The 61,748-nt window shown below is 58.2% G+C and overlaps 2 protein-coding genes across 2 annotated transcripts; both read right to left on the reverse strand.

Moving 5' to 3' along the window:
• Window positions 1–14,002: 14,002 nt before the first annotated feature.
• Window positions 14,003–49,941, reverse strand: LOC117650796 (neuroendocrine convertase 2; the record flags this gene model as incomplete). Its single annotated transcript, XM_034394398.1, has 11 exons — window positions 14,003–16,684; window positions 17,165–17,447; window positions 18,065–18,298; window positions 18,894–18,994; window positions 20,571–20,783; window positions 23,160–23,335; window positions 25,102–25,190; window positions 32,172–32,248; window positions 32,322–32,606; window positions 32,914–33,018; window positions 49,741–49,941. Coding segments are annotated over 11 exons (1,923 nt in total), but the record flags the coding sequence as incomplete, so codon positions are not given.
• A 1,970-nt stretch (window positions 49,942–51,911) lies between these two features.
• LOC117650900 (myosin heavy chain kinase B) lies at window positions 51,912–60,116 on the reverse strand. Its single transcript, XM_034394542.1, has 5 exons — window positions 59,923–60,116; window positions 58,523–58,759; window positions 57,176–57,305; window positions 56,055–56,212; window positions 51,912–53,767 (listed from the first exon to the last, which is right to left on the reverse strand). Exons 1-5 carry the CDS (start codon window positions 60,040–60,042, stop codon window positions 53,537–53,539), a joined length of 876 nt encoding a protein of 291 aa, XP_034250433.1. The 5' UTR covers window positions 60,043–60,116; the 3' UTR covers window positions 51,912–53,536.
• Between the last annotated feature and the right edge of the window lie 1,632 nt (window positions 60,117–61,748).

Raw genomic sequence — 61,748 nt, forward strand, 5'->3', positions numbered from 1 at the left:
GGGCCGAGGCTGACCGAGTGCGAGGGCCGGGGGCGTTGGGCCAGGGAACAAGGGCCGAGGAGAGGGCCGAGGGCAGAGGGCCGAGGGCAGAGGGCCGAGGGAGAGGGCAGAGGGCAGAGGGCGAGGGCAGACTGCCGAGGGCCGAGGCAGTGGCAGAGGGCCGAGGCAGAGGGCCGGGCAGAGGGCCGTTGGCAGAGGCCGGGAAACCGACAGAGGGCCGAGGGCAGAGGGCCGAGGGCAGAGGGCCGAGGGCAGAGGGCCGAGGCCGAGGGCAGAGGGCCGAGGGCAGAGGGCAGAGGGCCGAGGGCAGAGGGCCGAGGGCAGAGGGCCGAGGGCAGAGGGCAGAGGGCAGAGGGCAGAGGGCAGAGGGCAGAGGGCCGAGGGCAGAGGGCCGAGGGCAGAGGGCCGAGGGCAGAGGGCCGAGGGCAGAGGGCGGTCCGTTGAGCGTTAAAAGGCACTCGGCCGCGCGAGGAGCCACGCCGCGCCGCGCATACAGATCAGCCAGGCAGGGCCGGCAGCGCCCGGCAGCAGCGCGCCGCACTAGCGACGTCCGCAAAACGAGTTCGGCCCTGAAAGGCTCTTTAGTTTCGCAACTGTTCGAACAAGCGGGGCCGGTCGCAATTGCAGGGAAATAGTTTTACTACCGTTTGCAAAACTACGGCACCACTGTAAAAACACTTAGAAATTCCCGATCTTCGGAAACCTCCTACGCTTTTACAAATCGTTAGCTTCCGGCAGGCATAGTGCGAAAAAATCTTTTTGAAACATGAGGTCTCCGAAAACTCCCGAAGGAGCATCGGAACGTACTTTTTCGAACTTTCTGTCTTATTCCTAACGGAAGGGGAAGCAGGATTGAGCAGTGAAAAACGGCGGTGGGGGAGGACGGGATGAGATGGCACGCGCATACTTACTCTCTTGTTTCTCCTCGGTTCCCAAGTTTCGCGTCCGATGTGCACGCACCTCTGTGCGGCCATTTCACGCTCAGATGCACTCGCGTCTAGTGCGCGGCCTCCGCTTGCAAATGAGCAAATATGGGGCCACTGCAGTTCGTTAGACAAGTAAGCACTGCGCGTCGAGCCGTCGGGCCGCGCGAAAGAGGAGCGGGAGGCTGAAGGGGGTCCACGGTTGCGATGGGCCGACGCGCACACCGTCCGCAGTGCCCGGCACGGCCCGGCAGTGCCGCAATGGCGCGGGACGGCCTTCCGATTCCGGAGGGCCGTTCGGTCGCTCTGTCTCTGTCGCACCCTTGGGGCGTCCCGCACGCGTGTGAGAGAGACAGAGCGACGATACGATCTTCGGGAATGGCCCCGCAGGGGGGCGGCGCTCTGGGCGCTGGGCGGCGCGCTGCTGCGGAGAGCCAGACAGCCAGTCTGCCGCCCTGCCCGCGGCCCTGCCGGCCAAGACACGGACGGCATGCCAGGCCGCCAGGCAGGGCCGCAGCGGCACCGCAGAGCCAGCCGCAGCGCAGCAGCCGGGCCGCGTGCTTCCGAAATCATAAAACCGCCCCGGAATGGCTCGTAAAGTGTTTGGGTGAGAAGCCCAAGCCCGGCTTTGCAGCGCCAAGGGCGGTGGGCGGTAGGCCGCTGGGGCGCTGGGACCCGGAGGCAGAGGCGGGACAAATCGGGCGACTTGCAGTCTGCGGCTTGGTGGGCCTGGTGGGCCTCGTGGGCCTGGTGGGCCAGGATGGCTCGGTGGCCTCGGGAGGCCTCGGCCTCACACACATCCGCGGAAGAAACTAAGGAGCGTGCTCGAGCCGGTTGCGCGTAGTCCAGCGAAAAGTGACATCTCGGGCGTTAGGCGAAAACCAGCACGCCGTCAAGGTCAAGAGCATGCCCGACTTTGCCTAGCTTCGCTGCGCAGTGGTGGGTATGCCATCTCCCGCCCAACACAGAAGGAAAAACCGGGAAAAACGACACGCCAGTGGAATTCGAGCGCGAGCGACAGTAGCGAGGCCAGAATCCGCGCAGCCTCAAAGGTGTGGTGCGCACTGGAGGAGAAGGAGATCAGTGGCCCACGGGTGTTGAGGCGTGCGAGTGCGAAGGGCGGCCCGTGGCAGGCCCTCCCCTCGCTGCCCCCCGCTGCAGCGCGCTGCCCGGCCTGCGGCCCGGGCCTCCAAACGGTCGTGCCTTTGTGTTACGCGCCGAGTCCCGAATTGGGGTGCTGCCGGCGCTGCATCGGTTGCTGCTTCCGGGCCGCTGCACTCGCCTCGGCCCGGACGAGCCAGAACAAAGAAGGCCCAATTACAAGCGAGGCCCAGCCAGCCAGCCAGCCAGCAGGGGGCGCCATCTTGTCGCTGCAGCCGCCGGGGGGTCCCGGGCCCCCCAGGCCCCTTGGGGCCCCCCCCGGGGGGCCCCCCCCGGCCCCCGGCCCTGCCCCTTGGGCCCCCGCCCCCCCCGATTTCCCCCGGGGTGGGCGGACGAGGACGGGCATCGTCCCCAAGGCCCGTCATCAGAGGCTCGCAATAATTCCCCAACCGGCTCCGGGCCCCCCTTGGCAGTGCCTTGGCCCAAGTCGGTCAGGGCCGCCCGGGGCCCCGGCCCGCCCATTTTTGGGGAGTCGGGGCCCCGCTGATTTTCCCCGTTGGAAAAAGCGTTGCGCGCGGTCAAACAGTCATTTACATCGCAATGATTGCTCATTCTTCGGCCGACTGACCGGCCGGGCCACGAGGGAAAGCGGTCAGCCATCTGTTCGCACCATCCAATTGCTGGCGACCGTGCATTCTCTTTGACGAGTCAGAGGGACACCCTCTTGTCATCGGCGCCATTTCGATTTCAAATTGTCACCTCGTCTTAACATCTTGTGCCATCTCAGCAGCGGACGCGTGGGTTCGGCCCGTCGGGCCCGTCGGGTTGGGCCCACCTGAGTGGTTCAGTTAGATTAAAGGCGACAATGAGGAATCACATAAAGGCGCGGAGAACAGTGGAGCGGGTCTTTCTATGCGGGGCTCTCGGGGTGAAAGGAGCCCCAATTTTTCCTCGCAGTCGGATTGGAATTTCGCCGGCTCTGCGTCCCAGGAAGCGGCGGTCCGCGACCCGACGGGCCCCGATAAAAGAGCGACGGCCGGCCGCGGATTTAGCTTCGAGGAAAGGGGGGGGGGGGGGGGGGATTCCGCGCGGAAAAGACGAGCACTCAGGCGCGCCGGCCGAAGGGAGCCGCTGGGGGGGGGGGGCGGTGGCCGGATGGGCGGGCACGGGTCCTCCGGGACATCCACAGTTACTGTATGAAGGACATTTTTTTCACAGGCGTGGCCGGGGAGGCGCACGGCTGGAGGCTCACGCCGCGGCCGGGCCCTTTTTCCTTAGCACGCCTGATACACCCGCGCCCCCCGCGGTGGCCACAGTGGCGGTGGCGCGTACCATGGACTCGCTGCAGCGACCGCAAACCCGAACTAGCACCTCGGCACACTGGGAAAAAAGTCGGAAAAAGTACGGAAAATGTCTGGCATAATTTGCGGACCGTCCGCTTCCAGCACTGGGAAACAAGTCAAAAATTATCCTTTGAGGGCAACGTCCCAAAGGGCGAAATCGTCAGCCTTTGGGGCTTTAAACAATTTTCTTGAGATCCTATCCAATTTACGCCCTCCAAGGCATTAAACGTTTATGCCCTTGCAAGGGCGAAAAGTAGGATTATGCCTAAGGGTAATTTTTGCCTTTTTTTACGACGGAACGTTCCGTACTTTTTTTCCGTACCCATTTACATGGGTTCATATGGAGCAAGTACGGAACGTTCCGTACTTTTCTCCGTACCTCCGTACTATATTTTTCTGTACCATTTCCTTACAAAAGTACGGTTTTTTTTTTCAGTGCAGGCGTAGCCCTCGGCGTAGCGAGTCGATGCGGTAGGTGGGCTGCTCGCCTGGTGTGTCACTTTGACTCCGTCTATTCGCACACCCTTTGCGAGCTACCCGAAGGGCGAGAGAGGCAGACCGATCACTCTCATCCCAGGAACGTGACATCACGTTCAAATGAATGTGAGAAATGTCACGTTCGTTTGAACATTGTGTCACATTCGTTTGGACGTTAATCGGCTATTAATTCAGCTTATTCACGTTGAAACGAATGTGACACAATGCTCAAACGAACGTGACATTTTGTCATATTCGTTTCAACGTGATGTCACGTTCCTAAAATGAGAGTGATTGCAGCACAGGAAGGTCGAGTCTAAAATGGGACGCTAATGTTATGAAACTTTTTTTTTGCGGTTTTTTGAGGCATCTGTCCCTGCCGGTTATTACCACGCCGTTATCCATTACTCTCGGAAATGACAATTGAAACAGAACGGCAACGGCCTAGTGGCCGGGGACTTGGCACTCCGTCAGCGCCCGGCACCGCCCCGCCCCGCCCCGCCCCGCCCCTCCCCACCCCCACCCCGCCCCGCCCCGCCCCCGACCGTAACGCAGCACCATGACAATGCCGCGCTCGCATGCACCGCACCGAGCGCACCGAAGCCGTTCGATCAAAGGACTGATCAAAGGGCTGTCCAAAGGCCTGGGCAGTGCATGCACGCTTCGCTGACACGACACTGTTCTCCGGATTCGAACGAATTCCATGTGCCACGCAAGAGAGGAGGGAAACGCGCATTTGACCACAACCAGGCCAACCCACACCGGGCTGACCCAGCCTGGCTTTTGTTCATTCGGCCCCGTGAACACAAAGCAGGGGCACTCAATGCGGTGACCACGCACATTTTTTATCCCGATTTCGCTTTTTTAGCAGATGATACCTTTAGTACTTTAAAACGTACCTAGAACAATATAAAACACTTAAAGGTGTCAGCTAGCTTTTACTCCAGAGTCCAGAAACCAAGGCTGTATCCTAACAATAATGGGGGCTGGCTGCCCGGGCGGGCTGGTGAATGAGTGAGGCACAGCCTGCGCGACGCATCGACAACTCCTCCTCCGGGTACAGCGCGAGCGGCACCGGCCAACAATGCCCTCCCCCCTCTCGCACAGTCCCTCCCTGGGTACAGCGCACGGAACAGCAACAATGCCTCACGGCTCGGCACGGCTCAGCGCGCTCGAGGCACGGCGCGGCGGTGCAAACCACAGCTCAGCTCGCACCAACACTGTCCAGCTCGCTTAGGTCTATGTATTTTATTGGGCTATCTATTTCATTTCATACACAATTATGAATAATCCCGAAATACTACCTAGAAGAAAACCAAACGAGTATCATCTGCTTTCATTAACGTTCGTTGAATGATATTTTTTTTTTCGATTCCCTTTTGAAAGGGAGCTTATGCTCGCACGGGCGCGCACACACGCGCGCACGCTGGGCAGGCAGGCCAAGGCCAAGGGCAGCAAGGGATGCACGTGGAGAGTCCACGTGGCCGTGACCTTGGGAATAAATAAACAGCGATGCCGATGCCGGTGATGGGCCGTCAGCGAACAACGTACATACGCGGACCGAACTCACGAGGCTTTCATCTCCCGCAGCGCTTTGTTTCGATCGGCTCGTCTGCCCCGATGGGGTTGCTGCTGCTGCGGGATGGACGGGCGGGCACACTGGCGGTCTAATGAATGTTGTGACATCTCATTCCGTCGGACTTGAAACGCGCCACGTGTGTTTGAGCGTGACACCGCACAGTGGGCCATAAGACCGGTGGAGGCGGCCAGAACTCGAGACGCGTTTTGAGCTCCAGAGTCGTTAAACTAGGACTCGAACCGAACGTGTGACCCCACCAATGGATTGCTCTCCGAACGAGGAATCCATTGGTGGGGTCACACGTTCGGTTCGAGTCCTGCTTAGCGACTCTGGAGCTCAAAACGCGTCTCGAGTTCTGGCCGCCTCCACCGGTCTTCTGGCCCACTGTGCACCGCGTCACTTGCCCCACAGTCACAGGGCTGTGGCGCTCGTTTCAATGAGAGACATGGAGTGGTGTCACATTGGAATATGAACGTGACAGGTTCTGATGTCGGAGGCCATATTACACGACTGTCTCTTTCAAACGAATGCGACAAAATTGTTGCTGGTTGGTGACACGCTCTGATAAACATTGCTGTTTACGCGTTGAAACGAATGACACACATTCACATTCCAGACTGGTAGTAGTGCACATGCAGCGGGCACCAGCCGGGACGAATTTGACTTTAAGACCGACCCGGCAGAAACAACACACACATGGCACGCACAACAAACTACTCTGAGAGCGACGCTTTTATGTAAAAAGTTGTCAGTGATTTGACTATTTTAAAAATATTTTTACTTTTTTGAAGGATGGTTTCACTCTTGCATTTAGCATACATCGGACGTTATCGCACTGCACGCCGAACTTCGGTCCCGCGCGTCGGCGCTCTGCGGACTTCTTTCGTTCCGTGGGTGACTTTATACTTTGTTGCCGCCGCCCCACCCTCCCTGCCCCGCCTCCTGCGCCCCACCTCCTCCCCGGCCGATCGGAAAGGCAGAGATTTGGACGCGGGGCCATCGGAGGGGTGCCGCCTCGCGGCACGTGGCGTGGCGGGGTGGGGCGGGGTGGGGCGGGGTGGGGCGGGGTGGGGCGGGGTGGGTCAGACGCAGAGACGGTGTAGGGCCGCGGCGAAGGGGAGTGGATGCCAGCCGGTGCCCTGATTCCCATTCCCACACGTGCAGCGAGAGGGTAGCCTGGACTCGGAATCACCTGTACACAAACCGGTAACGCGAGAACAGTCATACCTTTTGCAAAGTGGACAGCCAAATTCCTTCCATTTAAGGCCGTAATACACGGTAATCCTCCGTACCACCAGCGAATACCGATGTCTTCACGTTCGACACGGCCCCCTCCTGCAGTGAAGCAACCTGAGCTTGGCAGCACCGGCCTGCGGCCCGGCACGGCACCGCGGGGAAAGGGAAGGAAAGGTCACGGCCCTTTGACGAAGTGGCGCCCCTGCCCCCTCCCTTCCCCTCCGCCGGCCTTCCCCAGCCCCAGCCCCGATGCCCCGGCGCCGCCGGCACCCCCAGCTATCGCCAACTCAATTCTTCCGTCAGTAGCGTGCGGCTCCGGATGGCCTCTTGCGGGAAAGGAAAGGAAATGGGTGAATCGGCGGTTGCGGGTCGGGCCGTGCCACTGTCGCGACATGTCGCCGTGCGGGAGTGCCAGCGGGCGCAGCCACTGGGGGCGTCGCTGTGGCACCCAAACACAGTCGTTCGTTCCGAACGGACAGCAACCCTCAGTGCGAAATCACTAATGCATACGCCACATGATAAGAAGAAAGAAAAGCCTTTCCATTTGGCGAAATGTTGAGATAAAAACCAAGTGATCTGTAAACTCGACTCCGGGGGACGAAGCGAGGCAGGACAGGGTGCTCCTACTGCCGTTGAGGTGAGGGTGCCTCAACTGCCGACAGAATGCAAACACCGCAATCGCCAATCATGCTATCGAGGCGTTTTCAATGGAGCCGCAAATGAGTCGTTTTTAGGGTTTTAGGTCGAAGGTCCCTCGGCAGGCCGCCTCGGGGCTGCTGCCATGGAGGGATTGACGTCATAGCGGCCACTGCCATGGAGGGAATAACGTCATGGAGGCCACTGCCATGGAGGGAATGACGTCATGGCGTGGACCACGTGCCAGGGGGAATGACGTCCATTTTGGGGGCCCTCCATGGAGGGAAAGCCGTCAAGGAGGTGCGATACCACGGGGAATGGGCTCGGGGGTGGACACCCGGCCCGGGGAGATGCCATGTGTGGGGCCCCCGGGCCGTTTGGGGGCCGCCATGGAGGACGCCCAATTGGGTTGCGCTACCCCCACGGGGCCCTGGCCTTGGCGGGGGTGGCCTGGACCTGGGAGTGGGGGCGCAGGCTGGCGGCCGCCGCACCGCGCACCAGGGCCCCGAACCGCGGACAGGCCACCGCCGATTGGCTGCCTAACTTCAAGTTCTATCCTTTGTCAGCGGGGCGGCCGACCTTTTTTCGGTTCGTACCCAAATTGGACCAAAAAGGCCGTGGACCCCCAGGCGGGGGACCCCACCGCACACCAGCGCCTCTGTACGGATGGGGGGCACCACCTTAGTTTGGGGCTGTAAAATTGGGAAAGTTTCAAAACGGCCCAATCTTTAAAACGGTTTTCCCCTTTTCAGCCATTTGACCCAGCGGTATTTCGCCCCCCAAGGGCATTTGCGCTTTGGACCCTCCTTTAGCATGCCTTTGTTACGGAGTGCGATAATCCACCTTAGTTTGGGAGCAGTATTGCCGCAAAGTTGATCAAAACGGCCACAAATGTCTTTGAAAAATCGTGTTTTGGGCCGACTTTAAGCAGCCATTGCGTCTGATCCGAGGCGGTATTTCGTCCTCCCTCAACGGGCATTTGTTCTTTGGACCTTCCTTTAGCATGCCTTTGTTACGGAGTGCGATTATCGGCCTTAGTTTGGGAGCAGTATTGCCACAAAGTTGATCAAAACGGCCACAAAGTCTTTTAAAAACTGTTTTCATCAACTTTGAACAATACTGCTCCGAGGGGATTTATCCTCTATCAACGGCATTTGGTCTTATGGACCTCCCTTTAACATGCCTTTGTTACGGAGTGCGATTATCGGCCTTAGTTTGGGAGTAGTATTGTCTCAAAGTGGGTCAAAATGACATTCAAAGGCATTTTATACTGTTTTCATCAACTTTGAGACAATACTGCTCCCAAACTAAGGCCGATAATCGCACTCCGTAACAAAGGCATGCTAAAGGAAGGTCCAAAGACCAAATGCCCGCTGAGGGAGGACGAAATACCGCCTCGGATCAGACGCAGTTTCTGCTTAAAGTCGGCCTAAAACACGAGTTTTCAAAGGCATTTTTGAACAATTCTGCCAGCCGGGAAACAGCCGCGACCCCAAGCGACCCCAACCACCTCGCCGCGACCCTTCGAAATTTTTTCGCGACCCCATCCCAAGGTTGAGAACCGCTGTCTTATTCACATCATATTTCGGTGGCGGAGAAAACCCACTAGCTTCAAAGTGGACTGGGCAAGAAAACACCGCGCATGTTTTAATGCCAGTCCATTTAAACTTAGATTTCTTTCAATTTCATTTCCATTTAGGTGTTTTAAACTTTTTGCTTCCCGATCGGTGACCGGATGTTGCAACGCAGCCCGCTCGTCCCGTCAGCACACTGGATTGAGAGCGCGAACCCAACCCCCGGGTCCCACCGCTCCCCTCACAGCGTAGTCAGCACGCAGAAGGCCGTGCTTTGGCGCCAAATGAAGCCTATCTCAGTGCACTGTGCAGCCTGGGCCGCCCTGGGCCCGGCCGGCCGGCCGGCCGCGCTAACAAGGCGGTGGATCGGTCGCGCCAGGCACGCCTGGCACGCGCTGGTTGGTCGGCAATGCGCCACTGTGAAAATTGTCTTTGTCGCCGCGACACGTCCGCAGAGCTAAAGCCTTGAGGAGACAGACGGTCGTTCGCGGTGCACACACTCGACAGCCCGCTGCAGCGCGTGCGGCGCGGGGATGGTGCCGACGGGACGGCCTCGGCGCCTCCGCGACCTTGAGACGCGTCGCGCGGCAAGATCCACGGCCTGGAGGCCCAACGCCTCGCCACGCCACGCCACGACCGCCGAGCCGCCTGTGCAAGAGATTACGGACAAAGTGCATGCGGCGAGGCACTTAGGAGGAAACTTGGCGGTGAGGCGAGGCGAGGCGAGGCTTGGCGAGGCGTGGCGAAGCGTAGCTCTGCCCGGCCGGCCTGCTGCGAAGTCTCCGATCCTCCGGTGCCACCAACAAAGAGTATGCCCTCTTATCATGTCCCGCTCCAGAAGTGGAGCGTTTGCAACAGAGGCAGGGAGAGGCCCACCCCACCGCAACGAGCCCCGCCGCGCCCCGCCGCGCCCCCCCGCGGGCCCGCCGGGCCGCGCCCCGCCCGGACCCGCCCGCGCCGCGCCCGCCGCGCCCCGCCGCGCCCCCTCTCGTAACAAGGGGGCCCAGGTAAGGCTGTGAGCGGGCGCGCCACACCACGAGCAACCAACTTTGTGCCCGGACAACTTCTGAAAACTTGCGCGCTGCGGCCGCTGAGGTCATTTTTGTGGCCTGGACAACAACGAGCGCGGTGGTGATGAGTTTGCAGCTCGAGCGGCGCCACCGCCTGCACTGCCAACAGGACGCGGAAGGCCCGGAAAGTGCACTAAACGCCTTAACGGGCCGCCCGTTCTCATTTGAAACGCGCCTCTTCGTACGGCTTCGCGCGCAGTGTCCGCTTTCAGGCGTCTTCGGCGCCTTTAGTTAGCACCCCTTTCCTCAGGTCGGCTGGTGGGGCTGGCGGGGCTGGCAGGGGGGGGGGGGGGAGGTGCTGGCGCAGAACTGGACAGTGAGCATCAGGTTTGCCGGCGAGGCAACCTGGCCGGGGCGGGCCGAACGACAAAAGGGTCGCCTCCTTTTTGGTTTTGATTGCGACGGGGAGGGCATCGGGCAGCCTCATTAAAGATGCCGAGCAGCCAGACCGTCTCTCTCGCACCGTGACGGCTCGGCCTGGCTCGGCCCATGAGTGCGACGGAGACGGAGCGACGAACGCCTCGTTCGGGATTCGTCTGGTGGCGCGCGGCAGCCGCGGCAGCGCACTGCTCTGTCTGCGTTTCCTCCCCAATTGGCGCCAATTACTGGATGGACGGCGCGGGGCGCGGCGGGGCGCGGTGGGGCTGAGCAGCTAGAAATTCGCAATCTCCTGCACGTCCGGTGCGGCTGAGCGGCTGGGCTGTTCTGTTTTGCACCACCAAATTGTATCAAGTTGTGGCCCCAACATTCGAGGCGAGGAGAGGAAATGCCAGAACGACACTGTGCCGCATTATTTATTTTTTTTAAACCCAGGAAGCCGGCGAACTGGACTGATTTGAGCAGCACCCCCTCGACGGCACACTGGTTTCCAGGAACGCAGGAAGCACGCCGAGCCTGTCCCACGTGCCTGGCGGCGAGTCAGGCTTGACAGCGGTCCGGAGGGCTCAGTCTGACTTGGCGAGGACTCAGGAGTGGGGAAAAAGGGAGGGGGGGGGGGGTCAGGCGCTGAGCACGGCAGATCGGGGGTTATTTATTCACCAGGAAAACACGGTGAAATAATTTTCGCTGCGAATGAAAATAGGCTACAAGGTCCAGCAGCCGACCGCACACCGCGACCGAGCCGTTTGAGACGCAAGCCCCCTCCTGCCCCCACGGTAAAAACGGTACCTGGTTTTTCCAGGAAGCCAATGGTAGAGACATAGGCGATTTCCAGGGAGTTCCTGGGTAAACCAGGAACCGTTTTTACCGTGCCGCTTTTCGCCACGCCACGCTTTACGCCCATTTCACTTCACAGGTAGGGCAGTTAAAATTGAAAGTCGAGCGGTGCCGTAGGACAGCGCGGCAGCGGCGCCTTGAGGCTGGCACGCTGGAGCCTCCAGCCAAGCTTCCAGCGCTTCCAGCCGACTGTCATTCAAGTCAGCGAGCACAAAGAGGAGAGGAATAAATTGACCATCTGGAGAGGGATGGTCCGGCTGCCGCCAGCCCCGCCAGCCTCGGCAGCCCTCCGCCGCCCTTCTTCCCTCAAACGACAAATATAAAAGAGTGATGCAAATCCGAGGCGGATCTGACAGCCGCGTTAGCCTTGGCGCTGGCCGCCCGCTGGATTTTGTTTCAGCAGCGGCGTATTATTACAAACTTTGCACGCATTTCTAATTGGACGGGCCGGATTGTGAGCCGCGGTGCGCCGCTGGAAAAAAGTCAACTAGGATCCACTTTTCCACCCCCCCCCCTTTCAACGTTTCGTTTCTGCATGAAAATTACACTTGAAAAGAGTCAGTGTTCCCTTAAAAATCTCATCATTAACGCCAACTTTCCTTCTTTTATTCAATGTCCAAGCAAGTAAACTGTTTTACTGTGCATACAAACTGTAAATTTGAAGTTCACACCGCGCCACGTCCGATTGGCACAAAGAAACAACCTACTCCTTCAGTTGCAATACCCCCCCCCCCTCCATTTTCAAATAAATATTATTGCAATGTTTTTACATGAAGTACCAAAAAAACCTGCTTTGTTTCAAAATGTTAGGAGTGATTTGACAAAAAGTGCGAAAATAACTTGGTCATTGCAGCCCAGGATGTGTTGAATTGCAAATATTGCAAACTATCAAAAAAGTTCTCAAAAAAAAATAGCAAGCGTTTTGCAGAATGAATGTCAGTGCATGACTAGTTTTTCTGGCTAAAGAATGGACCGACCAGCGCCGGCCAGGCGACCAGCACGAAGTCGCGAGGGTGCCCCAAGGGGGCGTTTTTAATGAGACGCGGGGCTCAACGTGCGCCAATAGAGCCGGCCGCCCCCTGGCCGCCCCCTGACCGCCTGGCCCGAGCACGCTGAGCACGCAGGCCGACAGGCGCCATTTTCACCCACTTGAATTCGCTGCTGCTGTTGTTGTCAAGATTAGGGCACTCAAAACAAACGAAACTCCTCAAAGTCATAGTAAACACCCCAACCACGGGGGGTTTTGTTTTGATGTTTCGTATTCTGTGATACGGAAGCAGTGTCAACTGGAGACGCTGCCTCGGGGCACACGGCAACGGCCACACCACTGGTTGTCACTCACCTGGTCTGTGGTCGCGCCTTCAACGCCTCGGCAACGCCTCGGCAACGGCTCGGCAGCGCCGGCAGCACGTGAGCGCCGTGGGGGTGCGGCGGGCGGCGCGGGTTAGACGAGCTGCCTTCCCAGACCGGGGTTCCAACGCCACTGGCGGGCCGCGCCGCGGCGGCAGGAAGGGGCGCGGCGGGGCCGCTGGGAGGGGAGGCCCGGAGGGGGAGGGGCTGGCGCCTGTCTGCAGCCTCCGTGGCGCCAGCGCGCCAGTCCCTGCAGGACGTGCGACCGAAAGGGAAGGTTGCTCGAAAACAACAACAACATGACCACCAGGCCGAAACAAAGGAAAACAAAGAAAATACAGGTTTGAAAATCAGTGAAAAAAGGACTATCTGCCATTTTGCCAAGTCCTGTCAAAATAAAAAAAATAAAGGCCATGAAAGAAACAATTCTAAGGTAGCTATAAGGCTACGTTGTGCCTGTAAGCATTATTTAAGGGACGGAAGCGGCTAGGCGCGGGAAAAACAGTATGTGATTTCCTTCATGAGACTTCATGAATTAAAATTGAATTTAAATGTTAAATTCAACATTTAAAGCGAAACAAATCTGAAGGAAATATATTTTAGTATCTGGTGGGAAGAAAGAGTGGACGGTAACGCCTATCTTTTAATGCAGTGAGTAGTGAATGTATCAATACTTGTTCTTCGACCTGACTTTTAACACGACGGAAAGAGAGGGAGGGAGAGAGAGAGAGAGGGGGGAGAGAGAGAGAGAGAGAGAGAGAGAGAGAGAGAGAGAGAGAGAGAGAGAGAGAGAGAGAGAGAGAGACTTCATCATTCAATTCGTTTCTATCCACCCCCAAGTTGTCTTCGAATCCACTCGCAAGTTGTCTGCGAATAAATGAATGCAAAGCTCTGGATTGCTGACAGTCCTGCTACGCTGTTGCGGGGAAGTGGGGATCCTTCCCGATGTTTGTGGTGTGACCTTTCTTTGAAGAGACACAACGCCATTGAGAGAAAGGGCAGGGAGGTACAGCTGCGCCGACATACCCCACGCTCCGAGTTCCGGCGTTCCGGCCGCCACCGCTACAGTGTGCCGGCGATACCCCGCGCCTCGGCGGCGACACTCCGTGCTGCGCGCTGCGCGACCCGCCGGCACGCCCCGCGACCGGCGTGAGCAAGTTCCAGATGCGAGCGCCTGCAAGACACTGGATAGGCCCGCCCGCAACACACGTAAGCTTGACGGGACTGTGTGTGTGTAAGGCGATTGCGATTGCGATTAATGGCTGGACCACAAATGATCGTCTGCCTTTTTCGGGCCCGCCCCGCCATGTCGGTGATTCACCAGCACGAGACGGGTCGTTCCTAATATGAGAGTAGTGGTTTTCTCGGTAGACCGGGTTCGCCCACAGAATCTGGGTATGTAGCGGGAGCAGCCGTTTGCGCTCAGAGGAGCATTGCGATTAACGACTCGACCACACATGATTTCCCGGGAGATGAAGCGTCGAAATAAAAAGAACCGTTTGTTTTACCTCTCTGAAGACAAATTTTATTAAATCAATTTTAAAATATATTTTAGTTCAATCTATATTACTCGACCACAATAGACGATCATTTTCTCTGTGAACAAAATAATACAATCACCACATATATTCTGTCGGCCCGATACGCAGCTACAGTAAAAAGGAATCCAGAAAGTAAGTTACTACTTCAGTATCACCAGTTCCAAAAAATAAATATGCGCTTTGTTCGATCAACGAACGTACCCGTCAAATCTCGCCTAACAACCGTCACTGTGCCACCCGCCTTAAACTACACGTGGGGAAAATAAATTTACAGGAAAATATTAACAGAATTTTTGACATAGCTATGCATTAGGAATCCTCTACAAAACAGTAACAGACCAAACATCAGATATTAGCACAATTTCTGCATCATATCAGTGTTTGGGCGAAAAAAGGTACATCGTTCCATTTCTCGTAAAAATTTTTCTCATTCGCAAATGCACCACTCACTAATACAAAAGTAAAGCCTCACAGGAACTGGATAGTCTGTTCAAGTGCAACGAAGCATAAACATCAAGATCGAGATCAAAAGTAATGGGAATCGTACCGACAGTCGCACTTCAATCTTAAAACTAAAATAAAATGGGGACAAAATGCTGCAGTACAGATCATCCTTTTAGCCACTTGTGCGTGGTACGTTACGTGGTTGTGCCCGAGCACTTCTTCAAGATATACTATCTAGTATCTAGTTAGCTCACGAAACGTTTGATCCAAATCTACAACGAAACAAAATAATACGTTTTAAAGCGAAGATCCAACTCTCTAGATTTCAAATGTATCACATTTCCGTTTCCATCTGATATAAAGTGTTTGACATCATTATAGTATGGAGAACAGAGACTCGAGCCTATATTATCCTAGTCATTAGCTCATATTCTCGACAACGCTGTCGCAAAAGGGTCCGCAAGAGTCACAACAAAAGTCGTCTTTCCCCAATATTTTTCACGATCAAACAAATCGTCCTGTCAAATTGTATAAGCAGTAGCTCTGGAATTGTACAAAACGCAACGACTTTTGTGGACATGCGCACCACAAGTGCGACGGCGCTCGGGTGCATTTCTTTCATATAGAAGCCAAGGCTTCGCCTTTGCAAAAGCTTCAAAAACGAGGGGAAGGGGTGCGTTTTGATTAGAGTAGAGGGAAAGTGTGAGCATGAAAGAAAAAAGCTTGGCTTACAATATGAAGGCACCAATGGGTCATGCACTCCTTTTCATTGCGTGAAACTGCATTCGTGCATGTACGCCAGTCACGTCTCATTGCAGTTTGTAATTAAATACAATCGTGGGCAGATTGTACCTAATTAGGTGGCCGGCGTCGGGATGCCTCATTTAGTTCCACGGAACGGCGCAAGGAGAAACTGAGCCGTTGGTGCAGAGAGAGGGAGAGACAGGGACAGCCACAGCAATCCCGTGGACCCGACGGGACTTGATTAATAATATCGTTATTCAGATAATCTTGGCTGGCATCAAATAGCGTTGTCCATCGTTCTTCGGCCTTCTCTCACCAGTGGTAAAATTTCCGAACATTAATTATTGTACTCTAATTTGAGATTATTTGTCTTAGAGCAGTGCGTTAGTAAGGAGTACGCCTCTGATATGTCGAATTACAATCAGCCCTTGCAAGACAAAGCAAAACAACCTTTTTTCGTGAAAAAGCGGCCTAGCTTGACCCGGTGAATCAATTGGTGGACACCAGCGGCGTCACAAGTGCAGCTACTAAGTCTAACATTGGTCTCTGCAATTTGCGCAATTTGCTTCATCGAATCAGGCTGGCTAAAAGCAAAGTGCACTCCTCTTCACAAGCATCTCTAATCTATACTCTCGCCCGGCTCTCTTTCAATTATCTTTCTCTGACATCGCGAAAGCAATTAAGAGGACAGTAGAGGCAACTGATACAATTACTAAACTAGGTTAAATGCGACACCGTCGCTGCGCCGGCGACTCAACTCCATTCCGAGACAAAAAGAAATAAAAGATTGACTTTTCCGGATCGCTAATAGAATTCGAGTCCGGCCCGACTTAAAATCAAGAACAGGGAGAGAGTTTAGAGACTAGTCTAGGCGTGCGCAGGTTCGCAGCGTGCGACCTAGCGGACCGGGAGAAGCGTTTCAATTCTTGCTCTAATTATGCAGGGAACACGGGAAGGGAATGTGAGTGACGGAAACGCGGGGCAACTGTTGGTCGTTTTGGTAGGGGCTCAATCAAAGCCAAGAGTTGCCCCGCCTGTCCGTTGTTAGCTGTCATATGAGTAGTATAAAGTTGCTTCTTCTTTCCTTGTTCACTGTCCAGATGCCCCGTACAGGTCAGCCAACACAACCTACTGGTCTAAATGACTACATCCGAAGTCGGCCAGGCCAGATTTTGCTGGAAAGGGTGTGGTATCAAACAAGCGCCTTGTTCGCCTGGCCCGGCCGTTCCGAATCCCAACTTGGTGCTGACGCCGGCCCTCGAGTCTGGACAGTGAGCCTTCTAAGCAACACTTCATGCTTTGCGCTCCTCGTGCGCTTTCTTGACGATGGCGAGCTTGGAGTGCGGGTCGGTGACCGGCAGCCCCACGTACGGCGGGTCCCTGGTGCCGTGCAGCATCAGCGTCCACTCACGGATGAAGCCGTGCTGCGGCATCTGGGAGTTGAAGCTTGCCTGCAAACACAGAACGTCACATCAGTTCACTCAGGAAGAACGGAATCGTCAGAGAGAGAGGTGGCTGTGAGCTGCAAGAAATGGATTTTCCGGACAGTTTGAGCTAAAACAGAACAATAACTTGAGCGTATTCTTTTCCAATCTCCTCACGAACACGCTGTCATTTTAGGACTTAAAGAATGATTCTGTGCGAGCGTTAGCTTCTGCTGTTCAATAGTCGCGAAGAAGGTAACTCATGCACATGATCGTCAAATGCGCCCCGATGAAACGTCCAAAGCGATTTGGCGCCATACACACTAAATGGTTATGTTAATTCTCTTTGTAAACTAAATATGACTTCTTGCTTATGTACAAATTAGTATATAAACTCGGTGCAACCGTTGAAATCCTTCAGCAGGAAATATTTTCCCTTATTTACGAATTAAAATTGTACATAACTTACACCCGCATTAATTTGACAATAGTTAGTGTGCTGCTCACCTCGAGCAACCAAGTGCCGTGGGGGTCCTCGCCCCAGGTGTGGGTGGTCATGAAGGGCCACTTGGTGAAGCCGTCCCGGTGGTCGTCGTCGTTGGCACGCTTGCTGAGGATCATGGACCGCGTGCCCATGGGGGAGGTGAGGAAGAGCTCCACGTCGCCGCGGCGGGTCGAGTTGAGGGAGATGACGGCCTGCACGTGCTCCAGGTAGCGCACCTTGGTGTCGGTGCCGGCACAGGCGTCGGTGGTGATCTTCATCAGCACGGAACGGTCGCTCGGGATTTCCCTGCAAACCGCGTCCAGTCCATCAAAACAAGTTGGTCATTAGTTTGACGTCAGCTGAAAATAAAGCTGGGCAAGGCTGTCTGTCGAACACCACGCAGCATTTCACCTTGCGAGTGTACGCCGTTGGATCTGCAATTCAAATTACTTTAAGGAACTGATGTTTGTTTAATTAGAAGCATCTCGCTATACTGTCTCAAAGAGGAAGAGGGCGTGGTTTGGCAGAAAAAGAGCAAAGTGAAATCATGAGAGGCCAAAGCGAAAATTGAATGGCTCAAGCAGGTCTCCTCGCATTGGAAACTCAACGAGGTCACAACATTTAGTATTGGTCCCCGGCGCGGTATCTGCAATGCAAAGTGGCAAACTTCCACCCGCCGCCTTAGTCTCGTTGAGCCTCGCCAAATTTGTGAATTGCAAATGTCGCGCTACGTAGTATCATGAAAAACGTCTCGGGAGCTGCTTCACTTAATAACCCGGTGCTCCTAACAGGTGGCGCGCCCTCCCGGGAAGCGGCTAAAATGCCTCTGAAGCGACAGCGAAAAGAGTGCGGGAGCAGCACTGCCAAAAACATCACATCAAACGAAAATTTCCCGTATGAAGGCGAACGGCGTTCGTACTCACAAGGAAGTGTGGACGGCGCCGCCCTCACAGTGGTAGCGCGCAGGCACGGTGCGCCACTGCTTGGCCAGCGCCACGATGGCGCCTGCGTCCAGCACGCCGAAGCCGAACAGATGGTTGAACTCGAGACCCACGCCGTTCATGGTCCAGTGGAAGCGGTTCTTGGCGTCGTACAGGGAGTTGCGCTTCGAGGTGAGCACGGTCAGGTGCTGGATGTCGCGCCACGTGAGCTGGGGGCTGCACAAACACCAACAACGTGACCATCTCGGACGTAATCTGACTTCAACTTCGTTTCGGCGGGACTCTGGTGTCTGGGTCACGCGGCGCCCGTCCGTCCTCGGCGCCGAAATCTCATTACATGGCGTCTGAGAAGTGGGGCAGTATCATCATTTTGAAACGCGAGAGTACTGGCCAGGCCGCCGGGCCCAGAGCGTATGTTTCGCTCTGGCTCTATTTCTCATCAGTTGTTTTCCAAGAAAGGCAGAAACTATTTTTAAAACGCCAGTTTTGCAACTTGAGCGCAGAAAGTCATCACTCATGACGAACATTTTCACGTGGCTGGAGCTAGGCCAATCTAAAACTTTGGCACCCCAGGCACTGTCTTTGCTTCCAGTTCCCCTGACATGGATGAAGTCCCACCGATTTCCAGGCAAATTGGCATCGAGATTTCCGGCACTGACTCCTATATTTATCAGTGTTTTGTCACGGGAAGCCCTTACTGCGACGTCACAGGGCGTCTCGTAACAGCCATCGCGCTGGCCGAGGCACGGAGCCCCGCAGTGCCGGGCGTTAATTGCCCCGCCAGAAAGGTGTTGTCCTTTCAAGTACTCACTTGGCCTCCAGAGCCAGGGCGAACACTCCAGCGGCCTCCGGGGCGGCGGCCGAGGTCCCGGAATGGGTGGTGGTGCACTTCCCGTACAAGTCCGTGGTGGCCTGAAACGACACGAGGAATATGACACAGGGCTGGCTTACGAGTCCTTTGGTGGGCGATACGGCTTCGGCGAGCGGGATTGTGTTTTCCGTCTGCTGTCAGCTTGATCGAAATGGAAATGGAAGCCGGCCAGTTTCAGCCAGCAGGACAAACAACCAACACAAAAAAAATAACGCCACAAAAAAATCATCTCCCCTGTACAGTAACTGAGTAAGCTCTCGCTACTTTTTCTTCGCATGCTCTGGGGCTGCCCTGCCGCCAAGTCTTAATACAGCAAACTTTGTAAATTTAAGTCTAGCGGTTTTTCACCTCAAAGTTTCTTCGCAAGAACTAGCCCAGGGCGACCCAGCAGGCCCCATTGTTCCTTGCGAGGCCCAGCGATGCCGAACGACGCACAGCGACGCCCACCCGCCAAGGCGGTGCCGCGGTGCCATCAATTGCTCTTCATTACGCGCAGTGGAAGGAGAAATGTTTGCGAAATAAAGTGGAGTGCAAACAGGCCAGCGGGGTGATTCTGCACTCGGCAAAAGGAGAGCCCTCCCCTCCCCCATTCGATCCTCAGCGCCGCAATTTCACCGCCCGCCGTGTCGCCCAAGTTTGGCCGATTTGCATAAAGCCGTCCCCATATGGCGACCGCGGCGTCCATGCCGTGGTGGCGTGACGTCATACAAGCCGACACTCCAAGGCGGTGCGGCCCGGCCCCCTGCGTCTGGGGCGCCAGATGGTGGCGCTCCTTGCAGGCCCCTGGAGGCCCACCCGCCGGCCAGCCAGCCAGCCAGCCAGCCTGGGGCTGCCGGGGGCTGGGGCTGGCGAGGACTGACCGGGGTGGGCTTGGAGTCGGCTTGGAGGGCCAGAGCAGACTGGTGCCGCGCGGGGGTTCTCTGTCTCTCTCCGCGGCACTTGTGGGGCGTCCTTGTGAGTGCGAGAGAGACAGACCGGCGGGGCCCGCTCAGGGCCTAACGCGTATTGTCCGCGAGAAAGCACTTGGCAGCCCCAGCAGCCGCAGCAGGTATTGCCGCCAGGCTTGCCGCCAGGCCGCGTCCAGCCGGAACAGCAGCCACTTGGAACTCGGAACTCCGAGACACAAAGGATGACGTCAACCCCGACGCGGCGCGTACAGACTAGCGCCGACGACCCCCAGTCCGCTTCGACGTCGAGGGCTTCTCCAGATGCTAATGCGCCGCAGAGGCTTGCGGCCAGGTTGCCCTACACCCAGCCAGGCTGTGTCGATCGGTGCGGTACCGCATGCTGACAAAAAGTGGCCCAAAATACCCCGCTGTGATGTGGCCCTGCAGCGACCTAAAAAGGCGCTATCGGGGCCGATGTCTGCCCCGGTTGGCTGGTTGGCGGGAAGCCTGGCGGGCAACCACACGGAACAAGGGATAAAGAGGTCAGTGCGACGAGCTCGCCAAGGCAGGCCGGTCCGCCTGCTGTCCAATGAACCCAAATTGGTACAGAGCAGCAGCGAACAAGAAGGCGCTGATTTGATGCGCCCCAGTTGCACGGTGCATCGTCGCTCTGTTTCTCTCGCACCGACGCGCGACGCTCCATGAGTGCGAAAGAGACAGAGTGACTCACCACGCCGGTGTTGGGGTCCTTGGCGCCGTTGGAGAAGGTGGAGGCCAGGGTGGAGGAGCAGCTCTCGTCGTAGTGCGCGTTCTGGCCGTCGTTGATGGCCGAGTTGATGGACACCGTCCACATGGACGCGGCGTAGCCGTCGCAGTTGCAGTCGTCGTCCTCGCCGCCGTCGCCGCTCGCCCACACGTAGATGTTGCCCAGCCCGTTGCGGCCCTGCAACACCAGTCACACGTTGTAGCAGCCCCAACACAGTACACTGTAACACGCAGTGGCGCCGAGAGTGGTGCAGTCCCGCGAGGCAGCGAGGCGGCGAGGCACTCGGAGGGGCGGTGTAGCGTGTGTCGTCCGGCCGGACACGGCCGCGTCGGCTGCGTAGACCGCGTGGGCAGCGTGGCCGGGGATAGGCTTAGACCGCCAAACCTGATTACTCAGAGAGCCCTTGCCGCACTGCCATGGAGGGCGTGGCAGGGCGTGGCAGGGCGTGGCAGGGCGTGGCAGGGCGTGGCAGGGCGTGGCAGGGCGTGGCAGGGCGTGGCAGGGCGTGGCAGGGCGTGGCAGGGCGTGGCAGGGCGTGGCAGGGCGTGGCAGGGCGTGGCAGGGCGTGGCAGGGCGTGGCAGGGCGTGGCAGGGCGTGGCAGGGCGTGGCAGGGCGTGGCAGGGCGTGGCAGGGCGTGGCACGGCGAGGCGGCGCGGAGGCGGCGGGCCAAACGCTCGGGCCGCGGTGTTTGAACCAGAGGCTCTGCATGGAACGACACGCTGCCAACAGCCCCACCTCATCACCGAGTGTACGCGGCGAGGCATGAATCCCTCCCTCCACCATCCCAGGGGTTCCAGCTGCCACAAAAAAAAAAGTGGCAACCAGTGCAGTGGCCGTTTCCGTTCTCTGAAATGGGCGCTTGGATTCCGTGTCTACCCCCAGTCGTTTAGTTCCGGGCGACAAAAAGGGACGAGTGAGCCTCGGGCAGTCTCGACGAGGCCCTTTTGCCTTTTTGCAGTGGCGGCGGGACATGGCTTTCGAATCTCGCCGCCATGGCGCGCCAGTCCCAGCTGTCCAAACTTCCCGCGGCATGGACCTTGGCGAGGACGCGGACCATGAGACACTGTGCTTCCCCTCCGCTTCCCCTCGCCCGGCCCGAATGTTTGATTTCGTCCCAACCGGTGAGCTCCGGGCAACAGCGTGTGGGCGCCGGTCGCGCGACAGCGCTGCGAGCGAGCGAAGGCTGCTCCGTCCGAAGCAAAACGAAAAAAAAAAAAAAACAACCGGACAGAGAAGGGCTGCGCTTTTGAAAGCAGCGCGAGCCACGACGTGCAAGGCGCGCCTGCAGCGTCCGCGACGGATTCCATCGAAGCGAAATGAAAAAAGTTACGAGGACCCTGCCAACAAGCCCGGCTGTGGCTGAGGCGTGGACATGTTGAAAGGGGAGAAAGAGGGAGGGGGGAGCCTCTCCCAGTGTCAAGCCCGAGAATTCCAATTCCGATTTTTCCTAATTAGCAACGTGATTGGATCCGGCGTGGCGTGGCGTGGCGCCATGGCGGCTGGCTGAGCCAACAAAAAGGATACTGTGAGGCGGCGCCCCTTTCAGACTATGATTCTATTCAGCGGGACCAGCCCCCGCCTTTCTCTATGACAATACGGCGTCGCGGATGCGGGTTCGGTTCGCGCTGCTCGGAAGCCCCCGTGCGACCGGGCACGAACTAGTCGTTAGTTCGAACCGGAGCGGCTGCACGGCTCATGGCTCCCCTGGCTCCCGTTAGGCGGGGTGATGGGGTGTGGGGACCGGAGCCGCCGCCGCGGCAAGCCTGCCCGCCGGGCCCAGCCTCCCAGCCTCCTGCGTAGAGACCTCAGCAGGGGGTCCCTCCGGGGTGCATCCGGGCAGCCAGGTGAAAAAGACTCTCTCTCTCTCTCTCTCTCTCTCTCTCTCTCTCTCTCTCTCTCTCTCTCTCTCTCTCTCTCTCTCTCTCTCTATCTTTCTTGTACGCACACAACACACGCACAGACACACACACACAAACACCTACACATACAAGGATGAGCTGGAGTTGCCAGTAAGCCGTTACCTCGCCTCACCGCCGCCGTTGCGTCTGTTTCTTTTCTCCTGTTCTGTTCGGAGAAGGGGGAGGGGTCTCGACCTTCTTCGACGAACTTCCAGTCCCTCCTCATCCCCCCCGGAAGACACCGAAATATACTGATCCGAGCACACTCTGGAAACTGCGTGAGTCAAAATCTCTTCACCCCTCCCCCCGATAAAAAGAAAGAAATACCGTTGCCGGCCGTGAAAGGTATTGTCATGTAAAATAACCACGTTGGGGAGCTTACCAGCCGGTAAAGGGACGAGAAAACTTCGACTCGCCGTCTAAAGCCTTCCCAGAAAGTGGGTGCGCATTTTTAAACCCTACACGTTTTTGCCGCATTTGCTTTGGCAGAGGTCACTTAGCAAAGCTGCGGTCACAAAATATCGAAAACCTCTCAACGTTGTGATTTTTCGGGATCACCAGCCAGCCACAGACATAAAGTTGGTCAACGGAGTGATCGATTCTCGGGAAGGGAAAGATGTTAGCTGGCTTTGGGCGGTTCCCTGCGGTGCCTACCTCGTTGACGCCGCGCACGATGGCCCGCATGGTGGCGTTGCGAGGCCCGTCCACCGTCTTGCCGTCGTCCGTGGGCCCCCAGGAAGCCGAGTAGATGTCGATGAGGTTGGGCTCGTGGCCCATGGAGTTGGCCTCGATCAGGTCCGTCATGTAGGGCTGGTCCAGCATGCGGATGCCTGCGGCAAAGGTCAGCACACAGAGTTGTTGAGGAAGCACACATCCGCTGCCAAGGTTGCTCACTCGCACTGTGAATGACGAGTGAGAGGATTCAGACATCTGTCTCGCTCCCACTTGGTGCGTTCCTCCCCTCTGAAGCAGTGGCGTGCGCAGGGGGGGGGGGGGGGGGGGGGGGTCAGGGGGGTCATGACCCCCCCCCCCTTTGGCCACTAGACAGCCGCCTGGAAGGTAGGCAAATTGCGTCACTTTCCCCCTGTAAGTAGGCAAAAAGCATGGCCTGACCCCCCCCTTTCTAAATTTCTGCGCACGCCACTGCTCTGAAGTGGCATCAACATGTCTCAGCAGTGTACCTTCTACCTTCATAAAATGCCGTTTCTCATTATTCCCCGAGGTTGGTATTGGTTCCTTTGGACCGCGCGCGTGCTGTGGACGAGGAAGTGTTGGCAGGCACGCTGTCAAAAGAGCAGCCTCGCTTTGAGTACACAGTAAATGTCTTACGGTGAAAGGCTGCACCAACATATTATGGTGGAGATTTTCTCCATAATACCAACGAAATTCGTCAAAATATCTATAAGGTACAGTGAATTCTCAATGGTATGTTACGAAGTCAGCTGCACCACCATAATATGGAACATTTTCACCATAATATGGAGAATCTTCACTGTAGAACATTTAGAGTGTACACACGGGGCTTTGAGCAGCGGCTCGGCCCTTGATACCCGGCCGCTGTTCGCTCACAAAGGGGCCGCCATCAAAGAGGAGGCGGCGGAGCGGGACGAAAGCGAAGCCCGAAAACGCGTCTTTGGCCGATACTTGCTCGCCGGACAGAAAAGCGGTGCCGGTGAAATAACAAGTGACGTAACTTTGTGTAGGGCGCAGCTAGGGTGGTCGGACACGTCAGGCGGGCGCCTAGCGTTGCGTTCGCAAACAAGAAACTGAGTTGGCTACTCCCGCGTTAACGAGCGCGCTCGCGCCCTGCGTGCTTGAAGCAAGTGTCGTGCCGCGAGTCTTTCGTGGAGCGGTTTCACGGTGTGGGTAACTCGTTCGTCCGGCGGCCCACCCGAACGCGGGAAAAGGGCAGCCCGCTGATGCCGCAAGGCGTGATGGAGTCCTTCCTTCGAAACCCCACACTGCTGCCACTCGGCCCTCACGCCTCGCGTCTCGCAGGGCTGCAAGGCTGCGCAGGGCTGCGCAGGGCTGCGCCTACCCACCAGGGGCTCCTGTCATAAAAGAGACGTACGTGTGTGGTTGGCGCCATATGGTCACACGCACACACATGCACTCGCACTCAGTCACTCACGACAAAACACACACACACACACTCTCTCTCACACACACACACTCTCTCTCTCTCTCTCTCTCTCTCTCACACACACACACACACACACAATCCAGGCGGCGAGAAAGGGTGTGCAAGAGCGGAGCAGCGGGTACCCCGCGTGACGCACTTTCGCGAGGATCGATAGAAACGAACTTTCAAAACCGCTTTTTCATCTTTTTCCATCGTTGTAGAGGAGCGCGAGCTCTTTATTTTTCGCGTCTCGTTTTTTTGCGGCGCCCCGCCGTACCGCTCCACCATAAAATCCCGACCCGCCTGCGGTGCCATTCGCGCGCATTCGCGCGCATTCGCGGGACCACCACGGCCGGGCCGCGGTCGCGCGTTCATTCCGAATCGCTGATTGCGTGGATTTGCCGAAAAGGCGGCCCGGAAATGGTGCGGCGGCGCGCTGCGGCGGTGGTCTGCAAGAGAGAGAGAGACGCTCACCTGCCACCTTGGAGTCGTAGGCCACGCCCACGCCGCAGACGTCGTTGTCGCGCGCGGCGGACACCTCGCCGGCGCACCGCGTGCCGTGGCTGCAACACACCAAGCGATAAGGCGTCAGGCGGAGCAGGGCTGTCGCTCTGCGCACCTGGAATATCACACAGAGGGGACCGAGTGTGGGACGAGAGACAAAGAGGGGGCCGAGTGTGGGACAGAAGACAGAGAGGGGACTTAGTGTGGGACAGAGAGAGAGACAACCGAGTGTGGGACGAAAGACAATGAGGGGACCGCGCGTAGGACGCGCGACAAAGAGGCAGGAGCCGAGTGGGACTGAATATGCGTCGGCGAGGGATGCGATATCAGGTGTCTTCACGGTGGACCGTGCCGGTGTCGGCGTGTAAGTGTACCCCCCGACCCAGAGTACCCCCGGGTACACAACGCCTAGGGCCAAAGTACCCTGGGGTACATAACGACTAGGTTAAATGTACCCAGGGGTACAATTCGCCTAGGTGCCAGGCGAATTGTACCCCGGGCACAATGCGGCTAGGCGAAATGTACCCCGGGGTACATTTTGCCTAGGCTTAATTGTATCCCCCGCCGGCCGGAGGAAGATGCACGTCGCCTAGGCGCAATGCACCCCCCCCGGTACAAAGAGCCTAGGCGAGGAGTATCCCCTGGGCCCGGGCCCGGAGGGGGATACAATAAGCCTAGGCGCAATGCACCCCCCCCGGATAAAAAAATCGAAAAAAAAAAGAAAAAAAAAAGGGGGCCCTTCTCCCACCTCCGCACACAGGTCGGAGGGCCGCCTGCAACTTCGGTGGATCGGGGGAACCGGTGCTTTACAGGCGGCGACCCCGGGGGTTCTCGTCTGTATAGGGGCCCGGGCTTGAAGGGCGGGTTTGACAGTCTCTCTCTGCCTTGAGAGCCTTTGCTTTTCGCGGGGTGGTCTGTACCAAATGTACACCCGCTGTCCGGCGCTCTCTACCAAACATACAGCTTTTTTAAAGGGCCAGCTTCAAAGGACTTATCATCTCCTCCCGACGAATCAAGGAGGACCCACCCGCGACCAATTACGGGGGCTGGATTGACGGATCAAATACTCCGTCGCTCCAGTGCCGAGGCCAACCCGCCGAAGCGCAGTTGCTTTTTAGACACCCCAGCGGAGTGGCCAGGTGAATGTGACTCTGACCACTACGCTATCAAGCTTGTACGTCTGGCGTCGTGTTGGACGACGGGTTTGAGTTGCAGTGGAAGGAAGCCAGTCGAAAAATGTAGTGAAATGATGGGAGTCGATCCCAGGACCCTACTGCCGGGACCGCACGACTTTTGCCGCTCGCCCACCAGGGCCCATGACGAGTAGAGCGGCGTGAGGCGGGCTCTTGACGCGACAGAATGGACCGACCCCGGGCAAAATTTCACAAGAAGTTTGGGGAGTCGAACCGCCGACCTCAGCACGGAGAAGCGACGCCTCTACTCCCTAGACCACCACGGCACATGCAGTTTTTTGGCTGAAGTCACGGTTTTCAACCACACTGGGCGAGGCAGTAAAATTAAATGTTAATGTTTTTTAGGAATCGAACCCCCCACGTGTGGGACTGTTCTACACGGCCCCCGCTCTGATGGCCTCGAACCGTTCCACAAAAGAAAGGAAATCGAAAAAAAAAATTTTAGATGCCGGTATTCGAACACCGCACTGTGCAAATTTACAGACGTTCGATCGCATTTGCACAGTGCGGTGTTCGAATACCGGCATCTCAAATTTTTTTTTTTGATTTCCTTTTTTTTGTGGAACGGTTTGAGGCCATCAGAGCGGAGCCGTGTAGAACAGTCCCACACGTCGGGGGTTCGATTCCTAACAAACATTAACATTTAATTTTACTGCCTCGCCCAGTGTGGCTGAAAACCGTGACTTCAGCCAACAAAAATGCGTGTGCCCTGGTGGTCTAGGGAGTAGAGGCGTCGCTTCTCCGTGCTGAGGTCGGCGGGGTTTGACTCCCCAAACTTCTTGTGAAATTTTGACCGGGTCGGTCCATTTCTGTCGCGTCAAGAGCCCGCCTCACGCCGCTCTATCGTCATGGGCCGTGGTGGGCGAGCGGCAAAAGTCGTGCGGTCCCGGCAAATAGGGTCCTGGGATCGACTCCCATCATTTCACTACATTTTTCGACTGGCTTCCTTCCACTGCAACTCAAACCCGTCGTCCAACACGACGCCAGACGTACAAGCTTGATAGCGTAGTGGTCAGAGTCACATTCACCTGGCCACTCCGCTGGGGTGTCTAAAAAGCAACTGCGCTTCGGGGGGTTTGGGCCCCGGCACTGGAGCGACGGAGTATTTGATCCGTCAATCCAGCCACCCGTAATTGGTCGCGGGGGGGTCCTCCTTGATTCGTCGGGGGGAGATGATAAGTCCCTTTTAAGCTGGCCCTTAAACAAGCTGTATGTTTGGTAGAGAGCGCCGGACAGCGGGTGTACATTTGGTACAGACCACCCCCCGAAAAGCAAAGGCTCTCAAGGCAGAGAGAGACTGTCAAACCCGCCCTTCAAGCCCGGCCCATATACAGACGAGAACCCCTGGGGTCGCCGCCTGTAAAGCACCGGTTCCCCCGATCCACCGAAGTTGCAGGCGGCCCTCCGACCTGTGTGCGGAGGTGGGAGAAGGGCCCCCCTTTTTTTCTTCTTTTTTTTTCGATTTTTGTATCCGGGGGGGGATGCATTGCGCCTAGGCTTATTGTATCCCCCTCCGGCCGGCCGAGGGGATACTCCTCGCCTAGGCTCTTTGTATCCGGGGGGGATGCATTGCGCCTAGGCGACGTGCATCTTCCTCCGGCCGGCGGGGGATACAATAAGCCTAGGCAAAATGTACCCCGGGGTACATTTCGCCTAGCCGCATTGTGCCCGGGGTACAATTCACCTGGCACCTAGGCGAATTGTACCCCTGGGTACATTGAACCTAGTCGTCATGTACCCCAGGGTACTATGGCCCTAGGCGTTGTGTACCCGGGGGTACTCTGCGCCGACGGGTACAGTTCGCCTCCTACACCGGCAAAGCCGCTGGAGGCTCGCACACCGACGGGCACACTGACGGGCCTGGCCGGCCTTGCCCAGTGACACGTGGCGGCGGCTGGGCAGCACTGCCAGTGGCGCTGCCACTCGGCGCGCGGCTTTTCATCAGCGTGATCGCGCGCCACTCCAAGAAGTGCGCAGCCGTGAGGCGAAGACGGCGGAAGACGGCCCGCCGCGTCCAAGTGGCCTCGCCGCCAAAGTTGAGCGGCTCTCGACCTAACTCGCGTGATGAAAATGCCGGGGAGAACGAGAGCAATAAGCTGTTTTGGCCGAGGTGGCCGCGCCGCGCTGCGCTGCGCAGTGGAGGGGTCGCCGAGGCGCTGCCCATGACAGCCTTCTCGGGCCGATTCCAGGGGCCTCTCTCTCTCTCTCCTACTCACGGGGCGTGCCCGATGGGTGCGAGAGAGGCAGGCCGCCGCTCGGAAGCAGCCTGCTTGCTGATGAGATCATGGCCCGGCTGGCGCTCAGCTCGCTGCAACACAATTTCCAGAGCTGCCGGCTGGGCCGGGCTGGGCAGCCCCCTCCCCCTTTTTCCCTTGTTGGCGTCTGATTCATCGACACCGCCCCAAGCAGGCCCAGCAGGCCCAGCGGCCCGTGACCCTACTTAGGCACCGCGGGGGATCTTGGAGGATCTGCGGGCCAGGCGGGCCACGTGCGGGTCGGGGCAGGGTCTTGATCCGGGATCTGCGGGGAGGGGCCGGGCGGTGCGGACGCGCGGTGGGGCCCACTGGTGGGGCCCAGCGAGCATGCTCGGAGCATGCCGCCATGGCGCGCCATCGAACCACCGCCGCCGCCCTCCAGCCATCGGCAACGCGTTTCCAGGGCCGTGGAGCTGAACAACGCCGCCTCATGCTTCGACGTCTGGCAGCCGCGCGTCGACGAGTTGTTTGTCGTTTCAAACATTGTTCGGTGATTCCGGGGGAACCGCGGGAAGTTACTGCTTCGCTTCCCTGTTCAAAGAGGCCTTTCGCGCGAACTTCTTGTGTTGTTCTAGAGCACTGCCCGGCGGGGCGCACTGACGACGGGCAGTGCCGCCTTACGTTTACGTCACCCGGCGCCTTACGTAAACCTGACTGCGCGAGCACAGTCCGCAGCAGGAAAGGAGGCTGTCTACGGTCCAGGGAGGAGGGAGGGGCGGTGCGGCCGCCGTAACGTAGCAAGGCGTGTCAAGGCGCGCCGGTAAACAACAGGACAGTCACTCGATCCTACGCTCCAACCCCAGGGGTCTCAAACTGGCGGAAGACCGCGGGCCGCACCGGGAGAAAAGAGAGAGATGGGAGATCAGGCGAGTAGGCCGGGGAGGTGTGAAATCGGCGCTGACCGGCGCTGGCTTTGCTCGCCTTCGTCCAAACGAAGCGAGCACATCGTCCATCTCTCTTGCTCTCACTGACTCCTATGGGAAAGACAAGGATAGATGCCAGCGGGCGACACACCGGGCTCGAACCGGCGGCCCGGCGGCGATGAGCCAGCGCTCTGCTGCCTCGGCTCACGTCGGCCGCGCGAGCACACTGTCTGTCCTCGTCCCTCCCATATAACCGTGGGAGTGCAAGAGAGACAGCCTCACTGCCGGCCGCTCGACACATTCGACAGCACGGAGACGAGCCAGCCGCCGTCGCCGGCCCGGCCTGGACTTGTGTCTCTCGCCTACCTTTCCCATTGCGGCCCGCTGCGGGCCGCACTGCGGCCCGAGCAGCGCCTGAGCGGCCCGCGGGCCGCGTGTCTGAGACCCCTGTCCAACCCAAATGATCCCGAGCTGCGACTAACAAGACACCTAGCGTCACGTGCGCTGGGAGGGCTGGGGGTGTGCCACCTCTCGGAGCCTCTCGCTCACAACCAGCACCGGATGCCAACGCCATCTCTCTCCAGCAGGTCCTGTCCTGGCCCCGGGCCGTCTGAAACCGCCTGTTTTTGCCGAAGCTGGGCGTCAAATGTCGAGAGACAGGGCGGGTTCTTGGAAACCACTGAAGAAATGTGACGCAAGGCCCGGAAGTTACGCAACCGAGTCAACACTGAGGAAAGCCAAACAAGTATCGAGTCGCTGCTGTTGGCGTCGGAGTACCGCGAGTGCGCGCTTCCGGGGCGAAGCGCTGCGAAGCGCTGCGGGCCTCACAGTGTGCGGCTGAATAACCATGCGCCAGCCATGCCACTTCCGCAGGACTTACTGCCAGACAGCACGGCGTCAGCGCGGAAGAGAGGAGGGTGTGGGGCGGGGCGGGGCGGGGCGCCGACCTGTCCTGTCGCATCTCCAGGACGGGAGAGGAAATTAAAGTGGGAGGCGTGGAGTGGCGTGGCTGGTCCACGCACTGTGCCACAGCCCCGGCATGGCTCTTGGGGGAAGTCGGAAACCGAACTGGAAGCAGCAGTGTTTCTCGGTGCTTCGGGACAACAGAGAGTGCTGTCAGCAGATTGCAGGCCCCTCGGTCCCCGGGCGCTCCAGCTAGCCAATTCAGAAGATGGGTGACTGCGACGAAAACCCCGCTCGGGTGCCGCAGAAACCGGTCAGCCGTAGTTTCCCCGCAAAATGTCTCCCTGCGCCTCGCAGGTTAAAAAAAGACCAATCTCCCGTCGTTTGACGTTTGGACTCCGCGGCTCTGCCTAATCCCTCTTGAAGAAGGCTCAGGGCAAAGTGGAGTTGACACACGCGTCAACGCACGGCGACTGACGCGACTCTAAACCGGTAATTCTTCGTATGAAAGGGGAAAAGGAGGGGGTTTCCCCTGGCTTCACCCGGTGACCTTGGCAACTGCACGGGGCACTGGGAGGAAGGGGTGAAGAGACACGACAGCGGCCGAGGCAGCGCGGGGCAGCCCGAGGCGGCCCGAGGCAGCCGGGTTCTGAATAAGTAACCCTAACTGGGGTTGCCCCTCAAGGCGCGCCAGCCGAGCGATTCAGGAAGGTCGCTTCGTCTCTGTCGCACTCACGGGGCTCTCCGTGAGGGTGCGAGGGGGATAGAGCGACTAACCGCTTTTCGGAATCACTCCGGCCAGACAGAGCCCCCTCTCTCGGATCCTGATAATTGCTGAATGAACCAAGTTACTCGCCACTCAGCCCCCTAATTTCGGGGGGCTTTACCGCCCAGAGGCTCGAGGGGACTCTTTTGCACTCGCTGGAAAATTGACAGGCCTGGCTTTGACTTCGGCCGTGGTGTGGGCAGTGAGATGTGGAGGGGTATGGGGGGGGGGATTTGTCCAACCTCCTTCTCTCCACAACGGAGTTGTATACGCCACTCTCTTAAAAATTTGGTTTAAAATAAAATTTAAAAAAATTGACCCTACGACCCTAGCCAGGTTTGATTCGCTCCGCACTCTTAGCCTTCAGAAAAGAGCGAAGAAATTGCGGGACTCGAACTACCAACCTCGTTGTTGCGTGTCAACGCCTCTACGCTCTCGCCTGCCACCGACTGTGAGGTACTGTTTTTATTTTCCTAAAAACTTTTCGCGCGGAATTCAACAGTGCGTATCCCCCTGAACGTGCCGACCGTGCCGAACTATCCGATTGATTGGGCGGCACAATTTACAGTGGCAGTGCAAACAGGCCGGCCCGCTCGTGGTGTTTGCATTTCGGAGAGCGCTACGTGTGTGGCACTACTGCGAGCGCGACGCAAAGAGGATTTCTGTCGCCCACTGCCCGCCTCGACAAACCCTGTTTTTCGGGCAATGCAAACGGAACAACACAGTTGTGACCAAAACAAAAGACACAACAATATTTGTTGTTCCTGAGGACCGGGCAGTCCACCAAGAAGCATCCTGTGCTGGGTAGCTCTAGGCGACGCCACGGCAGAATGGTGTTTGTTTCAATTCATTCCGTTCCATTCTTTGTCACACACAAACATTTTTACTCGGACATGACGTCACACCCGTGAATAAAGGTGAAAACCCACGTAGGCGCGTACGGTCGGACAAAGCGTTCATGCCTGATTGCTTGCGGCACGGGCCCCGACGCCCCGACGGGCCGGGACACCACTTCGCTCTACAGACAGTCAGTCCCCGTCCCGTTGAATCGAAGCCTCACCTGTTAAACCAATCGTCCGTGTAGCGTGGGTAGGGGAACGGGTCGTTGCTGCTGAAGTCGTAGCTCGCCCTCGCGTTCTGCAGACAGAGACGCAAAGTCACTCTCGGGAAGCGCGTTTGAGGGCCTCGGCATGAGGGTCACGGTACTCACGTAGTTGAACTTGAGGTCGGGGTGCATGTAGTCCACGCCGTCGTCCATGATGGCGGTCGTCACGTTCTTGCCCGTGATGCCCTGCGCCCATGCCGCCTCCACGTTCAGGTCCAGCTTGGGCTTGCCGCCGTTCTGGCCCGTGTTCTTGAGGTACCACTGGAAGCTGAAGTAGGGGTCCGTGGGGTCCTGCGAGGGCCGGAGGGGCCCCACCAGCGACTCCACCTTGAAGGGCTTGTAGCCGCGCTTGACGCGCAGGAAGCCCGGCTGCTGGGCCGCGTGCTTCACCTGCAAGCGGGGATGTTTTCAAAACAGGAAAGTGCTGGAAAACCTCCCGCCAGTGTACTGCACAAAGGAGTCTCTGGCATTGCTCCGCGCGCGCACGGGCCTCCAGGGCTCGCTCCAGGGAGTGCTGGCCGAGTCTCCGCATTGAGGGTACTTGGACCGCCCCCGGTTTCAAGTCACAAAATGTGACACTGCCAGTGCGCAACCCGCGGAATACATTCCATCGACATTGAGAGTGTCTCTCGGCGGCTATGGCTCTCGGCCAGACTCCGGCGAAACGCGGAAAAGTTGGCAAAAGTACGTCACTCACCAAGGGGTCGACCTTGAGCTTCCTGGTGTGGGGCACGGAGCGCTTGGTGCGTGCCGGGGCCAGAGAGGGGTGCACGAAGTGGAACTCGTTGTGGGAGCCCAGGACCTGTGGACGCAAAACAAGCACAGGGCGTGAGACACTGGGACACACAGACAGCCAGATGTTTTCCCTCTTTCCCTGCCGCAACACAGTGGGCCCGCGTCTCCCCGAGCGTCTTTCCCTGGGCGAAGGCGAAGGCGCCGCTCCTCTTTTTAAGGAGGACGCGACTTTGCATGACAAAGGCAGCGTGATGAGGGAGCGGGCTTCTCCTCAAGGCTCTCCAATTCATCTGCAGCCCCCCCTCCTCCTTTTTCGTCCGGACACCACGCCGATGGCGCACGCGTCCCTTCTCCTCCCTGCTAATGACCTTTGTTCACACGCGTCATAATCGTCGCATAACTCAGGCCGCGCTGACCGCACCAATCAGCCTGCCCCCCGCCCCGCCCCGCCGCGCCGCGCCCCGCCCCACCCCGGGCTCGGGGTGTAGTGTAGGGTGTCGCGGCGCCCCTCGCCCGGGCTCGCCGCGGCCCGGCCCAAAAGCGCGCAGTTGGCGGCGCGGCACGGGGCAGTTACGGCCATCGCACGGCGAGCGACCACCACCATAAATCTGGCGGACGCAAACGGGGCAGTCGGACACGCTCTTCATTGTGTGTGTGTGTGTGTGTGTGTGTGTGTGTGTGTGTGTGTGTGTGAGTGAGTGTGTGTGTCTGAGAGAGAGAGAGAGAGAGAGAGAGAGAGAGAGAGTGCGCGCGCGTGTGTGTAGGGATGTGTGTGTGTGTGTGTGTGTGCATGGGCTAATATCAAAGCGACCCGGGTCTGCGTTGGAGAGAGAGAGAGAGAGAGAGAGAGAGAGAGAGAGGGAGAGAGAGAGAGAGAGAGAGAGAGGATCAAACGACATGAATGATCGTCGTCCCCTCATTATTTCTCCCTCTGAATGCCGAATGCGCGGACTTCGGTCGAGCGTCCGAAAATGTGGCTTGTCACTATCGCTCTCTCGCTCCCCCCTGCGGGCCGCCTCGTGCGTGCGACAGAGAGACAGAACGGCACTTTCGCCGCGTGGACCTCGCAGCCTCCGGGCCCCGCGCTGGGGCTGAGGGCCGCGCGCTTGGGCCCCGCTCGGCCCCGCTCGGCCCCGCTACGAGCCCGTCGCTGTCTCTGATGGGGAGTCTCTCTCTCTCTCTCTCCAGCAGGTATGTGGCAAGCGGGCCGAGGGTGCCGAGGGCGGCAATCTCGCTGCCCTCATGATACCCGTGATGAGCGAGCTGCGGCGCTTTTCCTCGTCAGCCAGCAGCCGAGCCGCACAATGGCGCGCCCCGCCCGCATTCCCACAAGGACCTTCTGAGAGCGACTCTTTGCGCGGTGCACGCACGAGTGCCTCGCATGTGTGCCGCGCACACTGTGTGTCTGTCTCTGTCGCATTCGCGGGGTCGGTCCGCAGCGGCGAGAGAGAGAGAGAGAGAGAGAGAGAGAGAGAGAGAGAGAACGACGAGGCGTTTCTCCGGAATCACTCGGCAGGGGCACGAGTGCGCATATACGAGTGCCTCGAAGGGCCGGGGGAAAGAAAGGTCCGCCTCGGCACCGGGACTGTCGATTTAGTGTGTAGGTGTGTGTGTGTGTGTGTGTGCGTGTGTGTGCGTGTTTCCGAGTGGGTGCGCGGCGCGCGTGCATTGATCGCATGTCGTTTCGTGCGCCGCCTATTCGCCCTGCTCTGCCCATTGTGTTCCGAGTTTGAACAACAGCGCGCAGCTGCGGGAACCAAAGCGTCATTGTTTCGGAGACTTCCGAGCGCACATATTTATTCTCCCGGATGGATGATGATCCGTGGACGTCCAGATGGCCGCTAGCTAGTTGGGGCCCGGTTGGGCTGCTGCCGCGTTGCTGCGTCACCGTGCGTCACGCAGTGGACCACAGCAGGCGGGAGTGTTTGTTGTTGGCCGGAGAGAGGGACAGAGGTAGAAGAGGGAGGGAGAACGGACAATATTAAAAATTCCTGGACGCGCTGCGTGCCGCACCTTGTTGTTCAAACTATGGGGCCTGTATGTGGCCGTGGTGGGCGGGAGGCAGGGGCCGACAGTGGCTCAGATAATAGTGGACCGGGCGGGGGGTGGGGGTGGCGCGGGGGGCGGCGTGGCGGGGGCGGCGCGGCGGGGGCGGCGCGGCGGGGGCGGCGCGGCGGGGCGGCGCGGCGGGGGCGGCGCGGCGGGGGCGGCGCGGCGGGCGGCGCGGCGGGGCGGCGTGAGGTTGGCCCCGCCACACCTCACGGGCCTTGCCTTGCCTGCCTTGCCCAGCCTGCCCACTGTGCCGCAGCGGGCGGCCGGGCTTCGGGCCGGGCTTCGGGCCGGGCGGCCCGCACTAGATAATTCCCCCATTGCGCTCCGCTCCAGGTCGGGTCGGGCGAGTGTGAAGTGGCGGAGTTAGGTCCACCCCGACAGCCTCCTCCAGCCGCCGCGCACAGTGGGTCAGAAGACCGGTGGAGGCGGTCAAAATCCCGGACGCGTTTTGTGCTCCAGGGTCGCTAAACAGGACTCGAACAGAACGTGTGACCCCACTTATGGATTCCTCGTTCGAAGAGCTATCCATTGGTGGGGTCACACGCGCGGTTCGAGGCCTGTTTAGCGACTGTGGAGCTCAAAACGCATCTAGAGTTTCGGCCGCCCCCACCGGCCTTCTGGCCCACTGTGCCACGCGGGGGGTCGCCAGCGCAGCATTTCGTGTTGGCAATAAAACCGTGGCCGTTTATCGAGCTCCCCCGAAGGGCGGCACGGTGCGTCTCGGTCGAGGTCCCGGCGAAATCGCCGACCGCGCCAAAAGCAGCGCAGCCCTCGCGCAGCGTGAGAGTGAGCCCCGCACGGCCACGGCCCGGCCAGCCACTCCGTCTCTGTCGCACTCGTGGGGCGCTCCGCGGGCTCCGCGGGGGTGCAAAAGAGACAAAGCGACGAGACGACGCTTCGGAATCGCTCGGCAGGGCCCCTGCAGGGGCGTGGCGCTCGGCGTGGCGGCGTGGTGAAGCGGGGCTCGCTGACGTGGGGTGTGGCGGCCCGGCGGCCCGTCGGGCTGGCGGGGCAGGGGTTGCCATATGGCGGTCGCTCCTTTCTTGGAGACAACCTTGGGCAGCGGGGCGGCGCGGGGCGGCGCGTGGTGGGGGCGCACGAGGTGAACACCGTGTTGACAGCGTGCGGGCAGTGTGCCTGCCTTCGGCCCGTGCGAACGACGGGCCGGGATTTTGAAGGGCAAGCAATATGCCAAAGCAGGCAGCGTTGCATTCTTTCCACCGCGGTGGATTTTCAGGCTGCTGAAAACACACACGCGCTGCTCTCGCGAGCCGAACGAGAACCAATTGGGAAGAGAGCTAGCTGTGATGTGCGACTCGGCTTCCGTTTCATCTCGTTTCCGGCGGATGGGGGCGAGGGACGCTGTCCAGCGGGAGCGCCGGGCAGCACACGACCGAACTGGAGCGAACCGCCAAAGGGACTCCGGCTGTTTTGCTGCTTCGGGGCCTTCAGGGGCTTCAGGGTGACAAGAACAAGCGTGGCGCGCACACTGTAGCGAGGCGGCTCCTCTCCAGGCACCTCTTCCGGTCGCGCTGAGCTGCCAACGCTCGTGACTCACATTGCCCGGAGCCAGCTGAGGACGTATCCTGGGCCCTGCGCGACGCGACGCGCACGCACACGAGCGCGCGCACACCTACGCGCACAGGAAATTGCTGAGATACGCTATCGCGTTCTCCATCACGGGGCCATTTCCTTATCGAGGGACTCGTCTGGCCGTCGCTCGGCCCGGACGGCCCGGCTCGCCAGATCGATTTGTTTAGTGTGTACAGTAGTGTCGCGGACTACTGGAGAGGATGCTGTTGAAGCTGCCGTGCGCTGCGCTCGGCTGCGCTGGCGCTGCCTGCCCTAGCCCTGACCACCACCACCTTCGACCCGGAAGGCCTCGGCCGATCCTTTGAGGCCTTGATTGAGGCATGTATGCACGAGAGGCAGCTGGGTTCCCTGGGCCGTCCCGGGTGCGCCCTTTGGCACTGCACTGTGGAATCCGGATTCCTGCGGCTGCCTTGCCGTATGTCGCCAGGAGGCCCAAGAGGCGCCTTGGAACCAGGAACTGCACTGCGGAATCCGGATTCCTGCGGCAGCCTTGCCGTATGGCGCCAGGAGGCCCAAGAGCCGCCTTGGATCCAGGAACTGCACTGTGGAATCCGGATTCCTGCGGCAGCCTCGCCCTACGGCGCCCAGAGGCCTAGGAAGCGCGCCCACGGCCGCGCCGCCCAGCGGCGCTGGGTGTCGAAGCAACTGGTAGGGCAGCCCCCATTGGAATGCTTCGATGCCAGCGGGCCACGGCGGCGCCACGGCCCGCCCCGCAAGCCCCACCCACCCAGTGGGCCACCCTCGCGTTCACGGCCACGTGGAGCGGAGCCAGGCCATCGACGCGGGCACAAAGAGAGCACCGAGACTCACGTGTACATATCGGCGGTCGCATTCAGCCCGACAGCACGGAGGCTTATTTGGAACAGGGCTTGGACCCTATCCCAACCCATTGCCGCCAATTGCCGACATCCGGCTTTTTTTTAAACAGCATCTACATTAAAAATGTGTTTTTGACGCCTTTTTGGCGGACACAATAAAGCCGTCCCCATGAAAACACTTTCTTAAAAACTGATAGAGGAAATCAATCTGTCCGGATGGGCACACCTTCCAATTCTCATACCTTTCATTTATTGTTGAAAGTTAAAAAGCTTAGACGACAGGCATCACGACGAAAGAACTTTGCTCTTTTTAAACATGTGAGGACACTGAGTACAGCCCAAGCTGTCTGTGCACATGAGTTGAGGAGAAACGACGTCGGTTATCCGGTGTACAGCAAATTGGTTATCCGTTATCCGGATAACCAGAAATTTCGAAGTAATCCGGGGAAGCTCTGACGTAATCCGGAGTAATCCGGGGAAATTCTGAGGTAATCCGGGGTAATCCGGCGTAATCCAATGGTAATCCTGGGAATTTTTCGATGTAATCCGGAGGTAATCCGCGGGTTATCCGGGGTTATCCCTATCCGATGTACACAAAATTTCTCAGTCGTTTCCCCCTCGGTGCACTCAAGAGTGCACTAGTGATTGGCCCCTCGCGGCGTACGCACATGGCCTGTGTGTTCCGGCAGGCGTGGCAGGCGCAGCAGCAGCGCCCCGGAAATTGCGCTCTCGAGGCGCCCTGGCGTCCCAGAGAAAACCGCCAATCTCGCCGTCATCTCAAACAGGCAGCTGGGGCCCTCTCGGGCGCTTTTGATCCGCCACCGCGAGTCTGCCGTGGCGAAACTCCCCTCCCACTCCGGAGCGGGGACGGAAGAGAACAAGGGGTAGTCGGGAAGAAGAGGTTTTAACTACTGCGAGGACGGTGACAGCCGTGAGATACAGAAGAGCGGCTTGTCACTCCGTCTCTCTCGCGCCCCTCACAGAGAGCACCATGACTGCGACAGTCAGAGCGACGAAAAGACTTTCCTGAATCCCCCCGTGGTTGCGAGTACGGCCCCAACCCGCCACGGAGCAGACCGACAAAGCTAGAAAGTCGAATGTTCCGTGAGTACTCGAACCGCTCAGACAGCGATCCGGTTGGACAGCGAGGACCCCCCCTCCCCTAAGGTCATATGGAAGATAGGTCTGCGCAACCGAGATGCATGCTGGGAGACCGGGCAAGCCGGCAGGCAGGCTGGCAGGCAGGTAGGCGGTCCTCCGCTGCGGCCGGCGACGGATTCGGGAGGGATTAGCTGCCCGGTCTCCCAGCATGCATCTCGGTTGCGCAGACCTATCTTCCATATGACCTTACCCTCCCCCTCCCCTGCCTCCCCCGGGAACCCCGCATCCTGCCGTGGCCCACACCAAACTGCCACACAGTCACACAGACGCACCGCAGCTGGGCCGCCCTTAACCTGCTGCCCCACAAAGCGACATTCGACCACTCGGCCACCCACCCACACTAACGCACACACACACACACACACACACACACACACAAACGGGGGCGCGCGCACACACATATACACACACACTCGCCCACGCTCTCCGCTGCGCCTACAAACGGCCTTGCCGAGGAAACAATAAAGCAATTACCGAACACACTAAACGTGTTAGGACGAAGAGCAGAGAACGCTTCCTGACACGATGAGGGCGGTTAGGGCGCAGTGCGGGGCGCAGTGTGCCGGGCGCGGTGCGGGGCGGGCGCCTCCCCGCCGACCACCGCCTTGCAGCAAGACTCGCCATCCTCGGCTCTTTCTCGAAACCGGGCGAGACATAACTTGGGCAATCTCGAGTTGTAATCGAGTTAACACGCTGGCGGCAGCGTGACCGCTGGAGGCGGCTGGAGGCAGCGCGACTGCTGGAGCCGGCGCTGGGAGACGACGCTCTTGCCCTTGGCAGTGTCGCGGAAAGGGGGAGGGGGGCGCTAGAAGCCTTCCAGCTGCTGGGGATCTGATGATAAAACGCGCCGTCTGGAGAGGGAACCGCACAGCGCCGCACGGCGTGGACAGAATATCATCGCGCAGAGGAGGTTAGGTTGGATTAGGTTCGGTTACCGCTGTCAAAACAAGTCTCAAAAACACGTAAACTCTTTTAGGCCTCACAAACAAAAGTAGCCAGTCGCAACAAATTATTTTGACCATACATAAGTATGCAAAGAAAACACTACGAATTTTACGAACTATTTCTTTGTATGACAAGTTGAAGAGTTCAGTTCGTACCTCGTAGGGTTTTCGGGCATAGGTAGGCTGGATTTGCACGCTGGGCACACCGCCCGGACACTCGGCGTGGCTGGTGCGTCCCCCTCCAGGTCCCCCTCCAGGTCCGCCTCCACGTCCGCCCACTCACGGTGTGGCGAATTCCCAATGAAGTGAAGGGAAGGGGCTTTGGCGCTTTGGCCCAGCAGCGGGGGCCGACGAACTCTGAGTCGCTGGCGAGGCAAAAGGAGTGGGATGACGGACAATGAGCGTCTGGGAGCGAGAAGAGTAGGCACCCCCCCCCCTCCTCGTTCTCTGGCCGCTGTAAGTCTGCGGGGGGAGAAACAGAATTGGCCAAATTGGCGCAAATGGACTAAAAAGGCGACGTTCCGGACGCTGTGCCGATCTGTTTCATTTCTTTTTACTTCACAAATAATTTGGAATTCTAATATTATTTAATAAGTCCGACTTGAGCAACAAAGTTTAGGCGAATTTGACGGAGGACTGACGGACCACGCAATAAGCGGGCAGTGTGCTCATTACTTCGTGCGCGCTGCTGCCGGCATCACCGGCCCTTCGAAAGCAATTGGCGAAGCACTTCCTTTGGCGTCGAGCTTGGCGTCGAGATTGGCGTCGAGCTTGGCGTCGAGCATGGCGTCGAGCTTGGCGTCGAGCTTGGCGTCGAGCTTGGCGTCGAGCTTGGCGTCGAGCTTGGCGTCGAGCTTGGCGTCGAGCTTGGCGTCGAGCTTGGCGTCGAGCTTGGCGTCGAGCTTGGCGTCGAGATTGGCGTCGAGCTTGGCGTCGAGCTTGGCGTCGAGCTTGGCGTCGAGCTTGGCGTCGAGCTTGGCGTCGAGCTTGGCGTCATCAAGCTTTATGAAAAAGCAGCCGACGGGCCTCCTCCCCACCCTCCTCGACCGGCAATAAAGACTTTGCCGTCGCCCCTACAGAAAGACTGCGAATGCGAAGCCTGGTCGCGGCCAAACTTCTTGATCTTCCCGGCCGAGCCGCTCGGGCCGTGCCGAAGCCTGCCATGCGGGTGGTGGCAGCACTGCAGCACGGACGCAACATGGGCGCGGTTTTGCAGTGGGCCCCGCGGCCGACTGCGTCTCAAAGGGTGGCGGGCGAGTGGGTCCGTCCCAGCCCAGCCCGGACCGCTTTTGCGCCAGCCAGCGCCTTCACCGTCTCCAGCGCCTCCACCGTCTCCAGCGCCTCCACCGTCTCCAGCGCCTCCACCGTCTCCAGCGCCTCCACCGTCTCCAGCGCCTCCACCGTCTCCAGCGCCTCCACCGTCTCCAGCGCCTCCACCGTCTCCAGCGCCTCCACCGTCTCCAGCGCCTCCAGGCCAGAGCGAAGCCGAAGCAGCTCTGATTACTCGGTGCAGGCCGAACGGGGCGGGGCGGGGCGGGGCGGGGCGGGGCGGGGCGGGCCGCGGCGGGACGCTTTCAAAGGCAGACGACTCAGGGTCTTCCTTCGTCCCTCGTCCTTCGCACCGCCGGTGCGAGCGCCGCGGTGGCGCGACGTCCCGCGGAGAGAAGCACCGCGTCAAAGGCGGTCGGCCTCCGCGCCACCCCAGCCCGCCCGCGGTTGATCGCATCGCCACCGGTGAATAATGCATGATATGTATGTTGACGAATCATGCGAGGAAGGCGGTGGCGAACCAACGCTATCAGGAAGGGCCGCGCCCTTGGCCGCGCCCGGCCGCGCAGCAAGGAAGCGGGCCCACAAAAGCCACGTCGTTTCAGCAGCCCTTGGCCGGGCGGGTTGGGTGGAGCAGGGCGGAGCGGGGCAGTGCTGCCCCGAGGGGGTATGCACTCGCGTAATAGTCGGTTCACTCTATCTGTAATAGCACGCGTAATAATACGCGTAATAGTCGCGTAATAGCCGAAATTGTCAAAATTTTATCAATTTTGGTGTGTTTTAGGCCGTTTTTAGCTAAATTCCGATTAATTTGTGGCGTAATAGAGCGTAATAGCGTAATAGTCGGTACACAGGTTCAGAGAGCGCATACCCCCTCGTGCTGCCCAGATACCGCGGTACTCCGCGACGTGGGCCCACTGCTAAAAAAACTCGGCGTTCGCACCCCCGCTCACAGTAAGTCGTCTGTGGAAGTGACGTTGGGGCTCGTCGCACACCAACCGAGTGACCCGGCCGGCCGGCGTGACATTTGGCCTCACAGAGGCATTGTTTCCACACGTGCAGCGTCACCCGATGCTGCGCTATCACACGCGGGCGCCCCCATACACTCCACCGTCGACTCTTTTGAAAAAAGTCGGTAAATAATAGAGCGGCCGCCGGTGCGGTCGCCCGTGCACGGGACGGCACGTGGCCGCGATGTTGTTCGCGGCTGCGGTGCGACCGACCTTTTCCCGCGCTTTAATGGCTTGGCTGCCCCCTCCCCCTCTTTCACCTCCGCGCGGGTCGAGGAGGGAAATCGGACCGGGATCCGGGCGAATGAGTCGCGAGCCGCCATCGGCGCCCTTTTACGGCGCCGACCGTAAAGATCGGCGGCACGTCGCCGACGGCAGCCTCGGGGCCGCGGCACGGATCGGCCGGCCCCCGCCGCCGCCCGCCGCCCTCGGCCCACCGCGCGTCGCTGCTTATTAAAAACTCGGCGAACACAAGAATCGGGAGAAGTTTGTCTCTTTAGTTGCACTCTAAAAAATAATGGCATTTGTACTACACCGTCGTATGGTAAAAGTACCAACTGCGGTATGGGAAACGACAATCCTATACGTGATTTGGAAAATTCCTATGCTTTTCGTTCTTTTGCCAATGCGGTGTAGTAAAAATCCGAACCGAGTATAGGAATTTGATTTCCAATACTCGTGATCGGTTTTTTGCCACACTTTTTAGTAGAAATCCTATTACTTCAGGCCGTTGTATAGTGCTTTTCCTACAACGCATTAGTATGAATCCCAAACATTTCTGAAAAATCTTTTCAGGAGAGAGGGGAACAAAATGGATATTCAATATTGATAACAGGCTGCACAAGGACTAAGGCGGCTAAACTGCCCAGAGAAAAGTAAACAAAAGCTCATGTGTGTCAAACCGTTGTATAGAAATTGGCACTAGACGATTCGTTAACACCGCTTTAAAGTTATTTTCTATCTTGTTCTGCCCCATTATCACATATGGTTTTAGATTATTTCGACTTCTTCAGTAAAACTTGAAATGGGTTAGTCTCTGAAAATCGCGGCAACTCTGAGAACTATTTATGTAAATGAGCCATGGTTTTAAATCCTTGCGAAATTTTCCGTGATATTATAATGAGACTGAAAATAAACGTAGCGCTCCAAAGCATTTTGACATCGTCTATTGTTAAGTTACCTTGTAAAACGTGAACTGTGGGTAAGGGTCCACTGTCAGCCACCTGGCGCCAGGTTTCACAAACCTGCCGCTAGGTGGCGCTTGGAGCGCCGTGCCCGTTCACCAATAAGTATTTCCGATTTATGTTACTAAAGTGGATAATTTTCGACAACTATATCATCTGTTGCCTAAGTAAGTGTCAGCCCTAGCCGTTGGCTTCCAGTTTTGAACAAAATATTACACTATAGTAGAGAAAAACGCATTTCCATGATGCCACTCGCTGGCGACTGCGGTCGGCCATTAGGTTGGGTGCACGCAAGATCTTCTTCCAGTCCAAGCGATCCACCTCGCGTAAAAGTAGCTTGGACAGGACAGGGCCGTCTTTTGAGTTTAAGGTTCCAGCTCCTGGAGTCCTCACAACTTTATTTTTGGAATGCCATCCCGAGAGAAGTGGTGCCATGCCATGTTCTCCCGAGTGATGTCCAATTATCCGCTAAATGAGCTTTCCTAGGCATGAATGGGAATTTCACCACCTCACGTAACGAAAACATCCCACAAGTCGTATGGGATTTTTACCATACACGGTGTGGTATTTTTCCCACACCCTAATATAGTAGAAACCCAACAACACGTATAGGATTTTTGCCATATCGACATATGGTAAAATTACCATGTCCTGTGTGGGAAAAATCCTATACCGAATAGGTTAAATGCGTCCGATACTTTTATAGGATTTCTACCACAATTTTTTTTAGAGTGTGCGTAATTAAGACGAGCGGCGCGGCTGACGGCGGGCCGGGCAGCCTTCGCAGGAACGGATTTGCTGTGGACGCCGTCTTCGGGCGAGCCGCGGCGAGCCAGCTGCCCCGCAGCGCGCCGCGGCGTCGTTCGCTCGGTCAGTCTGTGCACGCCATGACGTCTTTCAGCAGGAGGCTGACGGGTCTGGAAAACCCGCGATGCGTCGCCACTTTGACAGCGAGGCCGAGTCCAGAGCGCCTGCGGACGACAGGGTGGGCCAGCCCGCCGCACGCACCGGCCGCCCGGTTGCCTACCCTGCCGTCCGCGGGCGTTCCGGCGCACAGTGGGCCAAAACTCTAGACGCGTTTTGAGCTCCAGAGTCGCTAAATGGGACTCGAACCGAACGTGTGACCCCACCTATGGATAGCTCTTCGAACGAGGAATCCATGGGTGGGGTCACTCGGTTCGAGTCCTGCTTAGCGACTCTGGAGCTCGAAACGCGTCTAGAGTTTTGGCCGCCTCCACCGGTCTTCTGGCCCACTGTGCGGCGTTCCGGAGTGGGGGTGCGGACCGGCCCCATGCCGAGCAGCGCTCACGCCGCTCTGTCTCTGTCGCTCTCAATAAGCATCCCGCAGGGGTCCGCGAGAGCGACAGAGACAGTGCGATGAACCACGGGTGAGTGGGAGTGGAGCCGCAAGGGCGGCCGATGTGCGTCAGAAGCGTCCGTCGGCCCCACCGAAACCAGTGCCAGAGAATGGAATTCACATGCGGCCTACATTCTTTCTTCTCAAGAGTCACCATGTGGAAAACGGATCGATCTTGTCCAGAAGGTCAACAACAACTCGTCAAGTCAGGCGAAGTAAGTTGAGACGAAACCATGAATTTCATAACCAAACTCGGTTTTCGGTCCAAGAGTATTTTTCCTCATCAAGTATGAAATTTAATCATAGGGTGACCACTCTAAACTTTCGGTTAGGTACCCAGGAAGTGGTAATGCGCCATGGAACGGCCACTCCGTTCTGTCCTGTTGGTGGAAGGTCGGTCGGACGACCCTGGGCCGCCCGAAGGATAGGAAGCGGAGTGTCCCGGGCGAGCGAGACGCGGAAACTGCAGTGCGCCCCGTTCCAAAGCCGCACGCCCTGGGGCCCTGCATCATTCATTGCGAGCACACAGTGTGCCACACAGTGTGCCACACAGTGTGCCACACAGTGTGCCACACACGCCCGGTCTTCCGAGACAATCCGGTCCTCCATTGAGTGAGGGCCGGAGGCTTTGCAAGGGCGGGGGAGCAGGCGGTGGGGTAGTGCGTGGATTGTGAGAGGCTCAGGCGCTCCGCGATCGCGTCCGCGATACTAGGCACGCTATGCCATCGTTGTTTAGCAGTGCATCCTTTCCTGGGTCAACAACTTCCGAAAATCTTCCCGGACGGGATAGGCGCTTCATCAAACCACGCTCGGTTCCTTGGGTGGAATGGTCCCTGGGGTGAATCCAACACCTCACTAGACCTGACCAGTTCAAAAAATTGAGCAGATGTCGCCTTTCGCCACAAATCAGTCGTCTTATGGCTTCAGATCTTCCTTCCAGATGTTTCAAGGTCTCGCAAAACGTAATGAAATCTGCCTATTTCCGTTTCTCTCGGGATATTTTAACCACAAGTAAGAGCAGACAGGCTTCATTACTACTATTTTTAAACCTGTGTACTTTCCTTGCTTTAGTGTTCAACCCCTTTCATCGGTGGGCTCGTCGCCTTACCTAAGACTAATTGATGGCAGTTGGGTGATCACTTCACTGGTCTCCTCTGATTGCATTCACCACTGCCTTTCACTCGATTCAGTCGAATAAGTTGATTCTCTCGATTCGCTCGATTCTCCCGAATCAGTCGACGGCGCGAGCGCCGCCGCCAATCTGCATAAGAGACTAATCACGGTGAGTGGCTCTCCGGTAACGAAATCGCGAGTGGCGTGGCGTGGCCCGGCGTGGCGTGGCTCTGCGGCTCTGCCGAGCAGAATCTGCAGATCGAATCCTCGCCGGGTTGTCACGGCGGGCAGCGCTGCCACACACCGCCGGCACCTAACGGGACGCTCCCTCCCTCATCCAACCTCGCACGCCCCCGCTCGAAACGCTTCAATTATGGTGGAGGTGGAGGTTTTCTCCATATTTAGACAAATTTAAGTAACAGTTGGAAAATTTTCACCGAGAAGTTTTTACTAGACTTAGTGCCCGAGAGGCGCGTGGGTTCGTCGCGCCTGCAGTGTGCTCCTTGCTGGCTCCAGCGCGCCACCTTGGCTTCCTTGACTTCCCGGAAACTCGGAATCCTTTTGTGCATTTTCCAGCATCTCGCGGCGCTGCACTGCTTTTGCTGCAAGTCTGCGAGCGAGCTGGCGGTCTGGGGGCTGGCAGGCTAATTAATTTCGAGTTTCGCGTTGCTGCGTCGCTGCACAACAGACATCGGTCGAGCGCTCTCGCGCGTTCGCGTTGGCGGCAGCGCAGCGGCAGCGCCACGGAGCGGCGAAAGCACGCATTCCGACCGTGAACACGGTGAATGGGCACTGAGGACGTCAAAGGGAGAGGGCCGGGGGTGCTCTGCAACGCTCGGGGCCCTAGCAAGGCCGAGTTACCTCGCTGCTTCAAACAAAACGAAATCTCGTTTTAACCTCTGCCTCCCAAAAAAAACGACTAAAAGGCTTGGTTTTAAATATAGAGCAACAGGACTTTCACTCCATTCACCCCGTTCCTAGAAAACCACCTGAAAGGCAGGCAAAAAGTAACACAATACGCCTGTTGGAGGAGAAATGTGCTGCTCCTTCTCGGAATTCGGCCCTGCCTGGCTTGCCTGCCCCAGCCGCTGGACCGCGGGCAGGCCGGAGCTGTGAGGACGGACTGACACAGCGAGCCAGGGTCGCCGTCGCCTGCAGCATCGGCGCACAGTCGCGCAGTCCACGAAGGACGGCGGGGCGGCGTCGTGGCAGGTCGAAAGGGTATTTGCATGCCCTGCTCGAGGCCCGGGGGAGGGGGGAGGGGGAGGGGGCGCCCGCCCATTGGCAGGGACGGTGGCAGCTCGCCGTCGTGATTGGACGCCGGCTGGACGTGAGAGGTCCGCCCGCCAACTACGCCCAAGTCGAGCTTGGAGCAAGCTGGATGGCGGCGGGAAGTACCCGCTGCATGCCGTGGCCCCGAGGCGTGAGGCGTGGGCGCGCTGCTGGACACGGAGCTGGCCGTGGCGGTGGCGGTGGCCTCGCCGCCTTCGGGATGCCGGGCACGGCCGGGAAAATTAGACCGGCGCACTAAATCAAGGCCCCACTTAGGGCGGTCCGAGGCCTGGCCCGAGGCATCGCCGAGGCTGCCGAGGCGGCGCGCAGAATGGAGCGGCCGCCCCCGTGTGCGCGGTGCGGTGCGGTGCGGCGCGGTGTCTGAAGGGCTCAGCGGAATGGCCTTGCCTGATGCGCAGGCCTGGACGTTGGACGTGCCTGGGCGCCAAAGATGGTGTGCTCTGCCTCTCTCGCACTCATGGGCCGCCGCGTAGGGGAGCGCGAGAAGCAGGCGACCAGATCGGAGCTGCGCTGCTGGGGCCCGAGGCGCGCACATCTCGCGGTCCCCGACTGCGCTCCAGTCAAGTTTCCCGACCGGAAGTTTTGGGCCGCGCGGCTGCAGCCGTGAACCGAGAGACACGACTCAGCGCGCTGCCGCCGACATGCCGCCAACATGCCGCCACGCTGCGGCTAGGGGGAGACGTCGCGGTGGCGGCCAAGTTGGATTGGCTCTCGCGCCTTGCATGGCGTGCATTGGACGGGAGCGCGGGCCAGTTTTACCCGGTCGTCGTGGCCACCCGGACTGCGGGAAGTGGGACGAGGGAGGCTTGGCTGGGCCTCGCCGTCAAACAACGCGGTCGCGGCGGCCGCGGAGCCACCGCCTCTTCGCGCCACCACACCGCCTTCAATAGGGCCGCGACCGCAGGGCGGCCAAGTCGAAGGCGCCGCCTGGCGCCGCCCCGCTGCATAAACCCCCGTTCGCAAATAGAAATTAGAGGGCTCTGCGGCGGCGCCGGGCGGCGCCGAATGCGGGGGCCCCGGCTGGCAAGCGAGGCGACGGGCGGGCCAGACCGCGGCGGCGCCAATCAAATTGAGATCCCATCGCCTTCAAGTAAGCCCCCCTTTGTGACCCGCCCCGCCCCGTCCGGCACCGCCCGACTCGGCGGGGACAAGGCGCCATATGGCCGCGTCGCCTTTGAGCCCCGCCATCGATTTGCACCGAAATGAACGAGGAGCGGTTCGACAAAGTGGTTGCTTTGATCACGATCTGCAATCCGGTGATTGAAATGAACGTGCGTCTCGGCAGCGCTCGGCGGGGCTGACGGGGCGCGTCACGCGTGGGCTGTCGGAGGCGGACGCCTAGTACTCAAAGAGACTGTTCTGGGGCGGAGGCCTGCAATCCCTCCCGGGGGATGTTACCTCCTCCCTGGTCACAATGCGAGTGGGAGCTTCGAGCCGCTTGCGGTTCGTCTCCGCCGGTATAAAGTGTCACCCTAGTAAGGACGGCCACGTCTCGTTTTGCAGTGCAGGTGAGCTTGTGTCGGGCCCGAAACGGTATACGATCATGTGTGGTCTAGCCCGTAGTGGTAATGGTAATGGGAGGTAGGCAACACGGCTGCGTTGCGGGCCTGCCTGCCCTCACGGCGCTCTCGCGGTCGTGGCACTCTGGCACGGCCACGGCCCATGCCGATGGATGCTCATTGCCGATGCCACCCTATGGGTCGCTGAAGCTCCGTTTCGCTCGTCCTCATGTCGGGGGCCTGGAAACCATTCTTAATTTTTACGAAGATATATCGAAATTCGGGAATCCTGGTGATATTGGCTCGGATCACTCAGAGAAAGTGGCTCTGCTGGCGCTTCTCGCCCCGCGCGAAAACAACACTTCCAGACTGCCCCCCTCCTTCCCTGCAGTGACGGACAGCTCCGATGGAGCAGCAGCAGAGCGAACGCTCACCCCATTATGTTCCCTCGCCGGGTAAACAACAAACACCCACCAAACATGACGGTGACGCCAAAAACTCACGAACGACAGTCGTAGATGGGAGTCGGAACAATCAACCCCGTCGGCGGCAGACGGGGCGGCGCATGCGACCCGCTACAACCTCCACGTGGCGGGGAAGCTTGTTGACCAGGACGACACGACAATCGTACACGTCTGCATTCCACGAACTTGAGTAAATACTTTTGTCTATTGACTGCCACAATTGTTGTGGAGTACGCTGCTATACATTCACTCACTCGCTCGCTCACTCACTCACTTCTTCGCTCGCTCACTCCTTCGCTCGCTCACTCCTTCGCTCGCTCACTCCTTCGCTCGCTCACTCCTTCGCTCGCTCACTCACTCACTCACTCACTCACTCACTCACTCACTCACTCACGCACTCACTCACTCACTCATCCATTCACTCTTTTTCATTCATTTACCCATTAACACACTCATTCAATCGCCCCCCCCACCCCCCTACAGGGGCGGACTGGCCCGGGGTTGGTGGCGGGGAAATCCCCCCCGGGCCCCCCGGTATACGGGCCCCCTTTTGACCAAAAAACACAAAGTATTGTCCAGTTAAGTAACTCCAGAGCATACTTCTGACTCGGAATTGCTTCAAAATAGATCAAAAGTATCGATATTAATGTAAAAAGCTTAAAAATCTGTTATTGTTCATGAAAAACCCCTGAAAGATAGGCAAATTCGAGCCCCTCTGGCCTATTTCCCCGCCGGGCCCTTTAGGAGCCAGTCCGCCCCTGCCCCCCTAACACACACACACGCGCGCGACTACACGCCAGGGCCGTTTACCAGTGCTGGCGCGCATGCTTGTTGTTGCTGGGCGCCGCTGCCGCCGTGGCCACGTCGCGGTGCGTCAACACGGCGTTTGCCAGGAGCGTCTGGAGGGCTGGAGCGGCTGCAGAAGCCTTATTCCACACCCCAGCGCGTTTAAGGGCCGCCCCCGCCAGTCCCCGGCCGTCGCCTTGGCTGTCGCCGCCACTGCGAGCCGCTAGTGCCGCTAGTGCTACTCACCGGCCCGAGGTTCTCGAAGCCGTTGCGTTGCGCCACTTGGTGGGCCACGTCGTTGCCCAGGTCACCGTTGAGCTTCACCAAGAACGAGTTGGTGAAGACGTGCGGCGCGTTGGGGTCGGGGACGTCGCGGCGGCGCCTGGGGCTTGCCCTGGGGCTTGCGCCCGCCTGCACCACGACCAGCGCGGCCAACAGCAGCACCGCCACCACCACGCGGCCGCGTGAGCGGCGCGCCGCGAGCGGGCGCTGCTGCCCGCCTTGCTGCTGCATGGCGCACTGCCTCGCCATCCAGCGAGCGGGTCTCGGCGAGCCCTGAGTCCTGCCGGAGCGGTCTGAGCGGAGCAAGCGCGGCGCCGACGAGCAAAGCAAGCCCTGCGAGCGGAGCGAGCTAGCGGCCGAGCGCCGCAGCCACATTCGCTCCATGGAGGGGGTCGCGAGGGGTTGCCAGTGGGGTGGGGCGGCTCGGCTCGGCTCGCCACGGCGCGGGTAAACACGGCGCTAAGCAGCGCTGTGGGGGGAGGAGGGGCGGGGCGGGCCTGACGGTGACGTCAGGCGCTAACCCAACCGGCCGACGGCAACCCTATCGATCGGGGGCCGCCTCTCCATCCGCGCCGCCACGCAGCGCCACGCCGCGAGACGCGATGCGCCGCGGCGCCCCCGACCGCACCCCCGCCACCTGGCGGCCACGCCCGGAAGCTCGGAGCGCGGCGCGGCGCGGCGGCGGGGCGGCACGGCGGCACGGCGGCACGGCGCAGCCAGGCGCAGCGCCCCCCGCGGCGTCGCCCGAAGCCGAACTTTTCGTTTCAATATTCACAATCAGTGATATAGTTCCATGTAAAAATGCGATCTTTATGCAAATAACTGTAACTGATACAGAAAACCGTAACATATCGTTACAAGTTTACATATCGGGTGATGCAAAAATTAATAACGCAAATTTAAAGTCAAATTCCGAGCTTAATTTTAACATCACAATTGATCGGGCGAAAAGTCCTAACGTGGGGCGTGGTACTTTAGAAGCTTCGGGCCAGGAACTCTAACTGTCGCGCCGCAGGGCTCGTTTCCCACCACTACCTGGGCGTGCAGCGTGCCCGCTCGGTGTCATCGACAGTCTGAGGCGTGCCTCCCCATACGGCGCGGTGGCGCAAGCGGTAGCATGCCGAGCTGGCAATCCGGGGGACCGGGGTTCGGTTCCGGAGAACGCAGTTCGGTTTCTCCGGGTGTTCGGGAGTACAGGAGCGACGGAGCGAATGTGTAGGAATGAAAGATCGTTGAGGTTCAAATTTTGTTTATAAAACGACAAATTTTTCTGATTTTTGCATTGCAGAATTCTGTAACCGGGAAACAGTTTACCGTAACGCGTGATACAAAATTTTGTATCAGTGCTGATACAAAATTCTGTAACATTTGTAGTGGAAATTACTGCGTAACCATGTTACAGAATTTTGTATTGAAATTTTTTTGAGTGTATGGGTGGTGGTTTGTGGCCATCAGAGCGGAGCCGTGTGCAACAGGCCCACATGCCGGAGGTTCGACTCCTAACAAATATTTCCATTTAATTTTACTGCCTCACCCAGTGTGGTTCAAACCCGTGAACGAGAGACCACACCGAGCGTGGGACGTGGTGGTCCAGGGAGTAGAGGCGTCGGTTCCCAGTGCTAGGGTCGGCGGTTCGACTCTCTCAACTTCTTGCGAAATTTTGACCGTGTCGGTCGAGCCCTGCTGCGTCATAAGGCGGTCCTTCATGTGTAAGAAGGCAATAGCGGTCCTACAGAAGCTGAACTATGCGGTAGCAGTTTAAAGCCTGGATACACCGGTTCCCATCCGAACACCGAAGTTAAGCAGGCGGCTCGAACCCCATTGCGGGGGGAGAGGGTCGTAGGGTTCAAATTTTTTACGTTTAATTTTCAACCAACTTTTATATGACTCCGTCGTGGGTACCATGTGTTGTTTTGTCGAGTGTTGAGGGGGCTGGGGGCTGAGGTGGTGGTGAGGTCGGACAAAAAGAGGTCGTAGAAAAATATAACAGCGGGAAGGAGGTCGGATGAATTTCAGCAGGTCGGGCAAAAAGAGGTCGTACAAACGATGTAGACCCCTCTGTGAGCACGCGCGCGCGGCGCGACAGGGTACACGTGTGGGTGTTGGTCGACAAACAGTGTGACAAAAAAAACGAGTTTATTTGCACATTTGTTTATTACAAAACTATATACAAGGCGGGCGAGCACCCAAATGCAAGAGCCGTGAGAATCGACCATACTGAGACAGAAGCGATTAAGGCTGTTCCTGGACAGTGGCGGAACTAAAGTCACACACACTGCTAGAAAAGACTACAACAAAGCCCGGCAAATTTTTATCAGGGATGAATTGTACTTTCAGAGTACAACAATTATTGTACTACAAAAGAACAATAGGACCGGATGACGAGTGAACGTAGTCGACCTAGTCCAGTCTAGGGCTCGTACTTTTCATAATTACGGCCGCACTTTTTACAATCCTCGTTGTAGTTATTTGACCTATTTTGACAGATGTCGCCGTACTTCACACATAATTTTCGTGCAGTGCCGCGCACAGCGTACCACGGCGTACCACCATCCCGATTGAAGCCCTCTCACTAAGCTAACGGCAATAAGCTTCCCTGCGGTGCCTGCGGCTCGGCCTGAGGCTCGGCCTACGGTCCACGCGTTGCCGAAGCGCCCGCCAATTAATTCCCTGGAGGCTGATTCCGAGGGAGGTTGTCGTCGACCCGTGAGTGCGAGGAAGACGGAGCGACGAAAACGACTCTCGGAATCAGTCTGCTGCGGTGGCGGCGGGTGGCGGTCTGGCGTGGTTCCCCCACCGCCGCCGTGCAGCGGCTGGAAACTCTTTTGCCGAAATAGGCATGCAGAGGTGTTTTGTTCACGCTAGATCTCAGGATCCAAGAGAGATATGTGAAATCCGCGGGCATATTGGGAATCCTCATAAAATTTCACGTGGCGTAGGGTATGTTTAGTGTCGGAGGCTGAGTAAATGATCGGTTATTTTGCCACAGGAAAGTAAAAAATACGTCAAAATAACGCTATGAAACAAGGATCGAAATTTTCGCTTTTCCCGGAAATAGCTATTTTGTGTTCCTTAATGTGAGAAAACGGAGAGACCAATTCAAAATTTGAGCACAGATCTGAATTCAGCGCACTTTTCTCTGTGCAAATCACTTCTCGGGTGTCAAAAATGGAAGGTCAGTACCTTTGAAACATGCGGTCAATCGCAGGCTGTTTTGTCAATTCTACGCAATGCAGTTGATGCATACCTTGTTTAAGTTACACAGCGACGGTTGACTGTGACAATACAGTAATGCAGACTTCACGACAGCTTTTTGCACAGAAAATTTCTTTAGGATTCTGAAAATGGCCAGTGAATTACCCTACGAGGTTCCGTTCTCTTGCATTAAGGCACACAGCAGAACAATGCAACGTTTCGATCCTTGTCACAAAACGTTATTTTGCCCAATTTTTATTTTCCTTTGGCAATGTAATCGATTTTTTCCTCAACCCTCGTCATAAAACATACCCTACGCCACGTGAAATTTTATGAGGATTCCAAATATGCCCGCGGATTTTACCCATCTCTCTTGGATCCTGAGATCTAGCGTGAACAAAACACCTCTGCATGCCTATTTCGGCAAAAGAGTTTCCACCCGCTGCGCCGTGCCACCCCACCTGATCCCTCGGACCTGTTCAGATCCAAAAACGGCCAACGTGAAAGGAGATGTGAAGCTGTTTGTGTCCACGCACCAAGGCGGCAGGGCCCGGCAGGGGCGCCATCAGGCCGCCTCCACCCTGACGAGGTAGCCCGCCGTGCCGCCGACGTAGATCTGCCCCTTCTCGCCCGCGCACAGACTGCTCACGACGGGCTCCGTGTTGAACTCGCCCGTCACGCCCGACTCCCGCGGCGTGTCCAAGTCCCAGCGCCGGACGCAGCGGTCGTAGCCGCCGGTGAAGACGTAGCGGCCGTCCTTGGAGATGCACATGGCCTGGATGATCATCTCGTGCGCCTGCAACAGCCGAGCCGCACCACTGTAGCGAGGGGGGCGGGGGGAGGGGGCAAGGGCGAAGGGCAGGGCAACCTTGCGGAAGCCTGCTCGGTCAGGGCGCCCTGCGCTGCCCTGCGCGCGTAATCCGAGTTTGAGGAGGGAAAGGGCCAGGGCCGGCCAGGGTCCAATCCGCTACCCGCCGCCATCCGCTTTTCTTTGCTTTGCCGCATGTGTACAGACTAAAGTAACTAAACCTGCTGCCGGTCTGCAACTCGGATGAGGCCCTGCCGAGTTCTGTCTCCCTCGCACTCTCAAGGAGGGCCCCATGATTGCGACAGAGACAGAAAGAGGAAAGGACTCTTTCTGAAGGGAGGGAGGGTAGGCTAAAGTCAGCGCGGCTGCCCCGAAGGCGTTCCTGCGCTTCCTCTTCAGGCTGCGGCCCGCGCCCCGCCCGCTCCTTTACAAACGGCCCCGCCACGCCCCGCCACGCCCCGCCCCCCCGCCCGCCCGCCCACGCCCCCACGCCCCGCCACGCCCCGCCACGCCCCGCCACGCCCCGCCACGCCCCGCCACGCCCCGCCACGCCCCGCCACGCCCCGCCACGCCCCGCCACGCCCCGCCACGCCCCGCCACGCCCCGCCACGCCCCGCCACGCCCGCAGATTCCTCAGCCAGCCTCGCAGCCCAATTACGGCAGGGAATGCAGGGGGGGAATGCTGCGGGGAAAGCCGAGAAGTTATTCTCCTGGAGGAACCTTGTGCGGGAGCGTATTACGCAGTATTACGCTGGCGAAGCGCGATGCGGGGCATGACGTCAAATAAAAATCCGTTTAGGGGCAAAATTGGCAAGTACACTCAGAAAGAAAATTTCTGGAGCAAGAAAATACACTTGGAGCAGCTTGGAGCGGGAATATACCTTATGGTGAAGTAAATTATCCTTGTTCAAAGTAAATTCACATTATTCCGAATGAGAGAGAGGGGGTGGGGAGAAAGAGATAGACAGAGATACAGAGCGAGATGGATAAGTCAGCGGTACCCAACCTTTTTCGGTTCGCGACCCCAAATTTGTAACAAAAAATCTCATTCAACGAACGTTAATGAAAGCAGATGATACTCGTTTGGTTTTCTTCTACGGTGTAGTATGGGTTCATTCCAAAGATAGTATTTAAAAGCTGAGTCCTTTGTGCGCTGTAGCGGGGAGGGATTGTGAATGTTGCGCCCAGGCCGTCGCGCGCGAGGAGGGGTGCCATTGTCGAATTCCGCGCAGGCTGCGCCGCAGGCACAGACGCACCAGCCCGCCCCGGCAGCCAGCCCCTATTATATTGTTAGGATACGCACTTGGTTTTTGGACTCTCGAGTAAAAGCTAGCTGACACCTTTATGTGTCTTTTAGTTGTAGTTTTAGGTATGTTTTTGAGTAAAGGTATCATCTGCTAAAAATTTCCGCGACCCCCAGGAAAAATTTCGCGACCCCACGCGACCCCTCCTTTAGCATGCCTTTGATACAAAGTGCGATAATCCACCTAGTTTAGGAGCAGTATTGCCGCAAAGTTGATCAAAACGGCCACAAATGTCTTCTAAAAATCGTGTTTTGGGCCGACTTTAAGCAGCCACTGCGTTTGATCTGAGGCGGTATTTCGTCCTCCCTCAACGGGCATTTGGTCTTTGGACCTTCCTTTAGCATGCCTTTGTTGCGGAGTGTGATTATCTGCCTTAGTTTGGGAGCAGTATTGCCACAAAGTTGATCAAAACGGTCACAAATGTCTTTGAAAAATCGTGTTTTGGGCCGACTTTAAGCAGCCACTGCGTCTGATCCGAGGCGGTATTTCGTCCTCCTTCAACGGGCATTTGGTCTTTGGACCTTACTTTAACATGCCTTTGTTACGGAGTGCGATTATCGGCCTTAGTTTGGGAGCAGTATTGTCTCAAAGTTGATGAAAACAGTAAAAAATGCCTTTGAATGCCATTTTGATCCACTTTGAGACAATACTGCTCCCAAACTAAGGCCGATAATCGCGCTCCGTAACAAAGGCATTCTAAAGGAAGGTCCAAAGACCAAATGCCCGCTGAGGGAGGACGACATACCGCCTCGGATCAGACGCAGTTGCTGCTTAAAGTCGGCCTAAAACACGAGTTTTCAAAGGCATTTTCGACCGTTTTGAACAATTCTGCCAGCCGGGAAACAGCCGCGACCCCAGGCGACCCCAACCACCTCGCCGCGACCCCTCAAAATTTTTTCGCGACCCCCTTTGGGGGGTCCCCCTTTGGGGTCGCGACCCCAAGGTTGGGAACCGCTGGGATAAGTTCTCACCGGAACGCCCGCCACCTCCTCGAAGTTGTTCTCCTTGTTGTTCTCGTGGATCTGGATGCAGCGGCCGTCCGTGCTCGTGAACACGAGCCTCCTCTCCGACACCGCCAGCGGGCTTCGGCCCTGCATCGACTTGCGCATGGTGAAGCCGCTCTTCTTGCCTGCAACCAGAAGCACGTCAAGAACGCCAAGTCCGTGTTCGGCGTGTTCGACGCCCGGATCGGGCGATCGGTACCCAGTACTCCCTTAATTTTACCGGCTCTACCATTTCGGTTCAAACCCACGGCTTCAAGGACTTCGTTCCACACACACGCTTATGTGGGTCGTAGTGGCCGAGAGCAGAGAGGCGTTGGGTTGGGTCCCGACATTAGACTTCGGGGTTCGATACCCGTGGTCGCGAATGTTTTTACCAAGCTCGCATCGCACGAAGGCAGTTCCAGTTTACAAAATCGGCCTGCATCGAGCGTACCTCTCATCGACACCTCCTAGGAACAGGCGGCTATCTTCCAGGAGCTTCCAGACACTCGGCTATCTCTCAGTAGCTTCCAGACACTCGGCTATCTTTCAATAGCGTCCAGACACTCGGCTATCTTTCTGAGCGCTTCGGAGACTCGGCTAACTGCTTTCCCCACTTCCCGAGTTTGGGTGCGTATATATTTTAAACCAGTTGAAATGCCCTCACCGGGACCTAACCAAAATGTGTCAAAAGTTTGTCAGAGTAGATTTAAATCATGGCGTGAGCATGTCTTGATGAGTGTAACAAAGAAAAACGCTTTCGAAAGGACAACCCTAACCTCTCCGCAGAAGTCAGTTAGCCGAGTCTCCGAAGCGCTCTGGAAGATAGCCGAGTGTCTGGACGCTATTGAAAGATAGCCGAGTGTCTGAAAGCTACTGCGAGATAGCCGAGTGTCTGGAAGCTCCTGGAAGATAGCCGCTTGTTCCTAGGAGGTGTCGTCATGGCCCAGTAGTTCCGCTGCTGGGCAGCGTGACGCAGACTCCTGACCACCAGCAGTATCGCATTTACAAAGTGCGGTGTTCGAATACCAGCATCTCAGGTTTTTTTTTTCATGACAGTCCTGGAAACGGGCGGCAATTGATCGCTCCTGGACCCGACGTCGACGTACCTAGCATCTCGGTGATGGTGACGTAGGTGTCCCTGCAGGTGTACAGCAGGTTGTCCAGCACCTCCATGTCCCCTACCTCCTCCAGGATCTCGTACTGCTTCACCTTCTTCGCTCCCTTGTACACTGTCACCTGCAACACATTTGCATAATCGTGGAGGCACGCGGGGGCGCCGCCTGGCCCCGGGCCCTCCGCGCACTAAGCTCCCCATCCCCATGCACACCCTCGACGCTGCCGCATTTTGCCGCCATTCACGGTGCGGAAAGCACACTTCATCCTCTTGAACACCCGCCAGGCCACCAGCAAACTGATTCCAAGAGTCGTTTTCGTCGCTGTTTCCCTCGCGCTCGTTGGGCGTTCCGTGCAGGTGCGGGAGAGACAGAGTGGTGAAAACGACTCTCGGAACCAGTCTGCACTGCAAGCCGCCGGGCCCTGCCGGTGGACCGACACTTTTTCAAGAGCAGTTCCGTGACTCACGGCCAGGCCCGCACGAGGTGCCAAGCGCCACATTTCTTGCCGCGTTCCTGACATGTACCCACACATCTCCATCCCGCCCACCAACGCGGCGGCGAAGTAAGACGGGCGCCGCTCGAGAAGTACTTGGCCAAGCACCACGGACTTCGTCTAGCGTAAACCCAATCAAAGATGCATTCATGAGGTGCCTGCTTTCCGCCTCCAGGCGGAAGTACACTCTAAATGTTCTACAGTGAAGATTCTCCATATTATGGTGAAAATGTTCCATATTATGGTGGTGCAGCTGACTTCGTAACATACCATTGAGAATTCACTGTACCTTATAGAGATTTTGACGAATTTCTTTGGTATTATGGAGAAAATCTCCACCATATTATGTTGGTGCAGCCTTTCACCGTAAGACATTTACTGTGTACAGTAGTCGTAAAGATCTTCAGTTTTGCGAATTGAAAAATAATGGCACGCAGTACCTTTGTGCTCGAGGACTTAGCTCTTATTTGGGCAAAACCTGGAGCCGAGCCTGCTCACCGAAAAGTGTGAATTCGTCAACCGAGAGCATTTGACTCGCATCGAGAGACGCTCTTCGAAAAGGTTCAAACGCGATGCAAATGCTGTCGGATCAAGGACTCACTTCTTGCAGGGCTCCGCGATTACAAGCAGCAGGGGGTCTGCTATCAATATATACCACTTAAAAGCCACAGTAAAAATAAGGAAACGGCTGCTCAAAAAAACGTGACGCCATCCCCGCTGGCATCACACTCCACATCCACACATTCACATTCGCGAGCGGCCTTCGTCTATAATTGCGCTTCCGCAGCGGGACTCGGGACTCTTTGGGGACGTCGCCGTGCGCACCGCCCCGGCCGCAAACTCACCATGCCGTCGACGTCCCCGCCGTACAGCTGGTCGTTGGCGTACTTGAGCTTCATGGTCTCCACGTCGCAGTCCTCCTTGACGACGAGCCCCGGCTTGAGGTTGTCCAGGATGTTCCAGGAGCGGATGGAGCCGTCGTTGGAGGACGAGTAGAGCGTGTCGCCCTCCGCCGCTAGCGAGTACACGTTGACGGGGTGCGCCTGCACCTCGGCCTCCAGCTTCAGGTCGGACGACCACATCTGCGCGGTGGAAAGGCAGCATCAGACCGTGGCCACCTCTGCCGTCGGTGGCTGAAGAATAACTGCCGCCTGCCGCCACCAGGGCCCTCCCAGAGAGGACGAAACAGACAGGTATAACTCTCATTGCAAGCCGTTCCGCGAATCTCTTCGGGCCCGGCGGACGCGGTCGCGTGGCAGTAGCGCTACAGACTCGCGAGAGAAAGAGGCCTTGCGGGGGCCCGGCCCTCTCGGCCAATCACAGACAATTGTGAGAGCGCCATGCGGGGCGGGCGGGGCGGGGCGGCCCGAATCCGGGCTAAACCTGGGTGCGGCTCGGTGCGGCTACTCGGGCACCTTCGCCTCCACGCCATCAAGCATTGGCCCGCTCAGGGGGCCTCGGGGGCGTCGTCCTGCCTCGTCCTGCAGTGCAGTGCCCTGTCGTGCACGTGCTCGCCCACCGTCGCCCACGTGGCGCACGGCCAGCTGTTGTGGCTGTTGTGCCGCCCTTGTTTTGTGGTGCGCGTCCCACCAAGTCGGACCACACCCCCAGCGAATTGTCTGTCTGCGTGGCGGCCGGGGCGGGGCGTTCGCTGTCTGGCCACTCGCCAACAGCTGACCGCGTCGCCCCGCCCCGCCCCGCCCCACACCCAGACCCACCTCAAATTTAGCGGGACTCGGGGAGGAGGCCGAGCGCGCCGAGCGTGTGGCGGAACGGATCGGGAAAAAAAAAGAAGCACGTCGCCGTCGACCGCGCGCGGCGGGCAGCGGCCACGACTCCTGCGCCCCACGCGTTGTTCGCACTGGTCCGCGCCCAGCGCCATGCCACGTCGAGGCGCGAAACCGGAGCCATGCAAATGCAGGCACGGCCGCAGCACGAGCGACGCGCTGTCCGAAACGGAGCCGAGCCGGGCGGTCCGGGGCTGCGCAGGGGCCTTCCCTTTCGCAGTCCCTAGGACCCCGCGCCAGATTTGAAAAGCAATCCCGTCTGGACATGACGAATGATGGCAAGCCGACATTGACAAGAACGCGTAACGGCCTTGGGAAAGCCAAGGGCGGGTTCAGCCCGGTCAACGCAGCCAAGCCTCGGCCTAATCCAAATCACTTCAATGAAGCAGTTCAACGCGGCGAACACGGTGAACGCCGAAAGAGAGCAGCTCGTTTGTTTTTGTTGCATGCATGCTCACCTTGATCTTGCCGTCGTCCGCGCCACTGTACAGCTTGCCGCGGTGGAACAGCAGCGTGGCCACGTTCTCCAGGTGGCGCTCCTTCTCCGAGACGGAGGCGCTCTTCTTCATGGGGGCCATGGTGGCGACGGTCTGGTGTTTGACTTGCACCGCTCTCGCCGGCCGCCGACTGAGTGGAGCGCGACTCGGCGGGCTCTGCCGTGCGCCACGCTGGCGTAGCTGGCGTAGCTGGCGCCCTGCCCAGGTCCCTCTAAACACCGCCCCCCTCTCTCTCTCTCTCTCTCTCTCTCTCTCTCTCTCTCTCTCTCTCTCTCTCTCTCTCTCTCTCTCTCTCTCTCTCTCTCTCTCTCTCTCTCTCTCTCTCTCTCCCTCTCTCCCTCTCTCTAGAGACGTCTAGAGCCGAACGTCTAGAGCAGAGCCGAACGTCTCGAGGACCTACCGTCCACGAACGCCGAGCGTCACATCCCCACGATTCGGAACGCGGGTTGCTCCGTCTCTCTCGCACCCATGGGGCGTTCCGTGGGGGCGCGAGAGAGACGGAGCGACGCAGCGCCGCTCGGTGCCTCGACGCAGTAATTAGACGCAGCAGGCAATCACCGCAAACTACGAGATGGTGGCGCTCCGCAGGCCCCAGGCATCGAGCTTGGTTGCGATCCTGTCAAGTCGCGTCGCTCGCGGCGTCCGAGGCGACCTGAGAGAGACGCCGCCGCGGAGACGACCGTCAAAACTTGCAGCAATCCATCAAACTGCGCGCTGCCGCCGCCGCCGCGGTTCCGGGAAGATCCTCGGATTCCGAAATGTTGCGGCGCTTGAGCGCGGTGCGGAACAAATCGGGTTACCGGCTTATCGAAAGCTGTCCCGTCCCCGCCTCGCCCCACCCGCCGGGCGTTCCCGTGGAGTCCTGCGTCACGGGAATCGCGGGACGAGCAGGGCGAGCAGGCCTCCTGCCGCCGGCAATGACGCAAAAGTACAAACCGTGACATGCACCCCCACTCACCCGGAGCAACCGATACAATTGGTCCGAATAAGCTGTAGTTTGATCTGCGACGACCGAAGTTCCCAGAACAAATAGTTGTTTACTTCAAAAATTGTGCGTTTTAAAATCTTGATTCAACCGCATTTGCTTGTGTAGCACACCATTTGCTATGACATCCAAAAGTTTGTTCGGGGAACCCGTACTTTACGTTTATCATTTAATCATCCTACGACTTAGGAACCAACTAGCTCACTTGTGTTCTACCGATACAGAGGAAAATTTGTTGGATATATTTTATTTCATGTTGACGCTGGGGCGGCTGGGGCCAAGGCTGGGGCTGGCGGCTCGGGGCGCCACGGCCAAGGACCACCTCCACGTCAAAGTGGCAGGTGGTGCACGCCGCCGCACGCCGCGAATTGATGGGGCGACGCGCTTCAGGTGCGCCTCCCTGCAGCGCTGCAGCGCCTCGGCGTCGGGCCGCCCATGAGCGCCGCCCGAGGACAGGTGTCCACATGGGTGTCCACATGGTGTCCACCTGCGGCAGCTTCATTAGCGACTGACAGCCAGCAGACCGAGCACTGCTTTCGTCACTGTCTCTCTCGCACCCACACTGGACGCCCCGTGAGTACAAGAGAGACAGAACGAGAGCCGTGCACGGAATCGGCCTGCTGCAGGCGGCCTTCCATGTGTGCGCTGCTGGGCTTGTGCTGTGCATGCTTCTGCTTCTACCCCGCCAGCCGCCCTGCCGCCCAGCCACCCCAGCCCGCCCCGATTGTTGGCAAGTGATTGTTGCTGCCAGAGCGTCCCCCTCGTCTTCCTGTCTCCTGTCCCGACTCCCCACGCCGTAGTG

Source organism: Thrips palmi, unplaced genomic scaffold (genome assembly GCF_012932325.1).
Source record: "Thrips palmi isolate BJ-2018 unplaced genomic scaffold, TpBJ-2018v1 HiC_scaffold_5, whole genome shotgun sequence".
Classification (NCBI taxonomy): Eukaryota; Metazoa; Arthropoda; class Insecta; order Thysanoptera; family Thripidae; genus Thrips; species Thrips palmi.

Coding starts and splice junctions, on each gene's coding strand:
- LOC117650900 (XM_034394542.1), bottom strand. CDS start 60,042: ATGGCCCCCATGAAGAAGAGCGCCTCCGTCTCGGAGAAGGAGCGCCAC. Junction 57,306..58,522: donor GCGGGGACGTCGACGGCATG/GTGAGTTTGCGG, acceptor AATGTGTTGCAG/GTGACAGTGTACAAGGGAGC. Junction 53,768..56,054: donor AGGAGGTGGCGGGCGTTCCG/GTGAGAACTTAT, acceptor CGGCTGTTGCAG/GCGCACGAGATGATCATCCA.